The following is a 72,089-nucleotide window of genomic DNA, read 5'->3' as shown; positions in this document are numbered from 1 at the left end:
AGTCATTATTCGACGTTCTTCAGTTACAAGCAAGATGATTTGACCTACCTGTGCTAGATAGCCAGACCACATTTCTCCTTCCAAAAGGCAATTGTGAGGGTCACTGCCAAATATCTCACCAGATCCAGGTCCGGTAGGTCTTTAGAGTTTTCAAAATTCATATTAACCCATCCTCAAAAGGGATAAAGTAGGTTGGCACGACTTGTTTGTAGGGAGCCCACGATAGCACTGGGTGAGCCCTCCTTTCTTCTACATGTAGGCCCAAATCGTCTAATAATTTTATAGGGGTTTTTATCACACCAACCTGGAGTCTCTACAATTCACCCTTTTCTCCTTTAAAAAGAACTAGAACCACTCTTTCTGTCCCTGCCTCTCTCCCACTGTTCCCCTATTTCTTGATTCCTCATGGGACACTAACAGTTCTGAGGCCATGTTAGCAAGTTTTTCAGCGTCCTGAGGTGCGGGTTAGCTGAGCTTTGGGAATGGTGCTAACTGGAGTAGCTGATAGACTTTCACTATCGTCCTGGTCTTCAGGATTGGTTTACTTATTCCCCGCACTGCTGTTTTAAGGTGATGGCCCCTCTGAAGAAGCTAAAGGCAAAGAGCATGTGGTCAGACCCGCTCTGAGCCACACACTCACCTGCTCACATCCCATGTAGTAACAGCTATGTTTACTGAAAACCGTATGCTGTGCTGGCCATTGTTCCGAGGGCTTTGCTTACCGGCTCACACGTGATCCGTGCGACAGCTCAGTGAAGTGAGTGTAGCTATTGAGCCCCTTGTGCAGATGAAGCAGCTGAGGCACAGAGAGCGTGAGCAATTTATCTAAGGTCACACAGCTTATAAGCAGCAGAGCCGGCACTCAAACCCGTGTCCTGAACCACTTTGCCAACCTGATCTGTCCATTCTTTCTCACTTTTTCTGAACTTCACTTAAAAAGCCCTTTATGGCATGATGGAATTATGGGAGATTTTTGGTTTTCTGTTGAATTTTGATGAGTAGTTGTTTTTAAAACCCGTGCAGGTGGCTCTCGCGCATCACTGATTGTCCCCACCTTTACAGAGGCCCAGTCCTCCTCCCGCCCGCGCCTGGCTTCCCACCTCCCGATCCCATCATGGTTATGAGCCACTCCCTGCTGTGCCCACATTGTTCTCCTTTTCTGAGAAATAGTTCTACAGCTGCCATCTTCCCAGCTGCCACTTCATTCTTCACCAGGAAGGCCGATCAGGCTCCCTTCCTGTCCCCTGACTCATTCACCATCGGTCCTCTCAGGAACCACAGGCCCAGACTAAGCTGATGGTAGGGACAACAGACTCTTCCTCCCCGGAGGCAGCGTCCACAAGGAATGACTTGGTGTTATGGGTTGCACTTTGTTCCCCCCGAAATTCATATACTGAAGTCCTAACCCCCAGCACCTCAGAAGGTGGCTTTATTTGGAAACAGGTAAATAAGATGAGGTCACACTGGAGCAGGGTGGGCTTTAATGCAATATGACTGGTGTCCTTATAAAATGAGGAAACCTGGACATAGACACACACAGGGAGAAGGCCATGAGGAGACATGGGGCTGAAGGCAGAGATCAGGGGGATGCAGCAGAAGCCAAGAACGCAGAAGAGTGCCAGCCAACCTCCAGAAGCCGGGGGAGAGGCAGGGGCCCATCCTCCTCACAGCCCTCAGAAGGAACCAGCCCAGCCGACGCCTTGATCCTAGCCTGACAGCCCCCAGAACTGGGAGACAATACACTTCTGTTGTTTAAGGCACTCAGTTTGGGTCCTTCGTTACGGCAGCCCCAGCAAACTAATACTCTGGATATTAAGGAGAAAATCTAACAAGGAAAGAAAGAAATCCCAGTCAAGGCTCCCACTTGGGCTCCGTCCTGCCCCTACTCTTCCCCGTCTTCCCGTAGCACCCCATCTTCACTTCCATGGCTTGATGATCACTCCTTTGCTTGTCAGCTCCCCCGCTGGCCTCAACTCTCAAGACCTAACTGAGGCCAGAACGAAGCCCGCTCAGTCACCATCGTAGCCGCACGGCTAGGCGTGCGCCTGGCCCACAGTGTGTGCGTCTCTGCTAGGTGGATGGTTGGGTGCAGGTGTGCACAGGAGGAAGAAAGAGCCAAAGAACTAAGACGGAGAAGTAGAAAGGGAAGGAAAAGAAGAAACAAGATATTTTTTAAAACAAACAAACAAAGAAAGAAAAAAACAGTATTTCTAAGGGGTAAAATAAAAAGGGGGAGGAAAAAGGAAGAAGGGCAAAGAAAGAACGAGAGAAGGGTGAGAGGGGCGTCCAGCCAGCTTCCGATGTGGATTTACAATTCCTTTTGTGATGTCTTGGGACCAGATGTTTCCTGTACTCAGAGTTTCGGGCGTTTTAAGAAAGATACCGTGGACCATAGCCCCTGTGAGGCAGTGTCCTGGACACAAACACAGTGACATTTCTGCAGCAAAAATGGAGGAATATTCACACACAGAGGGGTCGGCGAAGACTAAAAAGAGCCTTGCATAGTGTATCAAGTCAGATGTTTTTAAACTTTAGGTTTTCGGCGGTTTTGAGTTTGGGATAATGTTAATGGAGCTTCTCATTTTTAAGAAAGGAAAAGCTTGGGGCAGAGACCTGTTGTGTTCTAAGGTCATGGCCGGGGTGAGTTTGGAGCCGGGGTTCCCAAGAAGCTGTTACGCACGAAATGTTTGTTCAACATATAAAAAGTGCTTTGTTCTCGGTCAAAGCCAGTCGAAGAACGAGAGGCCTGGAGGAAAGCCTTCTTATTGAAAATGAAATCCTTCCTTTCGTTCCAGATTCCTCCCCTCCTTCTCCCCCTAAGAAACCACATTTTCCATTGTTCTCCTTTTCTGGAAAACAGTTCTACAGTCATCTTCCCAGCCGCCCAAAGCCCAGCTGCCCCAAGCTGCAGATGGTCTGGGCAGTGTCTGGGTGGAACCCCCATCGGGGATACTGAAATTCGGAAAGATGGAAGCCACGTGCTTAAGGTCACAAGACGAGTAACAAGGATGCAACTGAAAGCAAGGACAAAGACCTTCCTGGACCAAACTCCCCAACCTCAGACATCCCCACAGCTTTTGGGGACCCTCTGGGGAGTCCCCTTGGAAGGTTTTCCTTGATTTGGGGCTAGTTCCTATAAAGGTAGGTTGATCTCAAAACTCACTGTCGCCACTACCTAGAAGAATGGGTGGGGACTTGTATCAGTTGAGATCCGGTTTAGTTGTACGTAACAAATGAACTCACAACGATAGTTTTAAAAGTAGCACTTTATCTCTCAAGATAAACGTTTGGAGGTGTGCAGCCCAGGAAAAGTTTTGTGGAGCTGTCATCATCAGAGGCCCAAACACCTTCTGCCTAGCTCCTCCATCAGGCTCAGCATGTTCACTTCATGGTCCAAGATGATTGCTTGAGCTCCAACCATCACATCTGAATTCTGTGGTAAGAATGAAGAAGCACAAAATTGTGTATTGCTTCTCTTTGAAGGAAATTTTCAGCAGTCCCACACAATAACTCAGTTTACATCTCATTGGCCTGACCTTACTAGGTGGCTACACCTAGCTCCAGGGCAAGCTGGAAGACTTACTTCATTGGAAGGGTGCCATTAATCCCAGTTAAAGTTGAGAAGAAAGTAGCAGTCTCTGGCCAGTGCTCAGACAGATATCGGTCAGACAGGCAGATGGTCCAGCAGCCTCGGTCCTTTCTAACTGCACTCTGGGAAGTCCACTGAATTGAAGGCCAGTTGGCCTGTAATTTGTGCCAGCACTGCACTGTCTACACCAAACTGTGACTACTGCCTGAGTGAGTGGGAGTCAGAAGGTAGGAGCCTGGCTCAGGGGAGAGGGGTGGGTGAGGTGGAAGAGGCCACTCTTCAGTCCCTGGTTTATCTCCTCCTTCCCAAATGGAAGGCCCCCGAATCACTGCCAGAACCATCACTGGGCATGGAAGGCATGACTGACGACGAGGCTGCCTGATGGAGTGGGGACAGCCAAGGACGGGGCTGACCTTCTTCGTTTGCCTTTCACCCCAGGACTTCATCTGCTTGGTCAGTGATGGTTTTCCCCATCTGCCATCTGGGCAGGTGCAGATTCCAGCTGACGATAGGGAACTTCAGGCCAGAGAGGCAGATGCCCCACTTGGCCTTTTTGGTCCCAAGAGCCTTGCTCTCCCCTCTGGCCCGCATCCTCCCTGACTCAAGGGTGTAGAATCATCCAAGAAGGTTGGTCTATAGAAGATTCCAGAAACAGGTGCCAAGTCACAAGCTTCTGCTTCTGAAAGGAGAGAGCAGGGAGCCAGATTCAGGCAAATCTAGGCCAGGTTGACACATGCTGAGGAGACAGACTCAGGACTTCTTCCTGGATTCAGCTCCTCAGCAGCTTCCTGTGCTCAGAGGCATCTCCCACCTGCGTCCATCCCAGCATCCTCTGGTGATGCTGCAGCCCCGCAGACAGTGACTCCTGGCTGGGCCGAATCCTCTGGGTGCCAGGAATGGAGAGTTCCCACAGTTCACAGTATCTTAGTCCTCAGGTATAAAAGGTACATATTTGGCTACTAGACAATCCCCCACCACCAACACCACTGCCATTACTACCAAGACCGGTCTCTTCAGAACCTGAACTTGGGAGGCGGGCACAGTGAGGTGCAGACATGGAGTTCTGCATGTGCTCTGGGACTGTGCTTATAGCATGCCAAGCATCGCACTATGCATTTGATGCCCAATATCCTGTTTCATCTTCTCCTCAGTCCTTTGAGATAGAGATTATTGTTATTATCCCCATTTTATAGATAAGGAAACTAAGGCCAGAAAGCAGAAGCTCCTTATCCTGAGTTTGTGTCAGCAGGCCAAATGTGCAGCCTGTTTTCATTTTGTTTGGGCCTTTCTTGTCACTGATGAGTTATTATTTTTTAAAGACTTATCTCTGGTTTTAAAAAAAGTATTTCTGTCCTGTAAGCATGTCTGGAATCCCCTTCAACACACAATTTTTCATTAGCACCAGGTGCGGAAAAGGCTGAGGTTGTTTTAAAGAGACCGGAATCCCCTATAAGTGTATTTTGGGAGGACAAACTATTCCCTGAACTTAACATTATTGAGTCACAACACCTCCCATTTACTGAGGGCCAACTGTATGATGACTATTATGTGAGACATGGGGTAGTCACTGCAGTTCATCTTCCAGTTCCTGAGGTAGAATTCATCACCGCTTTTCCCCTCTTTTAGATACTGAGGCTTATCCAGATAATCTGCCCCTAGTTACATGCTTCATAAATACAGCCAGCTCCAAAAGAAGGTCAGCACACAATGGCCCATGAGCAAAATCCAATCAGCCTCCTATTTTTGTATGGTTCCAGAATCATTTTTACACATTTAAATGATTGGGAAAAAATATCAAAACAAATAGTTCGCAACTCATGAAAATTAAATGAAATTCAAATTTCAGTGTCCGTAAATAAAGTGTTATTGGAGCACAGTCACGCCAGGTCAGTTACACTCTGTCTCTGGCTGCTTGTCAGCGGTTGCAACAGAGGCCACATGGCCCGAAAAGCCTCAGTCAAGCATTTACTACCTGGCCCTTTACAGGAAAAGCTTGCCTATCCCTGCTCCAAACTGCAGAGTCTTAACACTGTTCCAAAGTTTCCAAGAAAGCTCCAAGAACAGCATCAGAGCCCTGAGCGCCAGAGTTTCTAGATCCTTCCCCTGGAATGAAGCCAGCTAAGCCATTTAAGTCACCCAACTTCTCTGGGGCTTAACTGCAAAATAAGGATCATCACGCCCTGCCTGGCTCCAAAGACTGTCAGAATATGGAAACAAGATAATATATGTGAAAGCATTTTGTAATCTGGAAAGCATTCTGCAGAAATGAGAAGGATTATTACATGATCTGATTCAGAGAAAGGAAGTTGGGACAAAGGAAATAAGCCAATTGCAGGGAAAGGGGATTCTGCCTTGCTTTTCATGAGTCATTAATAAAACAGACCATACCTGCTAGCATGACTTTTGTCATAAAACTGTGCCCCTTGCTCATGTAGCAGTTTCTTTGGCCCTGGAGACTGAAATCATCCCTTAAACATTCAAACGTGAGGCCAGTGCCTCTACCCCAGAGAAATGGCTTCCAGGGCCTTCCCAGGCTTGGGCTTCCTCCCAAGGAGTGGACTTCCCTCTGGGGAATCTTAAAATGCCAGGAATTCTTCCCTGCCCCGAACATGCCCAGAGCTTCCTGCTCACTGAATTGCAAACTTGCACAGAGATTTATTTCTATCTTAATTCCAAACTTGTCAAAACAAGTATTTCTGGAATAGGCTAATGTTAAACCCGATTGGTAATTTCTATAGCGTGAACAAGTTAGTTGGTCATGTGTTCAACATATTTACTAAGGTCCTCCAATGTGCTGAGGAAAAGGAGGAAAATGAACGAAATAGGCAATGATCCCCAGAAAGGAGGCATCCGAAGGACAGGCAGGGGAGGAGAGGAGGGTAACATTGCATCTGATGCCATCACTGCTGTGCTAAACTGACCCCATTTTTCAAGGTGTCTGAAAAAGTAAAAGGTGGAGAGGAAGATGCAGGGAGAGTTGCAGGAGGTGCGGGCAGGTTTGGAATAGTTTTGTAAGAGAGAAGGTCAAAGGTGTGAGGCACATCTTGAGTGTAAAGCGATATTGGAGCTGCTACCTGGTAACTCTGGGGCAGGGTCCACTGTCACAATGAGCCCCCTCCCACTTATGGGGAAACCTGCTGTCCTCGGGCCTCTCAACACAAAAGCCAGTCTGGAATCTGACAGCAGCCTTGCTCTCCTAGGCCCCCGCCCGAGTCTCCCTGCTGGCACCGTGCAGCCCTGACACTCAGCCCATCTTTAAAAGTGAGAGACAAACAAAACTGTGTGTAGAATTGGATGTTTATTTCCACCATCTGCGTGGCAATACAAGTTCAAGTTATAATGGCATCCGCTCTCCATCAGTATTAGGGAACCATTTAAACATCCACAGCCATTTACTGATTATAAACACACACTAAAAAAAAGGCGGCAAGTGGCATGTGGCCCCGCACCTGCTGCCTTTGTGTGCGTCAGTCAATTTCATGCCTAGGAAGCGCTGGGCTCCATGGGGATGGCTATATAAGCAGTTTGGTTGGTTGTGGGTTTTTCTTTTTTTTCCTGGGGAACAGCATAAACCAAGCTGGCTCGAAAATACACTTATTGCAAATAGATGGGAATAAATGGAAAATAGACAATGATCATAAATGCAAACAAAAAAATGCTGAATTTCCTAATGTTCAAAGGTCCATTTACTTAGAATTAGTAGATTAAAAGTGAAGAGTAGTTTTACTGGTCTTCAAGAAAAGTTAGCAGGGAACGTTGTGCACAAGGCTCCCATCTCCCACCCCCGGGCCCCTCACACCCCCACCGGCCCCCCTCCCCCAGCCAGAAGGTTAAGTCACCAGGCAATGGCGAATAGGGCATAAACTGGACACGGTGAGAGCAGGCAAGGGACACTGAAGGAACAAAGAGAAATTGATGCATTTTACAGAGAAACAGAAGCGTTTACCTAAAAGCCGTGAAAATGTTTTCTGGATCGACTCGAGGAGGGTTTCTCCGCCTCCTTCAGACGGGTCCCTGCCCTGTCATAGGTGCATTGGTGGCTACAGCCTCTGACACTTGCCTCAGCCGCGTGACTTTGCGTAGTCAGTCTCAGAACCTGTTTTCTTACGGGGGACAGCTTCACGGGGTGGGGGCGGGACAGGCCATTAGACCAGTGTATCCCAGGAGCTTGGATGACACATTTCCAGGTTCACTTCTCTGTTTCGTTTTGTTTTCCTGACAGCTTTCTAACTAAAAGCACTTTCTGCCTTTATGGCGTAAAGGACCCTTTTTACTGCCTGTGACCAAAATTTTTGGAGGGGGTAGTGCAGAATAACGCTTTCAGTTTTTTGTCTGGTCAAAAGCTCCAAGTACTTTTCTATAAGTTCCTTTGTCTCTGCAATGTAATCCACAAGACACATGAGGCAGACTCTTCCCACTGGAGCATCACACCCAGCTCCTCTGATCTATCCTGCGGGCCTGTCTGCCTCCCTTCTCTGAAAACTGGTTTGGAGATGGCACTCGACCTTCCACTGCTCATTAAGCCTGGCTGCCTGGAACCCAACATAATAGCTTGATATGCCTGCAATACATTTATTCCGTATAAGGATTCCCTCTATATCGTTAGAACGATTACTCTCCCACCCCCCACCTTACAGGTCTAATCCACTTTGGGGTTCTAATTTGCAGCCTAATTTGCAGGAAGTTGGTATTGAAACTGAATGATTATTAGATGTGAGTGTGAACTCAAGTCCATTTCTCATGATAGCCAGTGAAACTTGGAGGAGGTCAAATCGTAACTTCTCCAGCATCCTGGAGGGATTGTCAGGAGTCCCTGTGGAGTATGAACAGCCCCATAAATCCAGTTTTATTAATCCGTGGAAAAGCTGTTAGAAAAACACTGTCTCAAGTACTTTTCAATTTCCTCTCTACGCATTTGTCTAAATTTCACTGGTTCTTCACGTTCTTACCTCTCCCCGTTTCCATTAAAATCTACCCTTAGAGAATCGTATTTGGATCCTGATATAAACATTAAAAAAAAAAAGATAATGGGAAATAAACACTGATAGCATATTTGATGATATCAAGACATTATTGTTAATTATTTTAGGTGTGATAATGATGTTGTGACTAAAAAAAAAATGAGTTCTTTACTTGAAAATACATATTGAAATGTGAGCTACACCTTGAAATGAATGATGCTTGAGCTTTGTTTTAAAATACTAAGGTGGCGTAGGTGAAACTTAGCAACTCGAGTGTCGAAGCTGTGATGGATTCTGGGCTTCATGACATGGTTCTCTCCACTTTTGTATATGTTCGAAATTTTCTATAATAAAAAGATTTAAAAAAAAAAATAACCCACTCTTAGGGAAACATTTGATAAACCCATCCAAACTAAGATGTCATTAACTGATAAGGATAAATAGCAGTTATCTATTTCCTAATGCCACTGCATTTAAATAGGAGAAAGAAGAGATAAGACAAAGAAGTGAATCCAACAGTGACAAGTCAGGCGGGAACGAAGGGGAGGGGGCGAGTGGGCCACTAGGAAAAGGCCCTTAAGCCAAGAGCTCTGAATCCAGTTCCAGTCTCAATTTTCTTTTTTCATCTGACCTAATACAATTTAATAGAGATCAGGCCAACAAACATAGTTACGTTTTTGAAGTATTATTTCTGATGCTATTTTATTTTCCTTTTTTTTTTTTTATTAGCCATCATTTAACAATAACTACTATCAGAGCACTTGCTATGTATCAGACTCCTTGCAAGGACTTTACACACATGATTTCATTTGATCTTTATTTCAACCCTTTTAGATATTACTATCCTCATTTTGTGGATGAGTATTTGTGCAAGGTCACTCGGCCACTAAGTGGCAGAGCCAGGGTGGAAGTCTAGCCTCTTAATTACTTCACAGTGACTATAGTACCTTGAAGGAAACTCTTCCTGAAGGTTGGTCATTGGATGATTTACTCCCCGTACATGGACCACTTATGAAAGGTATGCTACATCATTCAGTCTTGCCTTATACTTATAAATAGTGTTCTAAATTGTGAAACAGCCAAAAAATGATGCCAGACTAAAACAACACAATAATCTGTGATGGCCAACAAAGGATATGAAACTGAAAGCAACAACCCAACATGACAAACAAACAGAGACTCTTGGACACGGACTGTGGATTAGCAGTTACTGGGTGGGGAGCAGGGAGGAGATGGGGTAAAAGGGTTACATATCTGGTGATGGAAAGAAATCTAACTTTGGGTGATCAACACGCAATGCAATATATATACAACATATTATTGAACTGTACACTTGAAACTTATTTGATTTTATTATGTCACTCCAATAATTTTTAATAAAAAAATGAGGCTAATGAACTATACGTGGATGGTATCACTTAAATAGTAGTAAGTAGGTGTACTCTGGAGTTTGGCAGGTCTGTTTAGAGCAAGGGTGAAGAGGGGTGAGAGATGAAAGAGACTAAAAAGTTAGGCAGGGAAGTATAGCCCACCTTGTAGGCCACAGGTATCATAGGTTAGATTCTTTGGGAAGCAGATACTGAGACCAGGTTAAGAATAGATTGACAAGACCGATGCCTTACCATCGGGTAATTAAGAAGTATAAACTGCCAGTTATAAGTCATAGGGATGTAAGGCACAGGGAATATAGTCAATATTGTAATAACTCTGTATGATGACAGATGGTTACCAGCCTTATTGTGGTGATCACTCCATAAGGTATATAAATGTCTAATCACTATATTTTACACCTGAGATTCATATAATATTGTATGTCAACTATAATTTAAAAATAAACTTTAAGAAAAGCTTTAAAAGAAGGGTGCAAAAGGTTTATGGGGGAGTAATGCCTGTATAAAAAAGGGGAGAAGTGGGCTGGGGCAGAGGGAGCCATCAGTCTGTGATGCAGACCCCACAAGTTCAGCCAGCCCCCAGGGGGACTCTGAAGCAAAGACTGCCTGGCAGCGGAGTCCTGTCTTGGGTGGGAAAAGCCAGGCCCCTAGACCACCACGTTGCTCAAATATTGGCCAAAGAGCTTGACTTTGGCTCAAAATCTGAGTTTTGCGCTAACCCTGAAGGAGCTAGCAGCATGGAGGCTGTCAGCTAAGCACACGCCTAGCAGCTGGGTCCCGAGTCTCTTCTTGAATGGACACCAGACTGTTACCTTTTTGTGTCTGCCATGCCAAGTAGAATTTTTGGAGCTCTGTTCTAAAAGCAATGGAAAACCACTGAATAGTTTCGACCAGACAAGATAGGATTTCATGGTTACATAAATATTTAATAATGCCCACTGAATCATTCATACAGCAAATAGTCGAGTGTCTGTCGTGTGCCAGGTGCCGCCTAGGTGCTCAGGATACATGAGGGACAAAACTAAGCGCCTTATCTGATGGAGCTTACATTCCACAGAGAGGGAGAGACAATCAGACATCGTATGTAAATTTCGTAGTATGTTGGACTTTTGCTCCTCAGTGTGGTCCGTGCCAACGGTATCAGTGTCACCTAGGGGTTTGCTAGAAATGCCAGCCACACCCTAGACCTACCGAATTCAAATCTGCATTTTATCAGGAACCCAAGGTGATCCTTATGCAAGGTAAAATTGAGGCTCCGCTCTCAATTTTAACCTTTTAAGCAAGGCTAAAGTCGGGGAGACAACTACAGAATTAAAAAGGGTAGTCCAGGTAGACCTCTTTGAAAAGGGAAACTTTGATTAAAAACATCAAGTAGGTGAAGGAGTTGGTCAAGAACTCTGGGTTGACACGTTTGCGGGCAGAGGGAATAGCGAGAACCAAGGCTCTAAGGTGAAGTGTGTCTACAGTGTTTGAAAGCAAGAGGGCCAGTTTGGCTGGAGCAGAGGGGACAAGGGTGAAGAGTAGGAAGAGAAGAAGCAGGAAGATAAAGGAGGTAGGGTAGGATGTCCAGATGCTATTACGCCTTTGGGAGCACAGCAAGGATTTTGCTTCTACTCAGTGATTTGGGGAGCCACCCCAAGAATTTGAGCAGATAAGTGATACAATACATGTCTTAAAATGATCACCCTGTCTGTTGTATTGAGAATAGACTGTAAAGGGGCATGGGTAGAAAGCAGGGAGACATTTTTGTGGGTGTGAAGGGGGTACAATATTAATCCAGACAAGGAACATTGATAGTTCAGCCTGGTTGGTAGCAGAGGAGGAGTTGAGAAGTGGTTTGACTCTGGGTAAGTTTTTAAGGTTAATCCAACATGATTTCTTGATGGGTTAGATTTAGGATGTGAGAAAGAGAGGAGGTGAGGGTAAGTCCAAGGTTTTTGGCCTAAACAATTGAAAGAACATAAGTATGATCAGTTCAAGTGGAGAAGGATGTGGGTGGGACAGGTTGTTTGGGAGATCAAGGATTTTCCCTTGGCATGTAGAAGTTGAGGTGTGTTAGACACCCAAGAAATGATTAGTCAGTTTCACACAAGTGTGGAGTTCAGGAAAGAGGTTTGCTAAAGACATAAATTTGGCAGCCATGACCAATCATTCTACTATAGTTATCTAAGAAAAGAGCTGAATATAATGTACTGCTATGTTTGCAGATTTGCTGATGATATCAAAAACTTTGGTCAGATAATACAATTGATGTGGTAGTCATTGTGACATAAGCTTTGTCTGTGCATCTCTCCTGGATTGTGATCTGAAATTTTAGGTGCATAAAACAGTTCATGCACTTTATATATGTTTTCTTTTTTTAATTCTCAAATGTAAAACAAAAACTAACTCATATAAACCAAAATAGAAAAACTCTGAAAATAAGAGATGGTCATCTAAAATCAACTATATACCTTTTAATTTCCACTGGAGAATGGACAAAATTCATTGATGACTCCCTCTCAAAAAAGAGCTCTACTAAGTAAACTAGATAATGAATGCATTTTAATTTAAACCTAGAACAACTTGGTATAGTATAGCCTTATTCAGAGCATTATAGGAGATATTAACAGTAAGCATTATGTTTCAGGCATCGAGTTAATTATTTTACATATACTATCGTCTCACTTAATCCTCAATCCTGTAAGGTTGTACCCATTTCACATAAGATTGAGATTCAGAGACGTTACATATGCGAGCTCACATGGTTAATAAGAACCAGTGCAGAGATCTAACCCCAAATCAAATGAGAACTGCCTGCAAAATACAAACAGCATATTTTGGAAATAAAATCTGCTGAAGAAAGTGATAGTAAGTCTATTATATTTTCAAATAAAAGATAAAGTGCTTCCTTTAGAAAAGATTAATTTCAAGGCATTCAACGTTCTATAGTCAACAGATCCTTTAAAAATGGTTGCTGGAATGTTACCTCCTCTCTCTTTAAAAAAATAAAAATCTAGCTCCCTCCCCCACCTCCTATAACTCATGATTCTCATTATAATTAGGATTTTTCTTGCTGATATTTGGGCAAGGTGATACTAATGACTGAATCAAAAAATGAGCAAGTAATTTAGTGTTAGTTATCAGTACTTTCAGATTTTATCTGTAACAATGACTGGAGAAAGTAATATAATGCACTGTGAATGATTAAAAATTTATTTCATGTAATATATAATTCATTTTTAAACAGTCTGCAACAAAAATATTTTTGGAAACATCTTTTTCTTTTGGTAAAACAAATAGGTTAGCAATGACTAACAAATGGCTAAAATCCCCCACAATGATACAGTCAAATATAACCTTTCTTCACATTTCTCTAAAAGTTCAAGTTGATACCACTTGATAAAACAAGACAGTATAGACATTTCAATATTTTATTTAAGGCTTTTGACTGAACTGTAGAATATTAGGTGGGAAATCATAAAGATATTCATTAGCCTTGAACTCATCCATCTTACATGTGTACATACTGTAATAACCAAAACGAGCACGAAAGTTAAAAAAAATAAAGCACAAAAGGATGCGATGGGTCTTAGCCCTATATATTAAGAGTGGACATAAAAGATATATAATCAACACAATGTAACAGACAAGGAAAAAACAGTTTACAGGTGTTTTGGTTTTTTTTACTGTTAACAGCATATTCAGTTGTTCTTATCAAATTATTCAGAGGGTATCAAACTTCTGAAATGAACAAACTTCTGTGGATTATTTTTTAGTTACAAAATAAGGTTGGCCTCATGAAATGCAAAACATAACAAAACCATTTAAAGGCTTGGCAGAAATTAGTACATCTTAGAAAGCAGGAAAAGGAAACTCAATGTTTATATGCACCAAATATACACATACGCAAAAAATTTTCTAAGTATAATATGAAGGAGACTCATTGGGTTTTTTGTAGTTAATTGTTGGCTACTTTCCTCCATGAAAGAACACAAGAATTTAACTCTCACAACGAGCTACTAGTTCAAAATTAAAGTAACATCACTGATGTTTAATTTAAATCTTACTAAAACCAATCACAGGCATATAGTCTAAACATAAAAGTACATGCCGTAGCTTAGGCCTCCTTAAAGTTCTTACTACAGGGTGGTTAAAGAAATAGAAACACAAGTAGAGCTATGTGCTGGGCAAAATATTAGCAAAACTTTAATTTATATTTAAATTTATCATTCTGTATGTCAAGTGCCTATTGGCTAAACAAAACTGTATTCAGAAATTCATATTTTATAATTTCATTCAAGAGTTGCTAAGGCTGGTATCAGGTATCATTCATTCTCTGATAAAGTGAGAATTCATTGGCAGAGGATTTAACAGCCAAACTGAGTGGTGAATTTAAATACCTTTCCCTAAATAACATACTGTGTAGTGACCTAAAGAATATTTTGTGTTATTCAACTTTCTTTTCTGGGCAGACTACCACAGCTCAATGACTTAAAAAACCAAATTCCAAAATTCAACCTGATAGCCTTAGTAAGGACAGTTAAAGGTATAAAGATAGAAGAGATCATCCTCATCAATCATGGGAAAATGTATCATCTGTGCCCCTCTGCCACAGTTCCAGGATAGCTAAGACCAATTATGAGGATTACCAATTAGTACTAGCAATTTAAAATAAAGAACTGTCTGTGCATACTTTTTTTATACTTATATATGGAAATGGGAGAGAGCAGAGCAGAAGAAGGTCTGAATATGCAAAACCTACAACACCCCTTCAAAAACTTATGAATTCTATGATCTCAAGGTCAAATTTAAATCAGCAAGAATAGAGCTGGAATTCCAAAACCTCTGAAAAGAAAAGGGCTAATAATAAAAACTGCAGCTGATTTTATGCACCAGGAATGAAATGTTATAACATATCTATCATTCACATGCAGGTTCATGTAATTTATCTTCAATAAGAATTATTATCTGTTTAGCAGCTGAAGCCCAGGAACTGCTGATACACTGCAGATGAGAAAACATTTGCTAGTCTCTCTGCTCTGGTCTTTCTTAAGCTAAATGATGATCACGCAATGGAGATCACTTGTTCTAGAAACGTTTTGTTTACGTGCACAGTCAGCTGCACTTCCAGCACTTGTATCGGCAACATCGCTTCGTTCCCTTTCACAGACTCTAGAGGTTCTGCTGTGACTCTTCAGCTTTATCAGTGCTACAATTCCATCCCAAATCCGCATAGAAAACATTATACAACTTTTAAATCCAGGATTTACTCCTTTCAAATTAGTTGTTATAGCTCTTTTTAAAACAGATATTTAATATATTTGAGCCCCAAAGATACAGTAATTTAAAAGTAACTTTTACAATATTTATTACATACTGTATCTCAACACAGTCCTGACTTCCAAGGTTGTCGAGCTAGTGTCTCAAGTATTAACTTACACATTAATGGCAGTGCTGTCTGAGCTCATGTTTGACACAGTTCACATTGCCGATCAATAAAGAAAAATACAATCCGGAAATCAAGGTGGCATTTTCTACTGCAGTGTTTTCAAAAGTATGGTTAATGAATGTTAACAAGTATTTCACTTTAAAAAACAGGTTCCATCTTTAGATAAGGATACATTCAAAATGGTTTCAAAGGAATTCTTAGAGCATTTAATATGCCAACAGGCAGCTGTGCAAAGTCGTCAAATTATTTTTCCACAGAACTGTTTATTTCCATGAGCATCTCTTAGGAATAATGCTCCACAGAGCAGGTCTTGAGAAACACAGCTTCAGCATTTGGTATAGTCAGAAGCTTCACTAATTCCTCAGACTATGAGACATCGGTCTATTTCTTAAAATTAACAACAAAAATAACCGTTTAAGCCCGTAAGTCTGGAATTTCAGACTCAGAAAGTGAGCACTTGGGCAGGGAGTGGGGAATACACCTGTTTATCATATTACTTCATTTTTGCTTCCCTAGTAAAATATGTTCCAAACTACCCATGTTAACCCACTCTTACTGATGGCTGTGCACAACACCTGAACAAACTAACTAATAAACAAAGGCTGCTTAAAGCAAAAACTGTGGAATAAAGTTTTCACTTGCCCAAATACACAAATGCCATTTAAAATCATTTATAATTACATGTTTAGAACTAATAACCCTGGTTATCACTTAAGAGTCTATATACTGTATATAATTAGATAATATTATAGAGCTATCTTTGAAGCACAATTGAATAATTAAAGATGCTATGGAAAACTCTTGAGTTCATTTACTTTAGAGTAGTGTTTCTCAACCTTAGCACTACTGAGATTCGGGCTAGAAATTTCTTTGTTTTGGAAAGTTGTCTTGTCCATTGTAGAAATAAAATGTTATCTCAATTGCATCCCACCAGTCATGACAACCAAAAATGTCCCCAACATATTGCTTAGATATAAGCAGATCGTTACCAGTTGAGAACCATCACTGCTGAGAGAAAATTAAAGTTTATACCTTGATTCTGCTCTCCTGGGAAATGTCAATTTTATAGGCATACTGTGACTTAAAAGTATCAATAGCATCTAGTAATTTAGTAGCATGAGAGATCTTTCTAAATTCTATGTGATCAGAAACATAACGAATTTGTGAATCGTAGAGAATAGGAGGAAGCAGTCTACACATTTCAAAGAGAATTAGGGGTAATTTTACTATCATATCAGTTAAGAATTTTCTGAAACATGCTTAACTGACAAATATTTTAACAACTGGAAAAATGCTAATTGTATATTATAATCTGTTAAGGATCATGACTGAGGCAGTGCGAGAATAAAAACATAACAATCATAAATGGCTAACTCAAACCACATTCTATTCCTCGACTAAACATTCTCCATAAAATTCTCAATTCGAAAATCTCAAGTCTTGTCATTAAACTGCTTGCTTGCACTGTCAGCTCATCATTTCTTTCAAATTATCAAAAAGAAACCCTCCACATGTCATGAAGAATCCTGGTATGTGTCAAGAAGTACATTATCTAGTTTTAAATCCATGTCTTCAACATCCACATCTTCAGTTTTGTCATGCTTGTCAACTCCAGATACATTACTCTCTTTATTTTGTTCTTTTCTTACTGTCTTTAAACACTTGTCAAGTCTCTTTATGAACACGTCCACATCCTGTACCTGCATTCCGATGGCTGATGCAGCATTGAGGTAAGCACAAGGGTAATTATTTGTATGTGACATAAAGCCTCTGAAAGTGTAGCCACTCACAGTTTGCATAGACCCAGGAAGCACAACCCTGAAAGGGAAAAGACGTACTGATTTACTATGTCGGGTGATATTAACAGAATATCCCCCATAAGCAACAACAAAATCTGTGTTACTTAGCCTTACATCTACTCATTAAGAAGTTTAAAAACAGGCATAAATCATAGGCTATGAAGGCACTTAAAAGAAAAAGTATACAACACACAGCAATTTTACCAGGAAAAGTAATGTTTGCTGATCACCATTTACTTATCTTCTATTAAAGAGGTATAAACTCTAGGAATCGCAAACACCTCTACATCTTCTTCAAAGAAGTAAAAAGAAAATGATTTCTGTTTTTGTACCAAATATGGAATCTGACTTCATATATATACACTTTAATGGAATGGTGAAATTTTTAAGTCAAACCACTTTGATTAATTGCCGTGTGTCACCTCAAACAATCAACAAACTAAAATGACACCTATCTGGTCAGTGCTATGCAATGGAGAGTATTAAAGCAAGGATCCAAAAGAAATTACGTAACTGTTTACAGTGGGGTAGTAGTCAGCAATCAGTAATATTCAGCAATGGTACAACCTTCTTTAAGCTTGATTTCATTGGCATACCTGATATAAGCAGATTTCTAAGTACTTTTTTTTTTTAAGTCAATTAAGATCAATTTAAGCATAAAGACAAATAGTGGCAACTCTAAAAGGCCAATAAAACTATTTTAGAAGTGTCAAAACTATGCTGTATTTTACAGATATAGTTCATCAAGGTAAAAGCTGAGTTAATTTAAGATCTTTTTTTAAGTTGTCCTTTGTTATGAAATCTCTAACCTCTGGTAGTCAGAGAAAAGTACTTTAATAGAAGAATGTACAGCAGAGTACTCAGAACAAGATATTTCTTTTCAAGTCATTTCTCTCTCTGACCTCATCAAATAAAAAATGAAAAATGAAATTAATTTTTAAGCCATGTACATAAGAGAGCAAAAAGTACATTTTCCAAAGACAGTACTTAGACAAGAATCGCGAAACCTTTTTAGTTTAGGAAATGGGCTTTTCCTTAAAAACATTTTCACTAAAAACATTTAGTAATGAAGATGCTTATTTCTAACACCATTATGTGACGCCACTGAAGATGATCTAATAAAGGAAAATAAAGACAAAAATTTATACAGAAAGGCAATGAAACAGTTTCTATATGTCTATTATAACAAACAAGATTCATAACTTTCTGTGACTACTGCAAGTGTAGGCAGTCCACAGGTGGGCCTTCCAGATTCTCTACCTCATAATTCTTTTAGCCTATGATGAATCTTAGGGGTAGTTTGGCATATACTTGGGGGACTATTGTTAAGGAAAGGTACTTTATTAGCGTTAACTTTTAAAAGCCAAATAAATCCAAGCCTCTTTTACACAGACTTACCTGGCTCCAGAAACCTGTCTGGTAAAAAGCATTGAGCCGAGGTGAGTGACAGCTTTGTCATGCTGTTCATTTAGTGTCTTAAGTGTCATGGCTGAAAAAGAAAAAAGTATCCCAATGAGCCTTGGTTAACCAGCACGAAAATCACTCAAAAAACACACTTAATAATGGAGACATTACTTTTTTTTATTGTGTTAAAATATACACAACATGAAATTTATCATCTTAACCACTTAAAAATGTATGTTTGGTGGTATTAAATGCATTCATCGTTGTGTAACCATCAGCACCATTCATCCATCCCCATAATTCTTTACATCTAGTAAAACTTAAACTGTATACGTATTAAAAAATAACTCCCCCCAGCCCCTGACAACCACTGTTATACTTTCTGTCTCTACGATTTTGACTACTCTAAGTACCTCAGATAAATTGAATCATGTGGTATTTGTCTTTTTGTGACTGGCTTATTTCAGACGTTACTTTTTATTCATTGTCAAGAGGCATGATTTTACTTTAATGCACTTAATAAATTATATTAAGGACCTGTTTGCATATCAGACAAAAATATGTTAATATAAACTGAATCGGACAGAACTTCCATATCACACTTCTAAAGAGTGAATTTTCCAATTAAAAAGATGAAACAATGGTATGATCAGTATGGAAGTTTATTCAAATTCAATCATGTTTTAAGAACTTGTAAAATGAGAATGTGGGATGTATTCTAGCACATATATAAGACTAAACTATGATCACCTCTACATATAGAAATGAAAATTACCTTCTTAAGGTTATGTGGGTAAGCTGTAATCTAGTCATACCACCAACCACCACTACTAGTTACCATTTCCTGAAGATGGACTTACCACACTAGATCGTTTACAAAATAATCTCAATAATTCTTTAACAATTTTGTATGTGAGGAATCATTATCTCTATTTTATAGATAGTTACGGGATAGTACATGGCAGAATTCAGATTCAAACCATACCATATCACCTTCTATAACAGTTACATAGATAGATTATAAACCAGCAAGGACTGACTAAAGTGGGTTTTATTATATATCGACAGCCAAATAGTTTTTCATGGAAGCCTATTTCTGAAAAAGGTTTCATTTAGAGATGACTATTTCCTTGCTTTCCTCAGATACACGTGCAATATGAAACATATTACACTGCATACAGTCACAAAAGGATAATTATGGAGCTTAAAGATTACTGAAAATGCATACAAAATCAACATTTATATTATCCTATTTAGTAGCTCTTGTACTACATGACAAAAATACAGTCCTTTTACAAAGAAAATTATCATAAATACAGACTTCTCTAATATTGAAATGCTCAAGAAAACAAATAATAGCATTAAAAACAATATAACCACCACCTTACCTTCTCATATTATGGTGTTTTGTTAACCGGTAGAAATTTTTTAATATTTACATAGAGTTCTTAGTAGTAACTAAATTATTTTGGTTAGAAACGAATGTTAAAGTATTTTCTGTATGTTCATTATAATTCTATTGATTTGGATCCTTTCAGTACATAGTTTTTATCTTAGAAATACCTTAAAGCATTTCTAAAGCCTAACTAAACTTTTTCAATTTACAAAGTAATACTGTAATAAATTCAGAAATAAAACTGTAACCAGAAAGAATTCATACTCTTTCTAGTAATACCAGCTTCCTGCTGAGAATGGTTCAGAAGTGCTGATATTTTTTTTTCCCCCCAAAAAAATTACCTAAAGATATGGGATTGTGAGGTGTATGCAACAGTCTTTCATTGTAGGCTTCTGACAGCTTCTTTACTTGGATGGACAAATATGAAAATACTTCCTGCAACAACAAAATGTTAAACTTAAATAAAATCAAATAAGTACTTACTGCAAATTGCCAGATTTAATAAGACAAAATCTGATTGGTGTGAAGTCTGTGCTGTAAATTAAACTCATTCATGGGCCTTAGGAGCAATTCTTTCCCTTGTTGCAATATAGTGAGATTCAAAGTTGCCACAACTATCAGAAACCACAGGATTTAGGTAAAGAAGGCAATGAACTAGCACATTTTTCCTGCTCCGGAGCTATTATGTATCAATCACAAATCCATCCTCTTTTCTGAACCTCCAGGGCTACTGCTCTGGTCCAAGCAGCTGTCAACCCCTTCCCTGGACAACAGCAATGCATTCTAAATGATTTCTCTGCCTCCTGTCCTGCCCCTCTACAATCTGTTCAACACACAGAGTCCAGAGTAGCCTTTTAAAAGCATAAATTAGATCATGTCCCTCCCAATGACTTAGTCCTGTAAGTATTAAAAAAACTTTTCATCTATAAGGCCCCAAATGATCTGGCCCAGCCAACATGCCCAACTCAGCAACTATCCCTCTCTCGCACTGACCATGGTGCCAGCTACATCAGCCTCCTTTCCAACAAAAGAACATGCCAAGCTCATTCTAGTGTCAGAACCTTTACGTCTGCTTCCGCTCGACTTGGAAAGCTCTTCTCCCAGATCATTCCATGAGTGGTCCCTTTTGTCACGCACTAAGGAGATCTTCCTTTATTATTTCCCTATAAAAGTAGTTCTCTGACTCTGCCCACTTCCAGCTCTCAGTCTACCTCTAATACCATTACCTGTTTTGGTTCCTTCACTATACTTATCACAACCAGAAAGTATCTCATTTATCTGCTTAAGTGAACAATGCCTATGACGACCAACTAGAATGGAAAAACTCCTTTAAAGCATGGACTCTGTCTTCTTCGCCATTGTTTTCTCAACACCAAGAAAAATGTGCCAGGGTTTTAGAATGTAAGTAACTTAGGAAGGAGTAGTTAAAAATGGATTTCCTTTAAATTATATAAATTTAAAGTTAATAATTCCCTCAACTCAAAAAATATAGCAAAAACTAAAAATTGTATTCTTGATCCTACTCTAGAAAATAATGTATATCTAACAATAGAAATTAAAAAAATATATTTTACAAGTATAAAATTTCATGTGCACATGTATGTAAGTAGGAATTTAACGAAGTTACAATAAATATTAAGTTGGCACTTGTTTGACCTAAAGTTAAACTTTCTTCTCCTAGTAAGCCCTTTCAAGAGTATTAAAATGAGAATTTGCCAAAAAAAGTCTGTCCCTAAACAAATCCACTTGCACTGACTGCCTCCAGCCACAGTCAAACCTATAAACTCTAAAGATACACACTCCTAAGAGCCAAGGGCCAACAGAATATCCTGTTGGGGAGACAGCAGGAAACGATACTTCTCCAATTTCAAAGGCCACACAAAAGCTGCTTCAGTTTTCTGTAAGGTGAGGGTTGCACGGTCTGATCCCACACTGGGGCTTAGAATAGCTTTTTCATGTCTAAAGCACATAGATGACTAACTCCATCTTTTGTTAGGTAAAGATTAAGAGGAAAATTCCTACCAAGTTTATGAATTATTGAGTCTACTGAAGACCACAAATATTTTTACTCTCGTCGACACAATATATTTTACATTCTGACCTGAAAAAAATTTAAACTAATTGCTGTCCTTAAATTTTTAGGAGATACTATAAGATCAATTCTTGGCATGTCAGAACTATGAAATCTTAGATCTGTAAAAGAAATGGATTTTTTTAATATTCAAAAAGTTATCCACATTTGTCATACCTAATGAACCTATGAGTAAGTGTTACTGATACAAGTGATAAGCCTTTCTCTTTTGTTATTTAAAAAAAAAGTGTAGAGAAATATTTAAGGAGGCAAATGTTATCACTGGAAACAGAAAAAAGAAGTTATTGTAGGCATCTTTTCCTAGAAATATAAAGATTTCTGGCGCCTCCTTCTTAAACTAATATTCTGATATTCACTTCAGAAGGTGAAACAGTAAGATAATCAAATGGAATAAAGAAATCAAGCAACTGGAACAATTCATAATCTTTTAGCACCATACCAGTGATGATGAAGAGTAGAATTTATATATTTTCATCTACTATAAAGTAACTAGAGCACTAATTTAAATGCTCTATATCGTTTTTTAAAAAGTCACATTTCGATTTATATATTAATTGCTCATTTTTCATCTATATTATAAACCACAGTCTTAATTTGTATCTGTCTAATTCTCTTACTCTCAAATTCATCAACCTCTCACAAGCAGAAACAAATGTGACAGCCAGGAAATGCCTTTTATAGACTCTTACATTTTCCCTGCTAATAGTAACAATAAAAAACTTGTTTCAGTGGTGAGGGCCAATTTAAAATATTTATCTACTATGGCTGCCACAATAATCACCATTGTGGTCACGCATGGAGAGTACAGCTGACCCTTCAACAGCCTGAGTCTGAACTACACAGGTGCACTTATATGCAGATTTTCTTCAATAAATAGAGTTGGCTCTCTGTTTTCCACGAGTTCTCATCTCTGGATTCAACCAAAATGGATTGAAAAAAGTATTTTTGATCCACAGTTTGGAATCTATGGGTGTGGAGGGCTGATTATCTGCACTGTTCTACGTCATTTTATATATGGGACTTGAGCATTTGCAGGTTTTGGTATCGGAGGGGGTCTGAGAACCAACCCCCTACAGATACCAAGGGTGCACTGCAGTTAAGCTTTGGGAAAGTCAGAGTTATACATGGATTTTCAATGTGCAAGGGTTGGTGCCCCAACCCTGCTGTTCAAGGGTCAACTATACTTAATTTACACTTAGCTACTTCTAAAGAGAGAGGAAATGTTTCCTTAGTAACATCCCTAGACAGCGTTTTTAAACTTACGATGCATTAAAAATACGTGGCTATTAAAAAACTGAGATTTCCCCCAATATTCAACTTCTAAAACTTTAACAAATTAGTTTTACCAGTTCTATCAATCACTTGCTAATGCCCCTAGAATTCAGTTTTAATGAAGCTAACATTAAGAAAGAAATCTTGACTATAAACATATTACTAAGATAACTAAATCTCATATAGATCACTAGTATGGGAATAATTAGACAAAATATTTGTGAGTTAAGTTCACATCTATCTGCAAATATTTACAGTATCTCTACTCTGTGTAAAGGGTTATGATAGGTAACCCAATAAGCAAAGAAGCTTAAATTATCTTAAAGCTCAATATACTGAATCCTACAATATTCCACATATTAAGGTCCTAAATGCTTTCCCATTAATGTCACTACATTAAAATATATCGTTTAGGAGACTGTACACTATTTCCTACACTAATACTTAGCTAAGCAGTTTTTTACCTGATATATTAAAGGTGCTACAGAACCTGCACAATTTTTTTGCTACAGTTAAATCTATAACTGACATTTATTATAAAATACTCTGTAAAGGGAGAAATTTATAAGCACCCCAAGCAAAGGTATATAGAAAGATCTTACTTATAAGAAATGAAATATTATTGATTTTCTATGTCTTTTGTGCTGTATTTAACTTAATTTTAAAAGACTCTTCACTAGAGATAAGCTGAACTGTATACCTTAATGCTAATGTCAGCTATATTTCTAGAAAATACAAAACTTTACACCATAGTTCAAGATGTTAATGGAAGAGAAGCTGAATTATATTAAGCATTACCTTTCAAATGGCCTTTTGCAAATTGATTTGCAGTCATGAAACCCAACATTCAGCCTATCCCTTCCCATAACCCAAAGATGCACACAATTCATTACATTTTAAAGAAAAAGGTCTTATGTAATCATGTTTTTTGAAACATACTATTTCATGCTAGAGGATAAGGTGAAAATAGAACTTCGCGTATTATTACAGTACGTCTCATGTGGTGGGTAAATAAATCAAAAAGGAAACTTAACAAGTAGTCTAGTATTTCAATGATAACATGAAAGGATGGACTAAATATAAATAGACTGTAGGTACACATCCCTGCACAGATGTCCATACTTGAAGATAACAGTATAAACGCACTGTGCTGCTTCTGTGACTGTGACCAGACAAATGGACCCAGGCACACTCGGCATTCTTGCACCGCAGGCTAATGCACTGCTTTCAAATTCTTCTGTTGAGGCCCCACCTTCAGGCCTGAAATCTCAGGCTTCTGTTGAGATTCAACTACTCCACTTTTAGGACTGTAGATCTACTAACGCTTCCAAATTCAGCTTTGTTATAGGATATTGTTTGCAACTGTGTCTGGTGTTCTTTTAGAAGTTAGTTTGTCCGCCAAGCTTCAGCTAACGAATTCCAGCCACTGGAACAGCCATTCTACTATCATTCCTCTTCTGCAGTTGTCCAATTCAGCAAACATTTGCAACCATGATTATCTGCCTGCCCTGTTCAATAAAGCGCTCTTCTAAAAGAAAAGCAGAATAATGGTCTTCTCTGGAAGCAAAACAGAAGTGAGGATAAATTTCACAGATTGATCTTTATTTCTGCATAGAGAAACTCAAAGAAGCAGTTTCTTAAATTTGAACCCCTTTTCTTAAAGGCCTTCTCAGTTAAATTCATGGTCATTTCTCCCCTCAATAAAGCAGATGTGTTGATCAGGAAGGGCCAAGGGCAAAGAGGTTCATTTCACACACACAGTGCCACTCTCTCTGATCCTTTCACCCTTCAAAAGAGAAGGCTTGAGAAGGAATGGCTTCAAGCTGAGTTCTTGTCTGCCTCTACTGTGCAAAAGATAAAGCCTTTTCTGAAGAGATATACTAGATGAAATAACCTCTAAAAATATCATTGTGGTGAATAAGGGCATAGAATAAAAAAAAATCCTACGTTTTCTTTTAACACTCTTTTTTTAGTAGGCAATAACGCGATAATATAAAAAGGAGCTCTCAGTGATGGTATATAAATAGCTCTGGCTGAAGCAAAATAGCTTTGCCTCAGCTTCTCCAGAGCTGAACCAATAAAACTATCACGATTAAATTTTCACAGTTCAAAAGCAAGTTTATTTAAACAAAAGCCCTTATTTTTGCAACAAAGCCAATCAAAAAAACAATATTTGTGCTACATATATGCAATTATGGTTTATGGAGGACATCGATATATTTCAAAGAAAAGAGTTGCCTGTTGAATGAAGTTGCTAAAGAACAACTTTTACTCATTTACAATGACAGAGTTCTCAAATGAGCATTCTAATACTTTGAAGATTACTACTGCAGATAGTCTCTATCGTAAGTAAATTCTATACGAAGAATTTTAAAATCAATTAATACAACAGAGCTTTTGGAGTTTTACATACCTACACTAGGTAAGAATGGCAGGTCACTACATCATCACTTTTATGGCTCAAATGCCTACTACAGAGCCAATAAACGCTCCCTCTGTACCAGAGGCAATCAGAGGGGAGTGGTAAGACAAAGTGCAGAGACTTTAGATCACAAAGGCCTGAGTTTCAGTGGCAGTTCTGGTACTTACATATGGTCTTTGGATAAGTATGTGACTTTCAGAGCCTCAATTCCGTCTGTAAAATGGGGGTCACACCTACCTCCTAAACTTTGAGTAGTATGAAATAATAGATACGATGAGCCTGATGGAGTTCTGGGCATACAGTAGACATTTGTAAAAATGTTTGTCTCCTTACTCATTTACTTTTCCCTTAGCCTAAAAATGTTTTCAGATTAAAAGAACTAATGTTAGCTAACAGGTCTCCTATAAACACATACTAATTCCCTGTAGCTACAAACCTATTCTTGTCCTGTTCCTGTTTATTCCAATCTGTCTAGATAAAAGGAAAAGAACAAAGATTCAGATGTTGCTAAGAGATTTACCTCTTGAAATCTGAGATGGAGCCATCCAATTCATAAATATCACTAGAACATAAAATTTCTCCCATAAAATACTTATCCAATAATGAACAAAGTCCTATGAAAAGTAGAGCTGGGTTGCCATCTGAAGCCATTCACCAGCTGAGCTACATACTCCTGCAGATCATTCTCAAAGCAGGTGGATTTTCACTCATGCTAAGCACAACATACACGTGCATGGGCCTCTGGAATCATTTACAGGTAGCTGAAACTTTTAAAGTCAAACTCTAAATGTCAAAAGTCAGAAGAAGAATCATGGTGTAAAGGAAATTCTTAGATTCCAAAATGATGACAAAACCCTCTTAAAATCAACAACTCCAAAATCCTAATGCTGTGAAAAATGCTGTGGAAGAGGAGCACCAGCTGAGAAGGAAGTCCCATTTCCAGAAGTGCAGTACCTGTTATACACAACAGGTAATCACTCTTTTACTTCATTCCTTTTTACAAGTTTTCAACTATACCCATACAGGGAGATGTTTCTGTAAGAACATCTAACTTAATGGAAGTCAGCGTCGAAATGTTATTTGCTTTCTGACTAACTTTCCAAAAAGATACTTATAGTGTGTAAAACAAGGGATGACTATACAACAGTGAACCAATGTATTCCCAAATACTCTGCAGTGGTTCACTCAACAAACATCTGATGAGCATCTACTATGTATCAAGCAAAGGAAGCCAAGATTAGAAGGACTGATGGCAAACTCAAAGGTGCACAGTGGTCTAGACTACCCATAATCAAGGCCCAAGTTTCATTACAGATACCTGATGGTAATTTTTTAGGGAATGTGCATTCAGATTATCAGTTTAATTTGCTAATTATATAAGTTTAATTTGCTAATTAAATAAGTTTAATTACAAAATCGCTAAAGACATATTTACTATAGCAAATATTTAATGTTATTAGCTATTATTTAGTTTCAAGTACGAAACCAGAAAATACTAAATAGTATGCTTATTTGATATTATAACAGCATATAAAAATTTTTAAGTTTCTATATAATAAATTATACTCTTTAAATATCTAACTTAAAACTTTGTATCAGAGCAATTATATATTCCATTTCCTTAGTTTAAAATGAATTTTTACCCAAACCTGCAGAGTGATCAATATATGGCAAAAAGCAGCTACAATATAAGACTACACTATGACAACTAAAAAGGTCAAAAATAAAAAGCAACTACTTATATTTTCAAGCTTTGATATTTGAGATATTTGTGCAGTCTACCTCAAACACCACAAAATATTATCTACCCATAAGTATTAAAATTCTATGACATTGTTTTCTCTCCAAGTTTCTGTTATCAGAAACTCCTCTGCTGGTCCCTTTTCTTCTCCCAGACCCCTTTACACTGGAGTGCCCCAGAGCTCAGTTCTTGTACTTCTTTTCTGCTTAGACTCACTCTCTTGCAATCTCATCCAGTCTCTTGACCAATTAACTCCCCAAATTTTTATCTCCAGCCCAGCCCTTTCTCTTAGTACAAGACTCATATCCCACTCTCTATGTGACATCTCTATCTAGATGTCAATGGATATCCTGAATTCAATTTTGCTGGGAACTGAACTACTGGTGTTCTCCGGAGGCCCACAGGCTTACCCATCTCAGTTAATGGCCCCTCCGTCCTTCCAACTGCACAAGTCACAAATTTCAGAACCATTCCTGACTTCTCTCTTTCTCTCATACAATATATTCATCAGGAACTCCTCTTGGCTCAAAACAGACCTAGAATCCAACCACTTCTCATCACCTCCATTGTCACTATCTAGATATAAGCTAACATCACTTCTTAACTACTGTAAAAGCCTAATAGGTATCCCAACTTCTACCCTGCCTGCCCCCGCCCCCCGCCTCCTACTGTCAACACAGCAACCAAAGTGATCTTTCAAAATATAAGTCAGATCATGATACTCTTCTATTCAAAATCCTCCAGTGGTTCCTTATTTAACTCAGAATTTGAGGCAAAGACCTCACTATGGCTTAGAAAGCCCTGCATGATCAGCCCACCCCCATCACCTCCCTGACTTTGGCTCTCAAAACTCTCCATGCTCACTTTGCTCCGGCCCTCTTTACTAGCTCTCTTTACTGCCCTAGTCCTTATATTGGCTTTCTGCCTGAAACTCCATCACACATGTACGCTCCCTCAGACTTCTCCATGTTGACTCGAATGTCACCTTAAAATGAGGCCCGCCCTAACCACTGTATTTAAAAAAATCAGTTCCCACTACCACCACATCATCATTCCTAATTCTCATTTTACTCTATTCTTTCTTTTTTCCAGAGCACTTTTCACTTTATAATTTACGTATTAAGCCAACTTTTATAATTTATGTTTTATGTTACTTCTTTATTGCTGGTCTCCCCAATCTGCAATATATATAAGTGCCACAAGAGCTGGCATCTCTATTTATTGATTGCTATATCAATATTATATTCCTAAAACATAATATATGCTTAATAAATATTTAACCAATGAAACTTACCCCACACTCAACTTTATCTACTTTGAATTTCACGAAAACACTGGTCCATACTTTAGACCATGCTACCATAAGTGGGTTTGTCATTGTTTAGATGGTAAGCCCAAGACAGCCTAGTAGGAGTGGAAATGGTTATGAGCTACTATGAGACCATCGTCTTAACATTTCAACCTTACAAAATGTCCGACTTAAAAATTACCAACATAATGTGCTAGATTACTAAATTATAGGCCAACTATCATGATTATAATGCCCATGGTCCAGGAAGTAGCTGTTTTAAGAAATATTCTACAGTCTTTTGGAACTAGAAGTGGCCTGAGATATCAATTGTCTCTTTCATAAATGAGGAAATAAAATCTGTGAGTTAAGTATCTTTTCCATAATGAAACAACTAGTTACCAGAGAGCTAAGACCCTCTCATGTAAACAGATGGCAGTCTTCCTCATCTATAAACAAAGGCTTCATCTGCCGTGTGGAGAAGGTTCCTTGAAAGACTTGCTGAGGTCTTCCCTTGGATACAACAATCTATGACCATGATTACTTTTTGGAGTTTATCAAACTGAAGTTCTAATCATCTAAATTTTTTTCTCGGGTTTATTGAGACAATTACATACAGTAAAATCTTAGATGTCCACTTTTCAGGTGCCCACTTCTCTGAATTTTGACAAACATATACAGTTATGAAACTACCCTCACATTTTACCATGCCAATAGTCCCCTCCCTCAACCCAAGCCTCTGGTAACCACTCATCTTTTACCTGTCCTGATTATTTTTTGCTTTTTCCAAGATGGCATACAAATGAAACCATATAATATGTAGTCTTTTGAATCTGGTTTATTTCATTTAGCATAATGCATTTGAGAGTTATTATGTTATTGCATATATTAGTTTGTTCCTTTTTATTGCTGTGTGTATATGTATCACAATTTGTTTATATACCAGACGATGAGTTTCCAAAAACTAAAAAGAAAAGGCTTGTCCATTTATCCTTCAAGAGCCTCTATCTAAGTGACGAATATGATGAATTTTACTAAACTACGAAGATTCCTTGATGTAGGAGTTTCTCAAAAAAAAAAAAGCAAAGTCACCTATGCAAGATTCCCCACCATTCTCCTAATATCTGGATAAACGGAATGATAATGATTAATTGCAAATCTCCCAGGGTAGTCCCAGATCAAAGTAAATCCCCTAGGACGATACTCAGTATCTATAATCCAAAGTGATAAACCAATAGGCAAAAACATCAATGATTTGGAGTGCTGTTCTAGTCAGGAGTATTATTTTACACCTAAAGGGAAAGCTTACCTTTCTTTCTTTTAATAGCTTCTTATAGCCATTTGATCCAAGTGATAATAAAGTAATAAGGACATCTAAAGAAGGTGAAGCTGAAGCTCTTCCTGAAATAAGAATGAATAAGTTACATTCAGGAGGGGAAAAAAGCTTTGGAAATTAAGATTTATTATAGTAGCCTATGTACAAATGAAGTTTTTTTTGTTACTCTTTCTGAAGAGCAACTGATTTATTTACCTGGATACATCTTGCTAATTTCCTGAATGAAGGAATCATTAAAGCCAGCAATTATAGCGCCACCTACTGGAACCATAAAATTTTTGTCCAAGCTCTGAACGAAAGCGTCTATTCGACCAACCTGAGCCCCCTAGAATGAAATAACATGTAGTATTACACATTAGTTTTTAGAAGAAGAAACAATGGCTATTAACAAATAACTACCATTAAAACAATTAATGAAAATCAAAATATTTGTATTTCTTTGTAACATCTGTAATATTTTTAGGTATTGAACTGAGTTTTTAAACGCTGCTCCCTGTAGGTGGAAGAGCACTTTCTAGCTTACAACTTGCTTTCATACACAAATCATTTAATGCTCACAATCCTGTGAGGAAAGCAGGGTTTCGGTATCAGTTCAGGTGGTAACTATATTGAAACAGAGCTTTTCCTCCTTCAAATTGGTAAGACAGAGTGGATTCCTCCTGTGCTGCTCATCTGTGATCTTCTATTTAACAATAAAAGTCAACGGTGGGCCCTAAACTATTAAGTAATTTTAAACACCTGTGAGGTTAAGAGTGGCCACCATAACCTAATGGACTGCCACCACCCATGTTGCCAATCAATTAGTTATACATTTAAAAGCCTCTCTTTGATGCTAGGATAATATATTACCTGCATGATCACTTTAAGCAATAAGTTCTGCTCCTACCGCTACTCAGATAACAAAAGAGGAAAAAAAATTATTTTAAACATCAACTAATGGAAATTTTTTCTGTATACTCTTGGCAATATTTCTATATTAATTCATGTTTCCTAATATTATAATCTTAGATGATCTCATTCCACTGCAAATGAACTTCAAGTGAAAATCTAATATTCTGGTGAAAAATTGAATACTTACCAGAAATATAAAACTAAGTTCTAGTTCCCATCCAACACAGTCTATGACCTTCTGTCTAATGTGGCTCAATTTTCTCCTCTTAAAAACAGAGATACTATCTAAATTTCAAATAAGATCATTTTTTTTTCTTTATCTGTGGCTACAGATTTTCAATCTGTATTCACAATCTACATTCCTATTAATATTATAAGCGCATGTGACCTTCATCTTCACAGTTTCTCTCCACATCCATATCTCAGAGAGAAGCAGCAGATAGCTGGCCTAATCTAAGAGACCAGATCCAGGAAACAGGCAGCAGTAAAAGCTGGAGAGGGGAGCTGACTACTCTGGAGGCTATCACAGGATTGTTTAAATCTTAACTTTCCCATTACCCTTTTAATTTCCTCATAAACTATGATTGCAGAAAAATCTCACCATGTCGCAGGAAAACAGAAGCACTAAGAAAATAAGACTAATAGAATAATTGAAAAACATGCAAAGTAGTTGTATGTAGAAATAGAGTGCAACAGTTAGAGTTGCCTTTTATTAATACTTAAGTACTGCCCAAGGCTTCCTGAGAGAAACATAAACCTAAACTGGGAGCAGGATTACTATGAGAACAATCAGGGTCCTAGACTTTGCCAAATCCCTTTACCACTAAAACATAGCAAGCACTCAAAGGGCAGCACACTGGACCCAATCTCAGGAATGGTATAGAGATCTTATTTCCCACACTAAAGTCAGAGGCTATCAAATAGAAGGCGGGGTGGGGGGGCGGGAACACTAGAAAGATAGAAGGGCTTAAATAGAATAGGAACACAGGAACATGGTCTATGAAGTAAAGGGTTGTCATTTATCAGTTCATTTACTCATTTATTCATAGAACAAATATGTGAACACTTATCATTTGCCAAGCACTGCCCTAGGTTCTGAGAAGAGCTACAATGAATAAAACAGTAAATTATTCACATAACACTTACAGCTGGCCCTCGAACAATGCAGGGATTAGGAGTACTGAGCACCTACATGCACAGTCGAAAATCCACATGTAACTTAAGCCAGTCCTTCACATACTTGGATTCCCAACTACCTGATTCTTGGAAAGGACCCTGGATCACTCCACCTAATCTGACACCCCTCCTCCACCCAAATACGAGAGTGTTGATCAAGACCTGTCATATTCATTGTTTACTGTCTGCTTCTGCCCCATGAGGATAGGATTTTGTCATATGCACTACTGCATCCCCAGTACCCACCCTGGTGCCTGGCATACCAGTGGGAATCCTGTAAATATTTGTTGAATAAACAATTAGGTCTGTGAATAAGTAGTATAACACCTACTTCTCTCAAATTCTTAAGCAAAGTTGCTGTTTCCCACACTTTGGAGCTTTACAATCCATTCTGACTCTTAAAATAATTAATCCTGTGTATCTTTGTGACTACTACACTACTACATCCCCCGCCATTAAGCTGTCCTAATATCTATATTCCACGAGTCTCCTGAATAAGTCAGTTCAGTATATAAACGGAAGTGTAGGTTGTTCAAAGCTAACTTCCTGGGGACTACATGTGCATACCAGAACGTTCTATATGCTCAGCATTGTCTTTTTGGGGTATCATTCTTAAAAAAAAAAAGAGTCTTGACATATTTTAGTTATAGCTCTTCACTGACTATCGCATTACACCATCTTCTCAAGAAAGTATTTACAGTTTAAGTACTTTGTCTTTTAGAGAAAAATATGGGGCTTTGGAGTCACAATGAACCAGATGGGCCATTTTGTAGCTCTCAACCTTGGGCAAGTCACTTAATTCTGAGTTTGTTTCTTCATTTGTAGAATGGAAACAATAAAAAAATGTACCTTAAATTGTTAGGTTTAAGTTAATAAACTGTAAAAGTCTAGCAGGATGCCTGACACACGGTGAGTACTCAGTAAATGGTATACACCCCTAAAAAGAACTACTGGGAAGAATTAAAGCTAACTTTTAATTTTTCAGAATGTCTTGGAACAGCAACCAGCACTCAATATGATCCAAGTATTTATTTGATTTAAAGCAAGACCACACTATCTCTTTCTATGAGGGAAAAATAAAATGTTCGTGTACTGCTTTTTTTTTTAAGAAATGGCAATTTTAGAAGGTAATACATATCTGCAACAATAGAATAGGTACATTTAAAAAATTCATTTGCCCATCTGTAAGTGTTATTTTCTAGTTAAAGTTTTAGTGAAACCACCCCACAAATGAAGAGAGGTGATGACAAATCGAGAATTCGTGATGCACAACCCCAAGGGCACCTCTCATGTCGTACCCTGGAGTTCATTTTCTTTTGGTCTTAAGCTCTTAATAACGCCATCAGATTTCTCGTATTCGAAAATGTGTGAGCACCGAAACACTGAGCACTTCTAAGTAAACAACATGTGAGGAAATGTTAAGAAATTATTAAAATGATCATTATGAAAATTTACAGGCATGTATAGAACTATAATCTAAGTTTATATTGAAGTTTAAAAATTAAATATATTTTTCATTATGTTTTTAAAAGTTAATTCTAAATGTACACAATGCTTACAACTATATAAAAAACAGTAAATGTATATTAAAAAGAAAAAAGTGGGTTCATAAATTATTAAGAGTATTTGTTAAGGGAATACAGTTATGAATGATCATCTACTCCTTCCTTTTCTAAACCTTTAGTCATGCTGATGTATTTGACTTTTAAATGAATTGAGGCTGCTAAAAATCAAGGAAGAAGGAGAAAGGGAAAATGAGAAGAGGAATGATAATGAATCACTGGAATAAAATGGTTCTTAAGATTTCCAGCATAGAAAATTATACAAGCTTCCTTTGCTACCATTCAGATTAGATATAATCTAGTCTAGAACTGTGACAACACCTTAGAAAGTTAAGGAATAATAGAAAAAGATACCAAGGAAATGGTAGTTTTCCTACAAAGATCTTAACGAACGCTGACATACTGTACTCTACCCCTGGACTTATGTTATATAAACAAACTTATTTCCTTATTGGTTAAGCTAATTTGAACAGGAATTTCTGTTACTTACAACAAATTACATCCTTACAACTAATTACATCTTTAAAACCTTTGAGTAAAGAAATTAAGCAAAGCAGTATTACTGTCATATAAATCACATTTATATCAGAGATGATACTAGTAAACTCAAAATGATGAAAAATAAAAATATTTACTAGATAGGATCTACTGGGCCAAGGAGCATTCATCACGTTAGAGGAGGCCACAGATAATCTGTGAATAACTTATGCACCCATAACACAAACCACATGTATGTCAAATTGAATATGTAATGAAAATCATTATGTACACAAATTATATCTCATATCATATACAGATATCAATCTAAATGCTAATATAGTATGAAAAATTAATCATTGTAAGTAAATATAATACTTCATTTATTCAATCAATTTTTCAGTAGTTATTGTCAATTATGTACCAAGTACTATTTTAAGCACTGAAGACATAATAGTGAACAAAACAAAGTCCTTGCCCTACCAGAAATTTAATTCTAATTACTGTCAATAACTAGACAATAAATAACCTATCAAATCGTGATAAGTACTACAGAGAAAAAGAGTAAGAGGCCATCAATTTTAAGAAACAAAATTATTTTATATACCACTAGGTAAGAAAAAAATTGCCAATTAACATTACAAGACACCAATGACTGTAAAACATCCTAATTTTTCAGAGATGTTATAAAGTGAAAAAAATGTGCACCTTAAAATTAATATGGTAAAACAGGAAAAGGGAAATAGAAATGCTGGCAAGGAAGAGGAAGGTGTTACTTTAGATCAGGTGTCTGAGAAGGTTTCATTGGCCTAAAAAAAAAGTGAGGTAAGAAGCCATGCAACTCTCTAGAAAAGCAATCCAGCGCGAGGAATGAGCAAGAGCCTGGTGGAGTGCACACATGTGGTGTGACGGAGAAACAGTAAGGAGGCACCTGTGGCGAGAAAGAGCAGCGGAAAGTGAAATCAGAGAAGCTGCAGAGACCCAAAAACACAAAGCAGAGCAGGCCACGGCGGTGACTCTTATTCTGAGCGAGACGGCCAGCCAAGTCATATTTTCAAAATAAGACTCTAAAACAGATGTCTGGGATCTAGCTGATGCTTATAAAAATAAAATGTCATAAAATTTTTAAAAACTTGCTAACTCCATAGTTACATGCTAGAATGTTTATAAGTGAAGTCTTTTCTAGTCTAGGAAAAGAGGGTAAAGTGATTCTTTAAATATTAAATATAGGACAAATCATCAACATTGTTTTAAAAATACTATAATCCAGTATATTAGAAAAATGAGAATCCTGGTAATGAAACATCCTCAGAAAGCCAAAAACTAAGCTAATGAAGTATTTCTATGTTGGTTCTGACCTAAGCTATTAGTCCAATTGCCACCATACTACCATAAAATGACTTTTACTGGGTGAATATTGAATGTAAATTTCTAATGCTCCAGAAAGTAAAAGGCGCTAGGTAACAAGTTTTACTATATCAGATTTTAAGAAAAACAGATAATAACCATATACTATGTTAAAATCCATATTCTCTTGACACATCCTTTTAGTCTCTTACCTGCTGAATGAGGTGCATACACTTTGAAGACTGCAATCCATAAGCATTGTTGACTATATGTGGAATGCTATAACTAGCACAAATCACAGCCAGTTCTTCTAATCTATAAATATTCAACAGAAAGACACAGTCGCACTGTGCTTTTATAAATTATGTGAAAATTATTTTAATATTCTTAATGTACATTAGGAAAAAATGAGAAAACTGAAATTTCTACAGCAGTATTTAAGCATGTAATTCGGCAGTTTGGAAATACATAACAGGTACTTTAGGATAAACTTTAAAAAACTTTTAAATTGTTACCAATAAGTGACAAAATGTGTATTTATAAAAATCTGTATAGTTGGTAGCTTTTAAGTCACTTTAAAATTTCCTATATAAAAAGCAAGAAGCAGATTATTTATAACGACCCTTTACAAGGCTGTATATTCATGTTTAAATGCTTATACTAAAGCTAATATCTACAAAATTAGTATATTTTGAAATCTTAAGAAATCTCACATTAAACATCCTATAACGTAAAAAATATATTTTCAGATTTCAATGTATTAAAAAAATACAGAACATTAAAATGTTTCAGTACCAAAATAACATTTTCCAACAACTTGAATACTGAAGAATCTTTTAAATAGCTGCTGGTTTTAAGTTCACTCTTTTTCATGTGACAATTTTCACTTTCATATTAAGTCAATCTGAGAGTAACTTTATGCAAAGTAAGGTAATTAGATTTCAATTAGAGTATAATAAATGATATTCCTTTGCAAAATCAGATACTACTTGTGACTGAGGTCACCCCTAATGGAAACGTCTTCATCCTGTGAAGCTAAAACTAAATCCCATGGTTAAATACAATTAATTTAAAGAAAATATTCTTTCTATAATAAAAGAATTTTAAACCAAAGAATTTTTACACAATAAAAGTTCTTTCCCACAGGATGTATTTCAAATATATATAGTTTTACATCCATTAATGCACAATATATTATTTACAGATGTGCATTAATGTTTTTAAAGTACAAATAGGAATAACATTATTTTGTTCCTCTGTCGGAAGTTGACGATTTACTTCAAGTTTTATGAATTAAAAACTCATTTTATCATTCCTTTTCATAAGTCTCACAAATCAACACAGAAAATCTTTCTGTTAAACTAATCAGGTGTTGTTTTTAACAAAACAGACCTGGGATACACACAGTGTTTTCTTCATAAAAGGCACTTTCACATGTTTGTGTTCTAATGAAAGCAAACTTTAATAATAAATTTCCTTGAGAGGAAGGCACCATAATAACATAAAGTACTATTTTAAAAAAATCACTTGTAAGTAGTTTTAAATATTCTGAATCGATCAAATCTGCTAATAGAGTATATATAAAGATATTCGACAAAAGGCAGAGACTTGAAAAAAATATTTTCCATGTGAATCAAACTGTATTCTAACTTAGAAGCAAATTTAAGGTATTTATTAATTAGAAGAAATGATACACTTCCTTTTTTTTAACCATTCCTTTGACTGATTCTGCCCTACAATGCTCTCTGTCCAATTAATGAACTAATAAAGACAATATATGCCCATTCAAATTAAGACTATAAAAGAATTAAGCTTAATGTAAAGAAATCAAATGTATTTAAATTTAATAAAATCAGAAATTCAACCATATTACTAATAATGGTGCATCACCATTTTCTTAAAGTTCACTCTTATAAGAAACATTCATCATATTACACCACTAAAAGGCAGCAGATGAAAATTCTGCTAAGAAAAATACAATTTTTTCCAAAGGAAGTAATACATTAAACAAAAAAAATTATCCTCAAGGATTAATAATCTAATGAGTATAAATATCCATATGCTGTTTTTGGAAATGTGATTTATTTCCATCACATTAAAATTTCTCTAGATAACAAAACCATCAATGAAAAATAGCATTACTATTTCAATGTAAATTTAAAATATGATTGGTAAGTAATAAATAAAGCACACACAATATAATCTTACAATCAAATTCATACTCATAATTGAGGCAAGGTAAATTTTCAAGAGCATGGCTTTAACATTGTCTCTTAAAGTCTGCCTATAATAAAAGCCAATATGCATTCATTACTGCCAAATGATGTGATTTCATAAAAACCAAAGTATAACTTGATGCTATAAAAATAATCCAAAGTCTATGTAGTTTTTACAAATTACTAGTGCTTCTATTCAAAATGTTAAAATACAACAGACTTGCTGTCAAAACTAGAAATCTGTATTCCTATACCTAAGCCTACTACACTTTCCAAATAAAAATTTGTGGCCATCCTTTGGAAAAATAAACATTTGCTTTTTTTATTTTCTTAAATATTTGCATTTTTTTCAAAATACAAAGACAATCACTATGTATACCTAAGTGTAATCTTCCAATTAAAAAAAATTCAAAGGGCAATAAATAATCCTAAAATTTTTTGTTTAAAATCTGTTAATGCTGATACGTATCATGCTGATACTTTACACTGTTTTCTATTTATGAAAACTATAAAATCAAAGAAGTAGAGGTAGTAATGAAAACAAGTAAATCCATCATGTAGCTTAGAAACATCTATTAAATAATAAGGAGGAAGATGCTAAGAGATCAGAAAACAGAAAAAAAGAAAACATGCTCTGCATTTGCTCCACTTAGTATTTAGTTGCTTTTCCTCCTTCTTTATCAAATTTTTATTTTCTCAATTATGCTGTTGCTCCACAAAGTCAATCTATTTTGTTAAAAGCATTCATTCACCTATTTACTGACAAATGTTACTTAAGCATCTCTGAGAATTACTATATATGCATTTTATTTTTAAAATGATGGCCCCCCCAAAGGACAATATTACTAAATCAGTTACCGATCAGGCACTCTTGGAGCAAAACAGGATGTAGTAGAATGAACACACAGAATGTTATCAGGCCCAAGTTCCTGGACTTTGGCCTCCACTGCTTTCAGGTTTGTGTGCAGCTCGTCACCGTCTAAAATGTTCTCTATCACCACAGGCTCAAAACCTAACCAAGCCAAACAGAAGTAAGATGTTAGTGTAAACAAAAATAAGGGAAGATCATGGAACTCTAGGAAGCAGTACTATTTCACACAAAAACTCTAAATATTTATTTTCCTTGATGAATCCTCCTCTAGCAATAAAGACCTGGCTCAATACTGGTATGAGTCAAAGGCAGGTCAAAATAATCTAAAGGACAACTAGACTACAATTAGGACCACAAATCTATTTAAACTTCTGATATGACAAGAAAGACTAATTTGGGGAAGGAAACAAAACATTAAATAGATATCTATAAAAGTAATAACACAGTCATTGATCACAAAAAGGATCATTTAATCCAGTTCAATTTCAGTACTCAGAAAAGTAAATCTATCCATTCTCTGAAAATATTTAAGTTTTATTTTAAAGTTCACTTTATTTCAGAGATGGACAAAAATAATTCAAGTATTGAAACAAATCACAATCATCACCTTAATGTTTTATCTCTAAAGAAAAGTATAATAAATTTTAGGAGCCTACAGATCACTGACCCATCTCATAGCTTACAAGAGCCTTCTGTAACTTAAACGTAAAAATTGTTTTCCAATTTTCAACGGAATTAGTACACTTAACTAGCATATAATCAAAAGTTCACCCAAATAATAACTACATGACCTTATATAGTAAATATTTAGGTATAATCTTAAAATGTTGTATAAACAATATATACACTAAATAATATACAAAGCACTTATATTAACCAAGTTTGTGACACCACTAAGTACTTAGGGTAAAAGTAAAAACTAAGTATTAAGTCTCAGAAATTGTATAAAATTAACCTGGGAAATTTTGCACATAATGTTATCATGTAGTCACATCTTCAGTGTCCCCAAACACCTAATCTCGCAGCAGGCTAAATTCATGGATTTAAGATTTAAAAGCTGCAAGAATTTAGAACATTTAGCTCAACTCATTTATTTCAAAGATAAGGGAACCAAAGTTCAGGAAAATTAAGTGGCTTCCCCAAGGTCACACAGAAAGTTATAGCAAAGTTAAGGGCAAGTAGTTTTCTTTTGTGTTTTAGGATCCACATCAAGTTGTCTATATTCTATCTACAGAAATATAAAACTTCAGCCAGTATAAAATCAACATTTCAAATATGTTGATTCAGAGATGTCCAAGCTTTATATCTATACTTTCATAGCCATTAAAACAAACATATGAAACTTTAAATTGTAGCTTCCTGAGGACAGCTAATTTTCTATTATTTCTCAAATTCTCTCAACCTGACCTTATTTCAGCTTTCAAATACTTAAAATATTAGTTTTTTAAAAAAGACTACAACTATCTTGGTTCCTTAGAGGCTATCCTAAAAAAGAATAAACTGTAAATTGTAGTCCAAATCCTAACATCTTTTGGAACTTTCCAGTCTTCCAATGCGGCAATCTTTTCTATAAGTTTGGTTATCAATTCTTTGGTTAACAAGATATAAATTTATGCCACAACTTCATGCCACCTAAATCAATATATTTTTAAAAGCCTATCAGTTTCTGCTATATGTCCTTACTATGAATCCCTTTACATGAGTTTTAGATTTATTCAGTTAATTATAGTCCTATACTGTTCATTTCATGCAACAGACTCTAACCATTTAATAACAACCTTAAATTCTCAAATTCAACTTGACTTAAGCAAGTCAAATACTAAAACACTAATTTAAAGGTTTTGTCTCACCTACACTTAACGATGCCTGTATTCTTGCACTTTGATTCATGGCAATAATTTACGTATACTCCACTCATGTATATACAACAAACATTCCTAAACACTTTTTATGCTCCAGGGATTACTGTTATGTCATCCCATTTATCCTCGAAACAATCAAGTGAGGTAATCATACTCCCATTTGAAAGAACAGTAACAAATGATCCAGAAATTCTACTTTTGAGTAGCTACCCAAAAGAATTTAAAAAGCAGGGTCTCAAACAGGTATTTGTACACCCATGTGTGAATGATGCTGCATTATTCACAAAAGCATCATTTACAATAGCCAAAAGGTGCCAACAACCCAAGTTTCCATCAATGAATGAATAAACAAAATGTGAGATACACACACACGCATGTACATACACACAGAATGGGATATCAGTCGGTCTTAAAGAAAAAGACTAAAGCATGGATAAACCTTAAAGATATTATGCTAAGTGAAATAAGCCAGTCACAAAGGAAAATATAATTCCACTTACACAAAGGACCTAGAGTAGTCAAATTGGTAGAGACATAAAGTAGAATGAGTGCTAGGGAAAGGGTTAGTGGGGAGAGGTTGGTTACTCTTTAATGGGCAGAATTTCAGTTTAAGAGAATGAAAAAGTTCTCAAGATGGATGGTGGTGATGGCTGCGCAACAATATAAATGTACATAATGTCATGAAGCTATACAGTTACTATCACAATAAAAAGAAATAGGAATAGGTTTAGTTTCTTTTCATTCAGCCATCTCTACATAAAAAGTTAGAAATGTCTCACTGTGATATGAAAGACATTATATATACCGCTTGTCTTCTTTTACCTGCAGTGATCATGCATTTAAAGCAGGACTTCTGGTCTATTCGTGGCCATATAATATACCTTGCCTTTGGTCGTTTGTGTCGTAATGTTAAGAAACACAGGGTTAAACTCATACCAGTTGCCATAGGCACTACGAAGCAGTTGGTCACTGCATGGACACCTAGGAATACGAAGTAAAACAGAAATTAGTTATTCCATTGAAAAACCAGCACCCTTCTTGAAATTATATACTTCTAGCAAATAAAGGGTTGTGTAGACGTAGAGCTTCTTCTGTACTTGGTCTCAGGAAACTTATAGCCAAATTCATCCTCCATGCTTATACCTCTGATTCTCTACATTATTCTAAAGATATATACAACTTTTCAAAAGATGTTTACATCCTTTTTGGAAAGAGGTATTAATACAAGAAATTGGGCAAAGGAGTGTGTGGCTAGTTAGCCAAAAGTTTTAATGATTAACACAGTACATACCAGTCAACTTTATGATGTCCAAGACCAAAGAATTGGTAATTTTGTTCAAAAGGCTAGAACCAGCAGCTTTTGGTTGCACAGCAGAAATATCACCCGATCGTCCAATTCCATGAATTAACCTAAGCAAAAAATGGGTCAACAACTGGACAAAAATATTCAGTGTTCTAAGTAATCCACTGCATAAGTATACAAATACAATAACAACAACAACAACAACAAACAGAAGCAATACTTGACTACTGTAGATGTATTTTCATAAACTATTGATAATAGGAAAATATCCTATTAAATTAAAAAAATTAATCAATTATGCTGTGTTACTTAGTCTCCAAAGATGGCCGGCCACTGCCAATTCCTTTTTTCCCTATGCCTGTATGGTACTGCCACACCAAGAGATGGAGTCTAATTCCCTCCACTTGAATCTGGGCTGGCCTTACTGAGTTGCTTGGCCAGAAAGAATCCAGCAGAAGTGATGGTCTGGAACTTCTGAGCTAGATCGTAAGAAGCCTTGAAGCTTTCCAACTAGGGGGCTCCCTCTTATAATCCAGATACCATGCTGGGAGAAGCCAAAGCCACATGGAGGCCATCTGAGTTAAAATCAAGGAAAACAGTTTTTAAGAGTTTACTTGTATTTCACATTAAGGCTGGAGAACAGATAAATAATGTTATCTGAAATCACTATCAATTAAATGATTACCAGAATTGACGAAAAGCTTTCTAAAATAATGCAGTGATTTTAATAATTTAAAATTAAATACTTTTTCCCACATCTATTGCAGTAAAGCAAGGTACTTATAAAACAGATATAGTTTAGATGTAGATGAACAACGTTTTAAAGTTCTACCTATTATACATCACTCTCCAAAAAAATTTGCAATTGTAAAAAAGAAACGTGGAAAACTATAAATAACCTTAACATATTTAAACTTTTACATCAAATAAGTTTATTAGTTTTCTACAAAAGAAACATGTAAAACTATAAACACCTTAACATAAACTTTTACACAAAATAAGTTTATTAGGTTAAACATTCTTAACAGAATCAACAGCCAGTTTTGTTAATCACCCAGAACCTGACATGGTGACCACCACATACTAGAACTTTTACCTTACTGTCTCAAAAAGTACCTACTCAGATAAATTGTTCCCATCTCTGTTGCATCTAGTTTACATGCCCATTTGAACAAAGTAGGTTACAAAGGGACATTTTATATGATGAAAACTGCTACCATTGTTTTTAAACAAACAAAAAACAAAGCAAAAAAATGTTTTCACAAGCTTCTTGAAAAAATACCTGTAATGACGCCGAGCAACTAATGCAGATGCCACTCTCCCTTCCCTTTCTCCCACACCACAATTGCCCAGGAAATTGTTGCTATCCATTATGGCAAGCTCGTGTAGGAAGAGTTCAAGTGTGCTTTCATCCCAGCCATCTTCTGGACATTTGCCCTTAAAAACAAACAAACAAAAACTTATAATTATATTTAAGAAAACCATCGTTCCCTAGAAGCCTACCTCAGTGGCTTTTAAAACTTTTTAAGGTGTATTTTGCCATGCTCTTTGCTTTCAAAAATTCAGGCACAAATTTAGCACTCGAATAGGCAGTATGTTTACCCTACACTGTATTACAATTATTTGGATTGCAAAGTGATAAATGCACTCGATGAGATCGACTCAGATTTCAAGCTGCAGTATGTTAAAGTAACTGGAAACCAATAAACCTTAATTTCAACGAAGATTCTTCAAACCACAGTGTTAAAACTATGGGTTGTCTAAATTTAGTGAAATTAAAATCCAGAAATCCTGGCAGGGGCAAGACCTGTGAAGTTCCGAGGCAGCACTTGCTTCGAGTTGGTATATCGTGGTTTACAAACATGTGTTTCCCGAGTCCCAGGGAGGAGTGAAAGATGGGCGATGCGAACTTTGGCCTTTCCGCAAACAAAAAAAAAAAGGAAACCAACTGAGCCTTCCACACACTTCCGCATCCCAAAGCTAAATAAAATGGGACTCAAAATCCCGAACCCACACGTGCCCTAGGAACACTCTGGGTTTTGCCGGCTTTGGTGAGGTTGAGAAGGAGCTGAGTGCAGCAAGTCACTATTGTGCATGTCAAGCTGAGACAGACTCTGGGGACAGGTCTCAACCAGCAAATAGGAGCGCGCGAGGCAGGACTCAGCACTACCAGGGAGGCGGGGCGGGCCTGGCAGCGCGGCGGCTCCGAGCGAGGGGGAAATTAAACAGCGCGGTACCTTCTCCAGAAGCAGGCGTATGAGGTGCTCATGAGAACGGCGGGCCTCGCAGCCCTGCCGCATGTAAGCCGGCGACACCAGCCGCTCGGCCGCCGCGAAGCTCTCGCGGTTCATGTCGGTAGTGGTGACTGTCCTGAAATAACAGTCAACAGACGACTGTCCTGAAATAACAGTCAACAGACGACACACCCGGAACGAGAATGCAACCGGCCTACTGGACGGTACGGCAAGGCCTTGGGTCAAATAGCTAAGTCTCGCTTTCGCGCATGCGCGAACAACCCCAGCTAGTGTGCTAGAAACTGAAGAATTTGGGCATGCGCAGGAGTGTCAGCGCGTTTGGTAGGCTTCAGATGCTGCTGAGAATTAGCCCCTCCTCGCTGCGTCTGATTGGTCTAATTAATCCCTGGTGTTCCTGAGACCGACTTGAAGGAGGGACTTTGCACTTGGGCAGAGGGGCTGAGGAAAGTAAAGGGAAGCTGCGTGGGCTCCTCTGAAGGAAACTTTCTTGAGAGCACTGTGTTCCAGTCCTGTTGAACGGTGAGATTTGGGTAGTCTGTGCTTCAGCCTTACTTAGACCATGTTTCTCAGATCCAGAATCTTTCACCCTTATCTTTATAAGTCTCAACATTTAAAATTTCCTGACAACTCTTTATGAAATAGCAATGCCCCACTCCTTTTCTCTTTTGCACTACAGAATTTTTAACCCTAACTCTTATCATCACCACCTGTTACGACAGATATTTCCTGATGTACACACACACAGCTATGAATGTAAACTCCCCTCAAGAAGGGCCTTAGTTTTTGCTGCCATTCCCACCCCACCCACCCAAAGATGCCCCACCCCACAACGGTGCCCAGAATACAGTAGGTGCTAAATTTTTTTTAAAATATTGAATTGATGATTTACTTTGACCATTTAACAACTTAGCACTAGGTATCAGAGATATAGAAACGAAAAGGTAGGATCTCTGCCTTAGATTTCCTTGCAATCGTCACCTTAGGTGAGTACACAGTAATTCCTGATGTTGCTCTTGTCCAGTAGTGTGCTACAGCCCGCTTGCGCTGGTTCGTACTCACTTGCAAGAGCTGATTGTTAAATGTTCAGTAATTTCGTGAGCTGGTTTTTGAATACAGCTGCTTTTTAGCAATATATTATGTAACTTTATAATTAACTGTATTAAAAACAAAAGTAATAAATGCTCAAACTCATCACTTCGTAATTATTTTACTACATTTTACTATTATCTATGCTTTTGACATTATATCGATTGTATCTATATAGTGGAAATAGGATATAACGAGTGTACTGCTGCACATCTGTCCAAATCCTGTTTTAGTGGCATCATGTGGGAGTATTTACACCAAGGAAATCGGCAAATGCTATAAATCAGGCCCTTACCTTCCCATCCCACCTCCCCAGGAATCTATTGTTTAACGTGTACCAACTCACTACTATTCCTACTACATGTGCTCAGGATATCCTGCCATTTAACAGCCATGCTACTTGTCTAATTTGCATTTCAGTTGTTAATTTTCTAATCTTCCTTAATCAGACTCTGAGCTCCTGCCTGACAGGACTGTATTTCATATCTGTATTCAAAGCACACATGAACATCTAATTGATGTTCAACAAATATTCGTTGAATGATGTAGATAATTTGAGAACCGTATAAAACTATACAGAAAGGTAAATCACAAAATATTGAGAATTTAGCTTATTTTTTAAAATAAGCATTAGCCTTAAACTTTGGAAAAGTTGAGTTCTTATTCCCAAAATGCAACTATTTTTACAACTTTTCCTTTAGAAAAGCCTTCAAAGCAACTTTTATCGATCACATGCAAAATATGCAAAAATCTCAAGATCCATCTTATAACTGAATGGACATACTAGGTGTTGTGCCAGCAGGTTGTCTCACATTGTTCACCAGTTTAATTTGGAAGAATGTTTGTTTCCAAAAACTAAATCCATCAAGACATGCCTTCACTAAAAAACAAACAAACAAACAAAAAATCCCGCAGGTTGCAGAGACAATTTTAAAAGAAATGCTCCAAAATTATTTTCATGCATTAACTCACCCAATGAAAAAATTTCATTGCCTTTACAAGATGTAACATGGTTAAAAATAGGTCCAACATTTGTAGGTCTAAATTCTGCTTGTCTCACTAGTTACATGACTTTTGATACATTACCCAGACTCTTGAGCTTTGCTTTCCTCATCTGTAAAATAGGGACAGCAAGGACATAGTTATGGTGATTAAATGAGATCTAACTTCTCAATGACATCTTCACCTTGATAGACTGATTATACAGATGAACAGGGGCCAGACCATATGTGATGAGAACCCCAATCTACAACCTCTGCAGCAAGTAGCCCAGGAAGCCAAACCACATCCCCTGCAGCAATCTGCCCAGAACAGTTCAGACACGGTCAGTGACTGCCAGCTTCCCAATTTTTTCACCTGCTTCCACCTCAGGACTAACCAGAGAAAGCCAAATATGCTCCCCAAACCAATGACATGTGATACCTGTTTCTAGTTAGCCCACTCCCACCTTCCCCTTGCCAAAACCTCCAACCTGAGTACACTTGAAGCCTTCTTACTTTTTTCACCTTAAAGCTTTTCCCCTCTCCTGCCTCCCTTTGAGTCTACCCAATGCAAATGCAATGCTCTAGCAAGCTCTGAGTAGTCTCTGTTTGTTATTTGGGTGGCCTTCATTTACTTCCACAGTTTTCCTGGAGACTCCACTGAGACACAGTCTGCACTGTCCATCACCATGGACTTCAGCCTTCGACCAGATGTGGTACCCACAGAGGCCTTTCGGGTCTTGCTGCTGTGGCTTGTCAAGTCAGTGGTAACGTGGTAAGTCAGTGGCTAATATGAACTCTGCTACCGTTGCATTGAGTTCTTCAGCTCTTCAAAGTCAGGTACCCAGCTTCTGTTATTCGTCCACATTTATTTGGCATCCTTGTTGGAATCAAGCCATTTCCCTTCATCCTTTGGCTCTCTTTTGTACTTCTGCTTTGTCCTGTGCTATCTAAAAGTGTCGTTTGTCATCAGGAGAATCATAAGCCCTATAAGCTTATTGTCGGAGCTAGCCTCTCAGACCGGTGAGTTTACAATTCTCATCAGACTGACATCCATTTGGATAAACTTTTTTGTGAATCACCAGTGAACCTAGCTGAGGCTCTCCTTCCATCTTGATTTTTTTTTTTTTTTATCCTAAGAATTTGCCTTTTATTTAGAGAGAGTTTACTCTAATTTTTCACCTGCCATGGGGCACAGATTGTCGGGTCTGTGTTCGGAGAGGGCCAACCATCAGGTGGGGGGCCTACGACACAAAGAACACAAGCATCACTTTAAACCAACTGTTGCCAGCTTTCCTGGGGTCATCTAAGGCTAAATCCTTTCCTTCTTTAGGAAAAACTGCTGTGCTTATGTGTTCTTATTACAATCCTAATTCTGATACCTAGCTCTATAATTGACGTAACTTCAGCAATGAGGATTTGGGCCTTCAGTGGCCACTCTGAGGAACATTTGACTTGAATAATTTTTTTATTTGATAGGCAGCTTAGAAAAGAAGGGGGATTAAGATTTATCAGGTCAATGGGCAGCTGTTTTTGATTGGTATTCAGAGGCCTCCAAAAGAAATTCTGGTTCAAAGATTATTTCACTAAAAGATTCTTTAGCCAAAGCTAATGAGCAATTTGACAAACTTAGGCAGCAACAAACTAGACTCATTTTCTAGTAAATCCTCCCTCTTCTGTCCTTCAGTTGCTTCCCTTTATCCAATATCCCTCTTTCCCTTTATCCTTCTGATTTCTCTCTTCCTCACCAATGTCAACTACTCCCTTCTCTTCCTCTTGACCAAACCCCCTACCTTTTCCCAACAACTCTGCTAAGACCACAAAATGCTAGTTGCCTGTAAAAATCTCTTCCTCCAATGAGCCAGGTATGCAGGCAACTGTAGAATTTAAACTTTAGACCCAAGATGAATTAAGAGCTATAAACGAGGATCTCTCAACATTCTAACAGCAACTATTCCTAGAAGAATTTAAAATTCTTTTGGGTGCATATGATTCAGGATCACCTAACCTATATCGGCTTGTACACATATTGGTCAGAACCTCAGATGCTAAATCTTTGATGGCAAAAGCTGTTTGAACTGGCCCAGAAAGCGATCTACAGCAGGGGTCCCCAACCCCCCAGGCTGGGACTGGTATCAGTCCATGGCCTGATAGGAACCGGGCCGCACAGCAGGAGGTGAGCGGCTGGCAAATGAACTAAGCTTCATCTATCTATATTTGCAGCCACTCCCCAGTGGTAGCATCACCGCCTCAGCTCCACCTCAGATCATCAGGCATTAGATTCTCATAGTAGCACCAGTTCCTGGTGCCAAAAAGGTTGGGGACCACTGACCTACAGGATCTCTCCACAATAAATCTAGGGTCAAAAAAAAAAAGCACGATAAGTAGGGCAAAGTCTTCTTAAAAGTAGCATCCCCAAACATTTCCAATAAAAATTGATTGGATCTTAATTCAGTCATACAAACAGGAAAAAAGATGATGATAGAGGAGAAAAATACCTTGTGATAACATTCAGGAGTTAATGAAGGTGCTAGCGTAAAAGCTTTCATCTCATTCTGTCAGTGGAGTTAAACCTGAAACTGGAAGCCTAATTCAAAAATATAAATTAAAATGGAAAACAGCACCTTTGCCTGAATTAAAACACCTGTCAGAACATTTTGAGAGGGAGTTAGAATAAAAATGAGACAGAATCCCAAATAAACTATGCTCTTGCAGATCAAAAAGCTAGGTGGCCCACTTCCCGAGCAACCATTTCTGTAGATATTATAAACAGAAGAGACACGGGAAAAAAGAATGTCCTAACTTATAAAAGGAAAACCAAGACAAAAAAGAAAAATCCCTTAATTTTGATAAATGAGTGTGCTCTGGAGAAGTAAAAACACTCCTAACATCCCAATTTACTCTTAAACACTCAAGTTGAATAAACATAGTCAGCCTCATCAATTCCTGGTAATAGGGGTGCTACTCTAACTACATTAAACTCCTAATCTTCGCTCCACCTCTTCCTATCTCTCAAATAACTCACAGATATTTCCTATCTCCCAGCCGTTAACTGTAATCCCTGGGCCCTTGAATGAAAAATATTTCTTCTTCCGCTCTGCCTTCCCCATTATATCGGGTGCATGCCCAGATACAGGTTTTAACATGATCTTCAAAGTCCACTGACATAAGAAAAAATAACTGGGACAGAACCAGGACAGTAGGTAGAACCTACCAAACATCCCCAAGATCCCTTGAAATCAGAAGCGAAGAAGAGTTCAAAGCTAAAGTCGAAGGCCTTATATCCAAGGGCTTCTCAGAGCCTGTACTAGCCATTGTGACACTTTGGTCTTGCCAGTTAAGAAACCAAATGGATAAAGATATCGATTTTTTCAAGACCTCAGGAAAATCCACAAATTTTTGTCCCTCACTTGCCATTAGTACCGATCTTGGCATCAATTCTACCTGAAGCTACTTGCTTCACTGTAGTGGACCTTTGCTTTGCCTTTTTCGATGAGCCAATCCAGGATACCACGTTGCATTCAGTCATCATGTCTCCTTAGTTTCTTTGGTTTATGACAATTTCTCAGCTTTTTCTTGTTTTCCGTGACTGACAGTTTTGAGGAGTACTGGTCAGGCATTTTCTAGAATGGTCCACAATCGGTCTTGTTAATCTTCCTTTCGTTTTCTATTTCCTTGATTTCTGGTCTTTATTATTTCTTTCCTTCTATTTTCCTTGGGTTTATTTCCTATTCTTTTACTAACTCTTGAGATAAAAATCTTAGCTCAGTAGGTTTACCCTTTTTTCCACTACATGCTTTCCCCCCCACCCCAATTTCTCCCACCTCCCTACTATTGACAAAACCAACTGTGGTTTCTAAAAAAACCTAGGGTAAGGTGAAAGGGGATGTCTGGGTCCGGAAGCCAGGAAAACTGCAAGGAGGAAGTTGAGGAAGGGCGGCAGATTTGCTGCAAGTGGCCAGAGAGGGAGAGAAGAGGTCAGATTTTTTTCTTTTTCTTTTTTAACATGATGTACTGGTATTTTATTTTATTTTTATAACCATTTTTCCAGATTGATTGAAATATAATTGCTCATATTTACATTGTAGGTCAGATTTTCAATGGAGGTTTTGAAATGAAATGCTGTGTACTTGGAAGAAAATCTCCATCCTCCATGTCCCTCTGACATTCTTAGTAAAACAGCTTTTTCTTGTTAACCCACTATGGGATCGGATCTACTTGGGGGATGCCTTGACACACTATATCCTGCTATAAAGGTGGGTGTAGAGTGAAATAGAGGCAGCTCAAAAGTACCTGCTTCCTTCCGACTTACACTAACAGGAGCTAACACTGAGCCTGTATGCCAGGTGCTGCTCTAAGGACTTTACCTGCAGTCGCTCATCCAATCCTCCCAGCAACCTTATGGGGTAAGTACGATTTTCTTCACCCTATTTTACAACCGAAGAAGCTAAGCCTTATGGAAGCCAGGTGAGAGAGCACCGTTAGTCACGGGGAATAGCCCTGATGCACAGCAGGCTGTTTGGCTCTGGAGACTGTGCTCTTAACCACTCCCCCACATGGTCAGAGCCAAGAGGCATTCATCGCATGCTCTAGCCCAGCGGTCCCCAACCTTTCTGGCACCAGGGACCCGGGCTCCTATGAGAATCTAATGCCTGATGACCTGAGGTGGAACTGAGGCAGTGATGCTAGCGCAGAGGAGGGGCTGCAAATACAGATGAAGCTGCGCTTGATGGCTTGTCCACCCACTGCTCACCTCCTGCTGTGCGGCCCGGGTCCTCACAGGCCGTGGACTGGTACCAGTCTGCAGCCAGAGGGTTGGGGACCCCTGATCTAGGCTTTAGACAGGTAATTATTGCAGCTTCAAAGTTCTGTCCACTGGAGTGTGGATGGAGAGTAACAAGAATATAACCAGAAAGAGAGAGAGGACAGATAGCTGAGAAGTGTATTAAGTGATAAAGCACATTAAAACCCATGGGCAGAAAAGACCTCTCCTGTATTGGTGCTGGATTCATTGATGCTGAAAACCCAGAAGGCAGACACCTCCGCTCCGCCACCACTCAGATCTCATCCATCAGCAATGTTGTCACGCCCCACCCCACCTTCTTTCTCTCCACCTCCCCCGACCCTGACCACCTAGTCTAGGCCTCTGTCATCTCCCCTTGGACAACTGCAGGGACCTGTCTGCTTCCACTTTTACTTATCACTCCTCATTCCCGTCCACTTCCCACTCAGCAGAGAGAAGTATCTTTTAAGTATACATCAACTCACATCCTTCCCCTACTTAGAACCCTTCAGCAGTTTCCCATCACACTGAGAGTACAATCCAGACTCTTCGCCTTGACCTATAAGGCCCTGCAATGTCTGGCCCTGCTGACATCGAGCACTATCGTCCCTCTGGTTGGGCAGCTCCCACCTCACTCACTGACCTTGCAGAACCTGAAGCACACCAGGTTTTTCTCTTCCCACATGCCATTTCTATCACCTTAAATGATCTGCCCCTTTTCATTTTGCATGGCTGGCTCCTATTTTTTCTCCAGTGTAAACGTCACCTCCTCTGAGAAACCTTCCCTGACCACCTCATCTAAGTAGGAACCTAGTTTGAAGTAGATACCATATGTATATATTCACTTCAAATTCTTTTGAGTTCATTGTGCAGTGTCTGAATTAGAAGCTTCTGGAAGGTAGGGACTCTAACTTTTTAGCCGCTCTTCGTAGCACCATGGCAAGCGTTCACTAACATTTTTTAGTAAATTAAGTGATAAGACTGGGTCCCAAAGATTGCTTACCATTCGGTGGTTACAGAATAAACCCAGACGTGGAAAGAAGAGAGAAAGCAGGGACCAGGGATGAATAGGTGACACCTCATGTTACAAGGGTGTTTTAAATTGAAGAGATGTTTTCTAACAGTAGAAGCAAATGGACAAATAGTGACGACACCAGTTTGTCATTGCATTCACATGTGTTCTAAAATGTTTGGGGTAGGGAAAATCCAAGTCTCTTAAGAAACACGGCAGGGTCTGGCTGTCCTCAACTTCACTAATGAGGCTGCTTAAGCAATTTGAAGCAGAATAACTTCTGCACCAAGGCCAAGTTTCAAAGAGCAGATGCAAGGAGAAGTGAGGGAGCAGTAGAATCAGTAACTAGGTTGCTCAGAGAAGTCTCCCGTGATTAGAAAAAGAAAAAAAAAACGTATTAATTACATTTTGCTGAGACTCAGAGAATTCAGAAAGCATGGTCTCGCCTTCATCTTCTCTATTTCGGAAGATGGAGAAAAGGTAGATACGGATGTAGCAGCAAATAATTTCAGACGTTCCCTGGGCTGAGTAAAGCAATCCTCTCTCCAGAGGGAAGAGAGGTAGGTAGAGAAAGCTTCCGCTAAGCAGGAAAACCAGAGGCAGTTAACAAAGTTATAATACCCCATTAAAAGCAGGAGCAAGGGAAAAGCTGCAGGAGACTTGTCAGAGTCTGTGAACTGGCCCAGAGCCTGGGGCTTGCTGACATTTGAAAGACAAGAGAGGAAGAGTGTCAGAGGCCTTGGACTTAGAGGGCTGGCAGGTGTGGAGTGGTGCAAAGGGGAAGTGGGCAAGTGGTGGCGGGAATCAGGCAGGTGGAGTTTGAAGCCTGGCTCCTCTCCTTTTTCCAGCATTAAGTTTGTGCAAATTATCTAATCTCTCCAGGCCCCAGCTTGCTCCTTCCTCTGTGAAAGGGGTATAATAATAGTGAGGCGAAGGCAATGGTGGGTGAAAGGGCTCAGCCTAGCGTGTGGCACAGAGGGAGCGCTCAGCAAATGTGAGTCCATGATCTCTGCTGCTGCAGTCAGTTGTAGCCATGGTGCTGAGGAAACCACTAGACCCCGGGTGTGGAGAGTATGGACTGGCTCGTTCAGCCTCCTTTTCTGGGCCTTACCAGAGGCCGGACAGCTACAAACTGCATTTTGCAGACTCCCTCTCAACTACAATTCTTAATCCTAGAAGCAAATTAAGATGGCCAGTTAGATGTACTTGCATGAGCACTGGAAGGTGGAGAGCATTTCCTGCTTCCTTAGACTATGCGTCGTCATTGGCCAGCTACAAAGTAGAGACATGGGGTCTTTTTTGGCCTCTCAAAGTCCATTTTCCAGCCTCCTGGTTGTCCAGGTGATACCAGGAACACAGCCTCAGCAGTGGGTTTCTCTGGCATCAATACCAGGAGGGGGAAGCATTTGTGACTGCTTTCACAGCCCTGGCAGTGGCCTCAGAGGTGATGGCACCCCTGGTGGGTCAGTTCTGCAGTATTCTGGAGTCACTTCTAGAAGCCCAGTCAAGAGCCCACACCCCAAGACCTCCTAATGATTTTGTAAACGTCTCATTCCCTATATTACATCCCTTCATAGTTCAAATATTTAGTCATGTCTGCTTCCTACACTCAAGCCTGCCTACCACAGAAGGCGTTTGTATTCCTTTCCTTCACAATCTCAATTTGCATGCCACATTTTTACAAGTGAAAAAAGAAGTTAAGACGTCATTCGCTTCCCCTATTAACATTATTTTTCCTGAGTTATTCACACCTACGCTGAGATAGACCAATCACTATCTCCCTGTATAACTAAGCCTAAGGCGTTGTCATCCCCTGGTGACAGCTGCCCAAACTGCAGCTGTAATGCTGGGAAGGGAATACTCAAAGTCAGAACAGAGTAGACTTTACAATTCCAAACCAAGAGAGTGAAGCCCAGTCAATATTGGTGTCCTTATAGAATATCGAAAATGGAGACGTCGAGAGAAGAAAATTTCCCCAGTATTGCCCAGGAGAGATGAAGCATCGATGACTCGATGTGAGTCTTCCCGTCATGTTGGCACATTCGCACATGCAGCATTTTGATCAGGAATGACTCACCACACCTCATTGGTGACTGTGTTACTTAAAAATAGTCACTCCCATTGCAATGGACAAAAGTCCTTTTTGGAAGGAGGCAGAAGGTAAACCCTCTGCACCCTTCTCATCTTAACTCAGTTTCTCTTTTGATAAAAGTTTACGGACCACCTGACACCTGTGTTGATATGGTTGTCCCTTCTTTATATCCCTAGATGCTAATAAGTAAGCATTCTAGATTTTTTTTCAGTCTTTTGTGAGTCTGAAATAATTTCATCTACAATTCAGTTCTGCAGAACCTGGAAACTGTGCTACAGAGAACTGAGAACAATTTGTCAACCTACAGACCTGAGTCAAATCTGAGCTCATCTCTATGAGAAGCCCATTGACCCTGAGCCCTTATTTTACCCCCAAAGCCTGACTTGCATTCCCAATAATCAGACAAATATACACTCCTTGGTCAGTTCTTAATTATCTGCATGTGGCTGATTCAAAAATAAAAATTATTTTTATTCCGTGAGGAAAGTAGTTGAAAAGGCCAAGCTCTGAGTTCAAGAAATGAGTTTAAATCCTGACTGCACCTTTTTGAATCTGTGATCTTGGACAAGTTACTTCATTTCTCTGTGTTTCACTTTCTTAATCTATAAAAAAAAAAGGAGGAGCAAATAAGAATTCCTACTTTGTATGAGATAAAAGATATATAAAGTAACTGCATTTAATAAATAGTGGCACTCAGTAAATAGTAGCAATTGATATTGTGTGCTGGATGCTACAAGAATGCAAAAATGAGTAAGGCACAAACAAAACTCTTTAGAAATATTTGATCTAGTAAGTGAGGATGCAACCTGTACCGCAGTGACGGAACGAGATGTGCCATGTCTGACAATCTCATCCAATTTAGACATCAAGCTTCAGTGGGAGGTAACATTGGAAAGTGTCCAAAGGTATGTGAAAAGTGGTCCAGGAGGAGGGAAGTGAACGAGCAATAATGTGGAGAAAAAAACAAGCCTGATCGGCCTCTCTGTGGAAGGCTATAAAGGCCCGTTTGAACTTGAATAGTCAGATTGTGAAAGCAGTCACAAATGCTTCCCCCTCCTGGTAGCTATAGCCATAGGTAATTCTTTTCCACAATGATGCTGAACTTGGTCATGCAACTTGCTTTGACCAGTGGGATGACTGGTAGCAAACATGATTCAGGTGGACTCATGAAAAGGGCTTGCACATTTAGGCAGACCTTAATGTTGCACTTGGAGCCTTTCTGCTGCCATAAGAACAAGCTTGCTCTAGCCAGTTCAGTGTTGATGAGAAACATGTGGTCCAGCGCTCTTCCCCCTCCCCAGTCAACAGTCAGCACTGTCAGGGGAACAGCAACCTAGCTCCCTGCAGCTGACCACAGATGCAAGAGTGAGCCCAGTCAAGATTAGCAAAAGAATGACCCAGCTGGGCCCAACCCAAATCATAACCCACAGAACCGTGAGCAAAATAAATGGTTGTCATTTTTAAGCCACTACATTTTGGGGTGGTTTGTTAATGCAGCAAAAGTTAGCCAATAATGGAGAGCCATTGAAAGGTGGGTGCAGGTGAGGGACGTAAGCAGATATATATGCTGTCCAGATGGATGCGCACTTGGGAAACTGGAGGCACACCATAAATACTAGATTAAGTAAAATAATTATTAATGTAAATTTGCTTCAAAAGGAAATAAGTTGACGAGTAATTATTGAGTGCAGAAGGTTGCACTTCACGATATCCTATACTCCTGCTATTTAAGACGTTGTCTGTGGACCAAAGGTATCATGACCTGGAGCTTATTTGAAATATGGAATTTGGGCTCCACCCCAGATCCACTGAATCTGAATATGAATTTCAACAACATCCCCAGGTGATTCATTGGCACTAAGTTTGAGAAGCACTGTCCTATCCTAAAAATGCAAACTGTATCCGCACTGAGCACTCACCTAGTCTTTTGAATTCTGGTCAGACCAGATTTTTTTTTTTTTTACTACTTTAGATGCATCAGTATAACTTCCTTCCTACCTACTTTCTATCATAGCTTTAGTAAAAGCAAAGACAAAAAACAACCTTTATCTTTTGAAGTATTATCAAGAAACTCTGTTAGGGGATGGGGGCGGTTTCCTGGGAACTTTGAGTAGGGCCCAGTAAATGAAACTGCTTTCATCCAGGTTTTGAACCACTTAAGAAATAAGACAAAGGATAAGGCAAAAGCCAAAATATCATCTTTATCACTGATGAAATCTAAGTTAGAGACGTTGTTGAATGGCTTCTTACACAGCGCCCAGAATTAACTAGACTTATCCATCATCAGTGCTGGCACAGGGTGGTCTTACTGCTGCTTTCCCCAGAGAGAGGGAAGAAGAAAGGCCTAGCTGGGGGGAAGTATGGGGGAGGCAGGAGTGAGTGAGGGTCTTGGGGGACCCAGGAGGAAACATTGGGAACGGGGATAGATACGTGCGTGGTGGTGGTAAGAGAGGCGTGTTCTATAAAACGTGGTCATCTCAATCGCTTAGGAGTTTCTTAAAAGCCAGATTCTTTAGAAACGATCTTTAATGATGATTGATTAATGGCATGATCATCTGTTAAGATGAATAATCAAGATTGTAATTTGTGGGATTTTTTAAACATGAGATTAGAGTTTAGGCTAAATGGTATTGGTAACAAAGAGCATGTTTGAAAGTTTATGAACAGGAATAGTGCCCAAACTGAGGTGAAAGAAAAGCAATTTAGAATTTTTTTAAAATGTTAATGAAAATTGGTATTTGGCCCAGGAGTGGGGAGAACATTCAAACACTTCCATGTTACCCCATGGCCTTGAGTCGCCCTAAGACACTATACTATTATTTTTTTAGCTTATGTCTAGCTTAATATGCAATTACAGTATGCAAACTGTATCCGCACTGGATGAACTCATGTTTTTACCTATTTTGTCGTAACCTACTCTACTGTTGTTATTAATAATGATCATGATAACAATGGTTAAGGTCTTTGAGCAGTTACTGTATGCCGAGTACTGAACTATGAGAACAGATTTTATTTAAGTCTCGTAACAAGTCAGCGAGGTCGATATTTTCATTTCTAGTGTTCTCATCTGATGGATGAGGAAATCAAGACTTAGAAGGGTTAATAACTCATCCAAAGTCACACAACCGGTAATCTACAGACTGAGGGTTCCAACGCAGGCAGGTCACTAGTTCTTTCTTTCAACCCTGTCCCTTGTTATTCTTGTTGTATGGTCATCCGTAGTCATCACTTTGTATTTAAATCTTTATTATTCCTATTTCAAGTGTTAACACATTTTTGTTATATTTCTAAAAATTTAGAAACTACACATACAAAAAAGAAAAGAATCATCTATAATTTCCCAGAGGGAAAACCACTGTGAAAATTGTGGTGTATATCCATCTAGTCTGTCTTCTGTTCACGTTTATTGGGTCTTGTGTTGTTGTTATAGTTTTTTTTTTTTAAAAAAAGGAACATTGTGTAGATGCTTTTACTGGCATTTTACACTCAACAATACATTATAAACATTTTCCACATCATTCTAAACCACGTATTCTTCTAAAACACCATTTTTTTTTAATTGCATTGTATTCTGTTGTATGAATCCATCATAATGTATTTAACCAATCTCCTATTATGGCTTATTTGAGCTGTTAAAATATTTTCACTATTATAAACAATTCTGTAATGAGATTTTTATTTGCACTCATCCTTATTTCAGACACTACTTTTTGCCTAATCCAAAGCCCTTTATTCTCCCCTTTTCTCTCCTAAAGAAACCTCTATTTTTAGAGGTTAGAAGAGCGAGGTCCTGTGGTCTCGACATTTCTCAGCCCCTGTTGCAGTTATGTGTGGCCATGTGACTTGTTCTAGACAATAAAACATCTGCGTGAAAGTTACATGTGCCATTTCCTAGTCAAAGCTTAAAGAAGCAGCTGTGCTCTTCCATTCCCTCTGTACCCATCCACTAGAGCAATACAGCTGCAACTATGCCATGCCCCTAGAGGATGGCTGTATTACTCAGAGAGAGAGAGAGACTATAAGGAATTGGCTCACATAATTATGGAGGCTGAAAGTCTGAGATCTGCAGCTGGCAAGCTGGAGACCCAGGAAAGCCAATGGTTTAGTTCCAGTCTGAGTCTGAAGGCCTGAAAAAGAATCAGGAGAGCTAATGGTATAAATTCTAGTCCGAATCTGAGTCCAAAGACAGGAGAAGACCTATATCTCGGCTCAAAGACAGATGGGCAGAGAGAAGAAGTTCTTTTTCACTCGGCCTTTTGTTTTATTCAGGCCTTCAAGGGATTGGATCAGGCAGGACCACAATGGGGTGGCTGGAGGAGGGCGATCTTTACTTACTCTACTGATTCAGATGTTAATCTCATCTAGAAACCTCAGACAGCCACACTCAGAAATAATATTTTACCAAATCTCTGGGCACTGAGTGCCCTGGTCCACTTGACACATAAAACTAACCATCAAAGTGGCTGAGTCACAAGATGAAAGGAGTCCAGGTGATTTCATTGCCAATTGGAGGAGAAATACTTGCCGGACAGAATATCTTCCTTGGACTCTTCTGTGGGTAAAAAAAATAAACCAATTATGTCGGAGCTGTAAGGCAGATATTTCTGCTGTGACATGGAATAGACATAGAAAAAATACACATTCAGCAAAATTATACATTCAGAATAACGCTTTTAGGAATATTAGGATCATAATCAGAGCACTAAAAATTTATGTAACTTTGTAACTAGAGCACTAACAAAAACTGTAATTGGTACCTTGAGAGACAGCTCGGACAGTCCGGGCAGGAAGCTCAGCATGTCTGGAGCTTGCCTCAAGGCTATCAAAATGCTATTAAAAAACAATTGTGGGAAATTATAGAGATGGAGAACAGATTAGCTGTTGCTAAGGGTTAAGGATGGTGATGGAAGTGGTGGGCATGGCTGTGAAGAGATAGCAAAAGAGGGCCTTATGGTGCTGGAACAGATCTGTAGCTTAGCTGTGGTCGTGGTTATACTAATCTGCACATGTGATAAAATTACATGGAACTACACACACATACAGACACACATACGCGCACACATGCAATGCTTGTAAAACTGGTGAAATCTGAATAAGCCCTGTGAATTGTACCAATGACCAGTGTCAATTTCCTGGCTTTGATATTGTACTATAGTTAGGCAAGTTGTTACCACTGGGGAAACTGGGCGCAGGGTATATAGAGCATCCCCGTGCATTTTTTGGGGGAACGGAATTTCCTGCAAATCTATAATTATTTCAAAATCCAAAGTTTGAAAAATGAGTAGAAATGTCTGTGGTTGTAGAAACCATATACATGGAAATGAAGTTCAGAGCCCTAGGCGGCCAAAGGAAGAAGTGAAGCCAGCCCTGAGCAGAGCAGGAAGTATACCTGCCTGGGGAGAAAGCCCAAGGTGTTACACTTATTTTTGTTTTCTTAACCAATACCTGAAAGGGCTCTTGCCTGTGTATCAGCCAAGCTGAGAGCCTGTCCCTTCAGAATTCTACACCTGCTCTTCAAGGTTTGTTTTTCTTTCAAAGTATGTTCATGTTTTAAATTTGATTTGTTTTCTGCCTTTGTTTAGGATCTACCTGGCCATTTAGAAAGATATACTTGATTGCATGTGGGACATTTTCAAAATGTCAGCCATAAAATAGTTAAGGGAAAGAGTTTTCTGGGAGGGTTTGAATGGTATGAACAGACCTGCCCTTTGTGATATTCAGGTGTATTTCCGGGATCCCGTTCCCAGAGTCTGAATCATTGGTCTGGGAATGACATCCAGCAATATGCAATGTAACAGGCCCCCCCGGCGATGTGGATGCTGCCTACCTGAGGATCACCCTTTGAAAAACACAGGCTTTAATCCTCACCAAGGAGGAGTCTGGCCCACAAGCTTTTAAGTATTTAGCTGAGTTCGTGCTGAAATAGTGCAATTTGGCTGAATAGTGAGCTGTGGAACAGATGAGAAGAGGCAGTGCTTCAAAGACATGCTGAGCAAACTGAAAAGCAAGTTAAAGCACCGTGACATTGCTTCCAAAGCCGGGGATTGACAGCAGCTGACAGTCATGCTGGTACCAGTGTCACCTCTGAATACAAAGAACATTGGGTATTTTGACTTATTTCAGCAGGGATAAAATGTTAGGGAGGGAAATATTCCCCTAACGAGTTTCCTCCTCTGAAGCATCACTGTAGAATAATAATGCCTTATATTCGTGTATCAGCCTTCCAATCACCAACTTATTTGAAACCATCACAAGAGAGACTTTTTAAATCATCTGCCCTGAGGCAAATGGTACATTTCTCGAAATTCCTTGAACGTTGAAAAAATGTACTTTTGAAAAACACATTCCAAGTTCTTTACAGCTGAGAAACATTTCTTTCTCACAATGTTAGAAGATGTCCGGCTGAAATAAAAGTGAATACAACTGGAGGCAGAAAGCTGGTTAGCAGATGCTTAAGATATCAAGGAAAATTTTATGCCTGTGTGACACTGTAGCATCTGGATTTATAAAAATTATGAGACCTGTGATTTGCCAAACATTGTCCTAAAAATTCATTGAAGAACACCCCTCTTCTTACACTCTTGGAGACTCTGAGGGCTGCCTGGTCCGTTTTTAGAACTTGGGTTTGGAATAGTCTTGACTTCTCAAGGACAAGGACTGTAGTCTGTTGATTTTGTATATTCCACTTTTAGTACATTATCCAGTATATAAAAGATATTCGATAATGTTGAAAGAATGGAATATTTTTTCCAGAATGAACCTACAATGAAGGGGATAGATTGGGGTAAAAGGAGGGGAGGGAAAGGGTACCTCCTGGCCTTTTCCTTTTTGCTAATAATTTGTTCAGATCCAAAGAGTTAACGGAGGTAAATGAGGTGCTGATGGGACTTATGTAGGTCAGAGGGAGCAGTGGAAAGTAAGAACGAGCAACCATTCCCCCAAAAAGCTGGAGATCTTCAACATGGAAGACCGAATTCCAAGGCAGGCTGTTCTAATTAGGCATTTGGATCAAATATAATTTAAGATTAATAATAAAATACCAATAACTACCTCACCAGCCTTTTATTTGAATGACTTCTTTTAATCCACATAATAATCCTGTGAAATAGAAATGATCATCTGTAAGGGACTGTGTTTCTGCTTCCTTATCATTCCATCCCTAGCCACTACGACATAGTAGATGGCTGAATAAGTGTCTCAATAAATGAAGCAATGAGTGAGTGAATCTCCACCTTTGCAAGTAAAGAACTGATGCTCAGAGAAGAAAGGAATTTGCTCCAATAGATCAACCAGTCAGTGCAAAGCTGTAATTTGAAAGTCTGCCTTCTGCCGGAAGCTCACCCAGCTAACGCTACTCCTGCAGCCTCAGTCCCTCACCTCATCTCTGAAGGGAGGATGTGATTTGGTTTTAAAACAATGCAACATAAATGACTAATATTCTGGTGTCCATTTATCAGGTCATTTGCATATCCTGTATAAGGCTTGTTTCCTCGAATACCCAATAAGTCATAACATCAAGGACACATTGATTCCCTCAGAAATGATAGACCTTCTTCCATGTTCACAGTGGCAGCTTCACTTTCAAAAGCAAATCATCACTAACATACTTCACATCATGGTTAACAGCTTCTAGAGAATTCTTCCACAGAGACGACATGACAGGAGATAAAAACAATGCCCAGAGACTGGGTCTCATTGACCCAATCAGGCCAGTTTTTTAATTTCATGAACTCCTTTTTCTTTTCCAGTTGTACTGAGAAAGTATAACTAATGTAAAGGAGGAAAATAAAACTTTTTCCTCTTCTCTCTCATGTTTAGTGTCTGAGACCTTGCAAATTAGATGGATAACAGATTAACAGGAGAAAAGATTAATTATTAGTTATGCATTCAAAGGCCTTTGCAGAAAGCGAAGACCCAAAGAAGTGGATAGGCCTGGGAGATTATATACAACTTTTAACAAAAATTAATAAATTATGGAGATGTGACTATACAAAGGAAAAGGGTTTAGACTAGGGGCAGAAAACTGTGGGACAGTGATTAGGAAACATATGGGGTAAACTAATGGAAGAAAAGAATTATTTTAGCAAGGTTGGTTTGCAGACCTATCTTGGTGCTGACTTTCTGTCTTCTTCTTGGCCATTAGTATAGGAAATGGAAATATGCCATGAACATAAGTATAGGAAAGGAAAGGAAACTCATGAGTTCTCCAGAAAATCTTGTGATTTCCTGTGGAGCACACGTGATATGTTTGACTCTGTGACCTTCTGATCACACCTCCATCTTAAGTCAGGTATACACCATTTTCTTTTTTCTTTTTTTTTTTTTTTTGTTAGGCGAGGCAACCCTTGGTTGACCTCACAGATTGCAAAGACCTTGTCAGTTTACAATTCCTTATTTTTTATTTTTTACTTCTACAGCATCTGGTCTTCCTAGTACTAACCAGGCCTGACCCTGCTTAGCTTCCGAGATCAGACCACCATTTTCTTCATGATGAAATCTCGCTTGGTTTCATTCCTTCCACCTCATTTTAGATCTATTAAGTATTTAAATTTGCCATTTCTTCTATTCTCTTTGCTTTTGTAAGCTTGGTCAAGTTTCTGTATATTCATAACATTTCCCCCTCATTTTAGTCCCTAGTTTTCTGAAAGTTCTAGGCTTTTGAATTCCATTAGTATTTACTTTTCCCTATTTAACATATTTTTCATTATTAAAAAATATTTATTAACAAGCTGTTAAGTGCCAACCTGTTTGTTAGGAACCATGAAAGATATGGGGGAGAAGGAGAGGTCCTCTCACTTCTGAGGGCTTCAAGGTATTTACAGTTTCAATACTTTATGGCAGTAGCTCCCAATCAATTACCACTCATCTTTCTACATTCCAACTCACAAAATTAGGCTCCAGTCTTCTCTTTTCTTATTCTCTTTGTCCTGGTGGATTTACACTTTTTTAAAAAAAACCCATTTATTGTAGCTTTTAATGAGGCCTTGGTAGAGAAAAGTAAAATTATGTGCTCAATTTGCCATCTTTAACCAACAACCTTTATTTTTCTACTAATGCAGAAAAATCAAATAATGTTTATGGCACTCTAAGAAGCTATTTTCTTGTTTACTTCCCATAGGCCTTTAGAATTTCTTACTTATTTTTTTAAAAATTGGTCATATAGTCATGCAGAAAGACTTTTCTGAAATATATGGTTTCTATAGACTGATTTCTCTGACTGTAAGCTAATGAAATTATGTCAACAACAAAATTATGTCAAAAAAATCCTAAACAATTGAGAGTTTTAAAACAATCTTTTGAAAGTAAAATAAAATTAACCTGAATCAAAGAGAGAAATCAAAACTGAAAAAATTATATATGCAAATTAACGAGGAAAATATTTCATACCCAAGTCTATGCACATAGGTAGTTTTATACTCAAATGGAAATTTATAGACTTAAATGCCTTATTATTTTAAAATCTGAAAATATAATGTGGTCATTTGAAGAAACTAGAAAGAGAACCAATTAAAACAAAGAAAGTAGGAGAATAAAAGCTAAAATTAATAAAATAAAAAGCAAAACAATAGAAAATACCTTAAGCTTATTTTTTAAAGAATGTTGAATATCAATAAATAAATTAGCTAATTAGTTATTAGCACATCAAATCCAATAATATATTGAAAAGATGGTGTACCACTTCCTTGTAGATTTTATTTTAGCACTGCTGGAATAGTTCAACATTATGAAATATATAAGTAAAAATGTATCACATTAAGTTAAAGAAGAAAACCATAATTATATCAGTAGATGCCATCAGAATTGACCAGAGAGGCCATACCGCTTCTAGCACTCCTCTGGTCTTAAAGCCTATTTATCTCCCATAATTCTGTTTTACGATGGAAATGGCAGCTGTCCTGATCATAATAAAAGCAGTTTGCCCTGACTACAGTCTCCTTAACCACCCCTTTCCTCACCAGGATTATTTCTTATAGAACAATAAGTGAATATTTGTATTAACTAAAATGCTGTCTCCTCTCCTTCCTTCATCATGAGTCTCCTCAGGCACACAGTGAAGGATTCCTCTACAAATGCAAATTATCATTGGACTCTCTGACTATGCACAAACGATTCTGGAAATCTCTAAATGGGGAGAATGCCCGTCTCAGTAAATGGCACTGCTACTTACGCATGTGCCCAGGCCAGGAAAAATGAGCCACTTTGATTCTCTCCCTACTCCTATTCCCTCATCTAAGCCTTCAGTGTCTTAGTCAGCTCAGGATGCCATAACAATCTACTATCCAGTGGGTGGCTTAAATAACAGAAATTTATCTCTCACAGTCCTGGAGGCTGGAAGTCTGAGATGAGGATGCCAGCATACTCAGGTTCTGGCGAGAGCTCTATTCTGACTTGTAGACAGATGCCTTCTTGCTGTATCCTCACATGACAGTGAGAAGAAGTTCTGGTGTCTCTTTCACTTCTTGTGAGACCACTAATCTCATCATGAGGTCTCCACCCTCATGAACTCCTCTAATCCTAATTACCAAAGGCCCCACCTCCTAAGACCATCACACTGGAGGTTAGGGCTTCAACATGAATTTGGAGGGGACACAAACATTCAGTCCATAACTATCAGTGACACCTGAGCCCCACCTTCAAAAACATCCCTAGATCCAGCCACTTCTCACAGTCTCCATACTGGTCTAAGTCACCATCTTCCCTGCCCTGCCTGGACTTTTGCAGTGACTCTCCACTGGTCTCCCGACTCCTCCTCTTTCTCCTGTTCAGTCAGAATGACCTTTTAAAAACAAATCAGATCCTGTTGCTCTTCTCCTTGCAACCCTTTAATGCTTCCCATCGTGTCCAAAATACGAGACACCTGTCTGGGCTCTGATCTTACCCCATACCACTTGCCACCTTGCTCACTCTGCTGTGTCAGTCTGGCCTTCCTCCTAGTCCTCAAAAACCCATAGCTCGTTCCCACGCAGGCCTTTGCATTTTAGCTGACTCTGCTGAGAATGCTCTTCTCCCAGATCCCTGCACTGCTGACTTCAGTGGGGTCTTTGTTCCACGTCACTTCCTCAGAAGGGCCTTCCCTGACCACCCTGTGGCAGCCCCTCCCACCCGGAAATTCTAACCTTTCACCTTGCTTAGTTTTTCTTCAAGTACATATCTCTGCTTGACATAGTAAGCTATTTGTTTTTGTCTGCCTCCCACACTAAAAAGTTCTGCAGGAAGACACACTTTTCTTATTCACTGTTCTATTCTTAGTACCTAGAAGGTCCTTGTCTCATAACAGATCCTCAAAAATAATCGTTGGATAAGTAAATGGAGAATTTCTTCATTGTCCTTTCTATGGATTGTCAGTCCCGAAAGGCAGGGGTCTCTGATTTTGAGGTTTGAGTGGTATTACAGGTTAGGTTCCCTTGAGAGCAGACTCTGAGATAGAGATTAGAAAGCAAGAAGTGTATCGGCATCTGTGTGAGGAAGGGAAGAAAGCCAGACTGGGCAGAGGGACAAGTAGAGCTGCGACACAGTCTTACTAGGAGGCTCAGCTCATTCTCCTGGGAATTCTGAAGACAGATTGACCTTCTGAAGCTGTTGGAGCTTCAAAATTGGGGAAAGAGAAAGGCAGTCCTTTTAGCCTATGTAATCCCTTTAGACAGCTGAGGGCTTGCTGTCGGCAGCACTCCCAACATCTGGAGAGTTAGTCCTTCACTTGCGAGTGGTACAGCAACACATCTTCCTCCAATGCGAAGATGTGTGCTTTAACTGTGGTAATAGGAAGTCTATAGCTCTTTACTTAGAGACCTCCCAGTTTGGCATTTATTTCCTTGGCAACATTCCAACTCTCCAGGGACTGGTTCTTGGCCCGCCAAATCCCAAATTCTGATGGTGGAAGCAGAGAGAAAATGAAGCCGTCTCAATGATAGACTCACATTAATTCAGGTTCACAGATAGCAAAGCGTACAACCGGATGCCGATTTATTTTACAATGAACGACATGACTCTCACTAAAACTACAGGGGTCGGCAAGACTTGTCCATTCTTTCCAAAGCCAACTACAGCTTCCCAGGCTACATACTGCAGAACTCTAGGAGCAATTCACGGGGACTCCGATGTGAATGGTACACCTGCCACCATCACGATTGTTCAGGGCACTAGCCCTGCATAACCAGTGGGTTGATCGTTGGACGTGGAAACAGGGCAAGGAGAGTCAGACAGGGAGAGCTTAGTTGTCCTCAGATAAAATGGCTTCAGGCATTCTTCCCTATTGCGAAGATGGTCTTGCAATAGAACCCCAATATTATATAAAATATGTTGGTCAAGTTTCATCCCATGTGTACTTTTTGAATGAGACCTTCATTTTAATCATGTTTATAACCAAGAGACAAGGGCTCACTTCACAGATGAATTCATTGCCTATTTGCATATAAGACAGTTTAGATCATTAAATACTGACTAAATTACTAAAATAAACTAAAGCTTATTTTTTCATATTGTTCTAATACTTAAAAAGCTTTTTTGTATTTTTCAAAAAGCAATAGCAAGTATATGCCAATATATATTATATTTCTTATGGTCCACTGTGCTAATTTAGGTAATTAGGAGACACAAAAGTGTGTGTTTAGTTTGATGAATGAAAACTCTAGTTCAGTAATCAAAAAGATATCAGTTCAAGTCCCAACTCTGTCACTTATCAGTTTTCTTATCTAGGGCAAGTTACTTGGTCCTTAAAGCCTTGGTTTCCTTATCTATAAAATGCCAATAATTACAACCAATTCCCAGTGTAGCTTTAAGGATGAAATAAAAATATATGAAAATGCATATAAAACAACACAGCATCTAGCATATATGTCCAAAATTTTTAAACATTTTCGATTGAGTCGAATCAGGCCTTGGCAACCTTTTTCTGTAAAGGAACAGATAGTAAATATTTTTGGCTTCAAAGACTATGATGCCTCTGTACTACCGGCTCTGTACTAGAGTGTAAAAGTAGCCACAAATAATATGTAAATGAATGGGCATGGCTATGTTCCAATAAAACTTTATTTACAAAAACAGGCAGACTAGATTTGGCCTGAGACCATAACTTGCCAACCACTGGACTGGACTGGATGAACTGACGGATTTCATGGCACCATAACAATATTTATGCACTACTTTTCTCATTCATTTTATTGTAGACTCTAGAACTGATGCTCAAGGATTCCTAGAGTTAATCTATCTCTCCTTGCTTCTTCCTTAATGAACATGGAATATCATCAACTCCAAGGCTTCAATTGAGCTCATGGCTTTAAAGCCCAAGAGAAAAATAAGTTTGCCAAATGTCCTCACTGGACTCAACATATCCATTGTATTTGAACAGCCACTTTATATTTTCAAGTGTGTTAATAAGTACCACATAATTAAGTTTATTATCTGTTCTGCCGCATGTGTTCTGAATTCAGTGTTATTACCTCAGAGCTCTGCCAGTTATGGATCTTAGCAACCAGTAGGTAGCCTCCTTATGTAATATTAATACTGAATGCTCACCCGGTTGCAGCCCCTTCCAACTTGAAAAAATAAGACCCCTCTCAAGCATTTCAAAATAGTTCTTTATATTTAATTAAGGTGAAATTATTATGTTACCTCCTAGAATTTCATCCCAATGGCTTTTATAAATGTATTCAAAATTACTGTTCCCAGTCTGTAACAGGTTGACTCGTGCCCACCTCAAATCCCCCCCAAAAGGTATGTCCACATACCCTAATCTCTGAAACCTATGACCTGTTTTTTGCATATATAATCAAGATGAGTATCACAACATGAGATCATCATGGCTTACTTGGGTAACTACTTAAATCTAATGACAAGGTCCTTAGAAGGGGTGGAGAAAAGAGGAGAAGCCATGTGAAGATGTAGGCAGGGAATGGAGTGATGCAGCCACATTGCCAACGAACGCCTAGGGCCACCAGAGGCTGGAAGAAGCAAGGAAAGGTTCTTCCCCTAGAGCTTTTGGAGGGAATACAACTTGCCAACGTGTTGATTTTGAACTTCTGATTTCCAGAACTCAGAGAATAAATATCTATTATTTTATGCCAACAAGTTTGTGGCATTTTGTTATAGGAGCCTTAGGAAACAATACACAGTCCAAATAAGTAAAACCAGGCCAAAAACCAGGCGGTTTGTTCAACAAAATTATGGTTTCAAACTCAACTAATTAAACACAACATTCAACCAATTATACCTCTTCTGTTCATATATCACTTTGAACATGAATGTCCCTCTCATTCATTAGACACAATTGTAGTAGAAACTTGTATTTTGATTTCCTTAGAGATGACAACTTTTATGTCTCTTCTAAGATCTTAATACTCGCATACATCATTCAGCAACAATGAGGCATTCTATTGTCCACAACTTTTCCCAGTGCAACCTTAGAAACAAAGCAGGAACCACCTAGAGGTAAACACATATTACGGCATCTCTGAATAAGCCATTCTTGTCTTATTTATTATGATGACCTTGCGTAGGCACTCAGTCAGATACATTCAGCAAGCATTTCTTGTGCACCTACCAGGTACCAGGCACAGTGCTAGGTACTGAACAAAAATGAACCAGAGTTCTTGTGGATTAGTTGAGAAAATCAAAGTTGATTGAGAGAAAAATAAGGAATCAGATAATTTGCATGTGATGAGTAAGAAAGCACAGTGGTCGGGGCAATATGTACAGAGGTGCCCCTCTCCCAGGGGTCAGGAGGAGGAGAAGATGGAACCTGGGCTGAATCATGAAAGCTTGGTTATGTCGACTGGAGGTTGTGACACATGGTATCAGGTGGCAGAAGTTAGAGCATTGAGGTCTGGGAAACTACCAGAGGGTCAGTATGCCTGTATTGGAGAATTATATTATGGAAATGCTGGAGATACAAACATGACTGCAGCGATGAAGGGCCTTGGTAAGGGGTTCGAATTTCATCCTTAAAACAAGAAAGCGCCATTAAAGGAGTTTCCATCCGTTACTGAATGATGTGATGGGATTGCTTTTTGGAAACATCCATTTGCTGGCGTGTGGGTGCTGGATCAGAATGGGTCAGGAGTAGCCAGGTAAACCAGGTTAAGAGGCTGTTGCAGCCATCATCCAGGCTTTCGGAAAACCTGATAGCAGCAATAGGGATGAAGAAGAAGGAGAAAAAGTCTGGGGAGAGTATTAAGGGGCCAGTTCTTAGCACCAGATATGGGGCAGGGGGAAGGAAAAATTATATTCAAGATCATTTCATAAACTATATAAATGTCTAACCAATGTACTGTATACTTGAAACTAATAATAAAATAAAATTAAAAAAAAAGAATTACTCTCTTGAGTTTTTGAACTCCTGAAAGATTAAGTACTGTCCTTTAATTCATCTCTGTGCCAGCCCAGCCACTTGTACAAAATAAGTATTCAATTTGTTAGTGGTTGAATCAAATTTCCTAGGTTTCTACGAGAAACTGAGGTTCCAGATACTTTCCACGGTACTCCAGATACCCTTCCCTTTCAAGTATATAAAGCTGTTATGAGAGATAATTTATGACTCTAAGAAGGGCCTCCTGTTTTTGTTCTTCTGCCCATTTAGTGGCTTCTTACTGGATTAATGGCCTGGTGCATGAATCACAGTAGCTACCCGCACAGAATTAAATGCTAACTAGAGGTTTCAGGAGAGCTATCTCTGATGGCGCCTGGAGTCCCAGGCAAAGGTCAGCCATGGCTGAAGGCTCCCACCTCCGCCCACTGTGCCATCCCAGGTCTCGCATAGGCATCTGTAGCATACATATTTATACTCATTCTGTAGAAGGGCCTCCTGATAGTGGCTCTTTAGCTACAATCCCTAAAGAAATTCCTACAGAACTGCCAACTGAGGCCTTTTAAAATCATTCTATGACCAACTGAGCTAGCAAAGCACTGCACTTCTGAAGTGCTGGGTACAACTGAATCACAAACTGACTTCCGGAAGCCAGAGTGCCTCTGATGTGCTTCAGCAGGCAGGTTTTTATATCGAGAAGAGAAGAAAACCAGAGAATTTAGGACTAAATGTTATAGAGGAGCAGCAGAGGTAACAACAGCCTGGAGTCATTCAAGAGGGAGAGGTGACCTGGGCCAGGTTGTGCAGAGAAAGCCTCGGGGATATGACTTTCGAGGTGGGTCTCTAAGGACAGTTAGGATTTAGCAAAAGTTTTAGGTGGGGGAAGTGCTATTGGCGATTTGAAGCTGAATGATCCATTCATGGCATAATTTTAGCATCCCTGAGACTCCTCCCCACTTGGTACCAGTGGGTCCAAAATGCTCTCTGACATACACGTTTCCATATAACCCCTGGAGGACTACATTGTCCTGGGTGTGAACTGCTGATGGGAAGCCAAGGAGAATGTGAGAGAGTGATTCAAACGGAGGGGACCAAGGTGTGGAGGAGGCACCCATGAGACTCATCCTCCAACCGCTGGTAGAGCACTGTGACTGTGGTAGAAGATACAATAGGAAAACATTTAAAACAGGTTAAAAATGAGGTCCATCATTAAATGTTAATCACAACATGTTCACATGGCCCCCAAAGACCATGTTAAATGCTAATGTCAGGTTCAATTAAGAAGTCAAAGGCATGTGGTGGATGGGATGTGAGCTCTGAACTCAGACCTAATTTGAATTCCAGCCTCACCACTTACTAGCTATTTCCTTGGGCAAGTTATTCATGTTCTCTCAGACTACTTTATAATCTTTAAAATGAAGATCATACTTCCTCCAAGAGTTGGTGGAATATCTTCAACCTGATATTAAAAATACTTGAGCCTTAAAATAACTACTTAATAAATCAATATAAGTGTTCTACCATTGTACCAAGCTTTTTGTAACAAATCCTCTAAGTTTTGGTTGTATAGGTTGTTCAAAATTAGTTGGAATTTTTTTCTTCTTCTTTGTTAAGCAAGGTAAAATTTACACCAACTTTAAGGGTCTAGTTTGCTGAATTTTTGTAATTTTATACAATCATTTAATCACTAGCACAATCAAGATATAGGATGATATTCTCACCCTAAAAAGTTTCATCATATCTGTTTATATTCAGTCATCTCCCCTCACGCCAGCCCCAGGCAACCATTGGTCTGCTTTCTATCATTGTAGTTTTGTATGTTATAGAATTTGATATAAATAGACTCACCCAGTATATAATATTTGTGTTTGACTTCTTTCATTTAGCATAATATTTTTGAGAAGTATCTATGTTATCATCTACATTCATATTTTCTTCCTTTTTATTGCTGAGTAGTTTTCCATAGCGTGAATACACCACACTTTGTGTATCCATTCAGTGGTGATAAACAGTTGGGTTGCTTCCAATTTGGCACTATTGTAAATAATACTGCTACAACCACTCATGTACATGTTTTGTCTGGACATTTCTCTTGAGTAAATATCCAGAAGTAGAATTTCTGGGTCGTATGGTAATGAATCTTTACCTTTACAACATAATGCCATACTGTTTGCCAAAGTGACTATACTTCTACCGGCAAAGTCTGAGAGTTTCAGTTGTACCACATTCCTGCTGACACTTGGCAGTGTCCGTCTTTTTTACTTTATTCATTCTAGTGTATAGTGATATCTCATTATGATTTTAATTGACATTTCTCTGATGACCAATAAAGGTGGACAGCTTTTCACGTGCTTATGAATACTTATAATCAAAATGCAGTTGGAAGCAAGATTTGCAAACAGGGTGACTTGAAATTCTTTTTTTTATAAACATAGGAGATATTAAACAATGAACCCTCAAATGGTATACAACATTAACATTGAAATTCCGTAACTGCATTTTGGAATATCTCAACTTACAGGATGACTCATTTGCCGAAGCACCTATTTTTAATTGGATAAATTTATGTTCTGTACTGGAATGAAATGAAATTTAGGAGGCCTATAATTATGCAGAATCATAAGTAGAAACAACTTATTTGATGAGGTTTTTCTTATAAAATGTTTGTTGAAGAAAAATATTCTGAATTAAGGCAAAAAAGGCAGCATCTGTGAAAATATTTGGGTAGAAATATTTACACATTTCAACATGCA

The 72,089-nt window shown here is 38.6% G+C and overlaps 1 protein-coding gene across 2 annotated transcripts; it reads right to left on the bottom strand.

Annotated features, from left to right (window-relative positions):
• Window positions 1-13,340: 13,340 nt before the first annotated feature.
• SEPSECS (Sep (O-phosphoserine) tRNA:Sec (selenocysteine) tRNA synthase) lies at window positions 13,341-44,214 on the bottom strand. Of its 2 annotated transcripts, none has more exons than XM_039838063.1 (11): window positions 44,065-44,214; window positions 43,110-43,264; window positions 41,816-41,934; window positions 41,347-41,505; window positions 38,650-38,803; window positions 35,788-35,890; window positions 30,318-30,447; window positions 30,096-30,187; window positions 20,313-20,406; window positions 18,570-18,660; window positions 13,341-17,190 (listed from the first exon to the last, which is right to left on the bottom strand). In XM_039838063.1, the coding sequence occupies exons 1-11, from the start codon at window positions 44,176-44,178 to the stop codon at window positions 16,887-16,889; spliced, it is 1,515 nt and encodes a 504-aa protein (XP_039693997.1). In that variant the 5' UTR covers window positions 44,179-44,214; the 3' UTR covers window positions 13,341-16,886. The 2 variants fall into 2 exon arrangements, with proteins under 2 accessions (XP_039693997.1, XP_039693998.1); XM_039838064.1 differs by lacking the exon at window positions 44,065-44,214 and adding an exon at window positions 43,635-43,890 and having other exon boundaries at window positions 16,887-17,190.
• Window positions 44,215-72,089: the final 27,875 nt, after the last annotated feature.

This window comes from Pteropus medius, unplaced genomic scaffold (genome assembly GCF_902729225.1).
Source record: "Pteropus medius unplaced genomic scaffold, Ma_sr-lr_union100, whole genome shotgun sequence".
Lineage (NCBI taxonomy): Eukaryota > Metazoa > Chordata > Mammalia > Chiroptera > Pteropodidae > Pteropus > Pteropus medius.
The sequence above is the reverse complement of the archived record's forward strand: the minus strand, read 5'-3'. Positions and strand labels throughout refer to the sequence as shown.

What these genes read in the sequence shown, in the direction of transcription:
- SEPSECS (XM_039838063.1), bottom strand. Translation starts at nt 44,178, where the DNA reads ATGAACCGCGAGAGCTTCGCGGCGGCCGAGCGGCTGGTGTCGCCGGCT. An exon ending in GCTCCAAGAGTGCCTGATCG is followed by an intron (nt 35,891 to 38,649) that starts GTAACTGATTTA and finishes GAATATTTATAG; the next exon opens with ATTAGAAGAACTGGCTGTGA. An exon ending in GTATGCACCTCATTCAGCAG is followed by an intron (nt 30,448 to 35,787) that starts GTAAGAGACTAA and finishes ATTTCATTCTAG; the next exon opens with GGGGCTCAGGTTGGTCGAAT.